At 46.7% G+C, this 72,089-nt stretch overlaps 1 protein-coding gene and 2 long non-coding RNA genes across 3 annotated transcripts; 2 read left to right on the top strand and 1 right to left on the bottom strand.

Annotated features, from left to right (window-relative positions):
- The first annotated feature begins 29,930 nt into the window (after window positions 1-29,930).
- Window positions 29,931-31,269, top strand: LOC127766301 (uncharacterized). Its single transcript, XM_052291382.1, has 2 exons — window positions 29,931-30,543; window positions 30,758-31,269. The coding sequence occupies exons 1-2, from the start codon at window positions 29,931-29,933 to the stop codon at window positions 31,267-31,269; spliced, it is 1,125 nt and encodes a 374-aa protein (XP_052147342.1).
- Window positions 31,270-34,024: 2,755 nt separating this feature from the next.
- Window positions 34,025-35,122, top strand: LOC127768641 (uncharacterized). Its single transcript, XR_008016606.1, has 3 exons — window positions 34,025-34,125; window positions 34,213-34,459; window positions 34,538-35,122. It is a non-coding gene; the product is annotated as an uncharacterized LOC127768641 (long non-coding RNA).
- Window positions 35,123-42,809: 7,687 nt separating this feature from the next.
- Window positions 42,810-44,536, bottom strand: LOC127765462 (uncharacterized). Its single transcript, XR_008016122.1, has 3 exons — window positions 43,615-44,536; window positions 43,225-43,428; window positions 42,810-43,136 (listed from the first exon to the last, which is right to left on the bottom strand). It is a non-coding gene; the product is annotated as an uncharacterized LOC127765462 (long non-coding RNA).
- Between the last annotated feature and the right edge of the window lie 27,553 nt (window positions 44,537-72,089).

Genomic DNA, 72,089 nt, shown 5'->3' with positions numbered 1-72,089 from the left:
ATCCTCCAGCCGAAGCAACCGCTGGCCATGCCGCCCACTCCCTCCGCCAATCCCGCGCCATCCGCGCGTCCCCACTCCACCCCTCTACCCACTTCCCCCACCCACTAATCCCCAAAAACCGGCACCGAACCGCCGCCACCCCCACGACGATGCCGCCCATGTCGCCGCCGGTTGCCATCCCTCTCGGCCCCGATCCTACCGTTTTGAGCCCATATAAACGATCCCCGAAGCTCCCTCTCCCCTTTTCCCCATTTTCCCGAGCTCCCTGCGCCCTTTCCCAAGCTCCCCACGCCGATCCCCATCGCCGCCGCACGCCGGCGAACTCCGGCTGCACGCCACCGCTGCCTTAGCCACCACCGCGCCAATCCGCCCCACTGCAAAGGCAAGCCCAGCTGCCGTCACTTTTCTCCTCGCCCTCACCGCAAAGTCGCCCCACCGCGCCACCAACCTACACCGCTGCGGGCGTCGTTCAGCCGCCCACCGCCGCCACTAGGGTCATCGCCGCGCTGCGCCGCCACCGCCGTCGGCATTACCATGCCAAGCTCCACTCCGGCATCCACTCCGCCTCCCCAAAACACTGTCGTAACACCAATACCACCGTCAACCCGAGTCCCCGCCACCTCCAGTAGCTTCCTGCCGGCTGGTGAAGCCTCACCCGGCCATGCCTCGGTGAGCATCCTCTCCCTCTCCCTCTATCTCCCCTTCACCGTCCGAGCGGGCCGCCGCCGCCCCTTCCGCCGCGCACCGTTGCCGGCTTGCCGCCTCCCCTTGGCCCCTGCCGCGGCCGATCTGGGCCGTCCATCCGGGCCGTCCGCGTGGCATTCCCCCTTGGACCCGCGTCGGTGCCCTCGTGGCGCCACGTCGACGCCACCTCGCCCCGTTGTGCCACTGTGGCCGCCACGTGGTCTTCCATGTGGTGTGCCCGCGCGCCCGTGCCGCGGTGGACCGAGTCCACCGTGGGACGCCCCCTTGACCCGCCGACTCGTCGGGCCCACCTGTCGACGCTGGCTCCCCTTGCTGATGTTAGCGGCAAACCTTTTCCATTGGAAAAATATTTAATAAATGCGTCATAAACCGATAATATTTATAGAAAATGATTTAAATGGCTCAAAACTTCTAAAATTCATAACTAATTCATACGAACTCCAAATTGGGCCATTCAAGTTGCAAAATTCATCTAAAATTTAGATCTACATGTTTGTTTACTTTTATGTACTGTTTACTTGGTTTTTATTAGTGTTTTTCCTCGTTTTGCGTGCCAGCGTGTAGATTTCGCCATTCCGGAAGATTGCGATCGTGAGGAAAAGAGTTCAGAAGATTGTTTGAAGAAGCAAGGCAAGTCACACATTCCCCTTCAGCATTTTGAGCCTACTTTTACAAATGTTTTATCGTTTGCAAATAAATATGCATTGTTTTGCTAATTACATGGGATCAGGGTTTACCTATCTGCTCGCTTGTGCCATGTTTATTTGATATCCGTCTTTTATCAACCTTGGGTGATAATTCGACTAACTTGTGTTACTTATGTTGACCTAGCTAGAATCATATATGCTTAGCCATGCTTAATTACCATTAGCTCAGTTGATGGGATAATTACAGTTTTAGATCTCTTAGTATCATGACGAACTGCGTGCTCGAGACATCCGACCATGCTTCTTTGGTTGTAATTATCCAACTAAAATGTGATTGAATGGTGGGCTGCAGGTGCATGGTTTTGCTGGTCGTACCCATGGCAATTAAGGACCGGTTCGCGGGATGCACTGGAAAACATACAGCACTTGCCACAAGCGGGAATGGGCAATTGCCTGACTTGAAGTATTGCTTTTCTCTGGCTGATGCATCCAGGCAAGGTTGGGCGTGATGGAGCGGGATGGGCCCTGCGACGGCCTTTCTCGCTTCCGGATTCACCAAGGCATGAGAGGGGACTGCCCGCTGCCGGTTGAGGAGTGGGGGGTGAAACCTGAGGTGTGGTGTGCTCTGTCAGAGGGGATTATATGAAGGGTCTTGTCATAATCACTCGACATGGTGACGTGTTAGGCCTGGCGTGGTGACATGCTAGTGGATTGTGTCTTGTGGGTACAGTTGTGCACCTCTGGCCAGAGTAAAACTATTTGAATAGCCATGCCCGTGGTTATGGGCGATCAACCAGAATCAACGTGATTAGTCTCACCCCAATATATCGACCCAATACACTGTGTAGTTCAGGTGGGCTGGTTGTACCTGTTCAACGTGGTGTAGTGTTGATCAGTGGAGATTTAATATTACCTTAATTACTCTACGGTTTTACTGTTTTGCTGAATAAAATGTTTTACAGCTGCCTTTATGCAAATAGCCATAAGCTATCCTTGAATCCCCTTGCACGTCTGTATCTTTGGTGTGGCTTGTTGAGTACGGTGGTTGTACTCAGCCTTGCTATTTCCCCCTTTTTAGAGGTGTAGTGCTTCTGAGCTGAAGACGAAGTTAGAGCACTAAGGCTCAGACCCAATTTGAGTTTTGCCTATAGAGTGGAGCTGAAGCCCCGCTAGGATCGCCCTTTCCACTACTGTCGTTCTCTTTCGGTATGAGGACTAAGAGCCTCTTCTGTAAGTATTTTACGCTTTATTTATATTTGGAACTATATATTACCTATCGTTTTATGTACCCTGGCTGATTCCTAAACAGGGATTTAATACACAAAATAGTCTGGAAATTTGCGATAAATTTATGGGCATGATAAAGTGGAGTCTGGAAATTTGCGATAAGTTTATGGGCGTGACAAAGTGGTATCAGAGCCAACTCGACTATAGGTTGAGCCAAATTGTCCAACCCCAAGGACAAGTTTTCTGAAAACCCTATTTGCAAAACGTCTTATCTTGCCCTTCGGCATTTCTTTGCAAACGGTTTATTAAAATTCTCTTCCTGTCCCTCCAATTCTGTTAGTTGTAAAACCTGGAGGACAAAACGCCAACTTCATGTCTGTTCGGAAGTCAAGTCAAGTCGAGCCCCAAGCTTCGTGCAAAGAGCGAGAAGATCAGTTCAGAGTCGTCGTTCCACGAAGATCAAGAGAAGTTTTGCCCGGAGTTTACCTAAACCAAATCCTTCCAAGAAGAGTAGTTTCGTTAGCTCCTAGATCGTGTGTTGTTTGCTTGTGTGTAGGGGTATGGCTTGCATCATGGTGGGGATGTGACCATACTAGGTTGTTTGCTTAAGCAACTTGAACCATAAAAATCTATTCACAACATATCAGTAGGCAAGTGGTTTAGTACCTCATCTCTAGTAACCCCTCTCATCCCCCTCTCTCTTGTGCCTACAATAGATGGTCAACATGAGGGACAGTTCCATCGGATCAGGATCCCGACAGTTTCTTGGAGAAACTCAGCACAATCCTATGAGCATTCCACATCGACCTCTCGAAGGTCAGCCTTAACCCCAAGTCATGGCCAATCAGACTCAGACAGTGGAAGAATTGTTGCAATAGATGCGATGTCGGTATCAGATATATCAGATGCAACAGATGCAACAGCAATGTCAAGAGCCGCGTCAATGTCACCAACCACAGGTGCAAGTCCAAACGCCATCCCGGAACCTAAATCAGAGTCAAAGTCAGGATTTCCCAATATTGGCACCGAAGACCCCCACCAAAGTGCTGCCAAGATCCCAGAAGATAATTGCAGCCAAGTCACCGTCAGACCAGAGGAAAGTGAGTGCCACATGTTATGACTGTGGTGAGCAAGGTCATTATGTAAGGAAGTGTCCGTGGAAGGTGTTCGCCAGGTCACCTGAAAAAAACGAGAAGCAGTGCCTAGGAAGTAACCAAGCTCCATATCAGCTTGCTAGCAAGAAGGATGGAACTCTGCAACCCAACTTTGGAGCGAACAGGACGGTAATATGGAAGATGGATAATGGCAGGACCATGATCATCGCTGGTTCGGAGTTTACTCCTGAAGATGCAGTAAGGATACCCAAGCGACAAAGAGGAAATATCTTTCGAGGAGCGCATCAGCTAACCTGGCAACTCGTAAAGTACGGTCCGCCTAGGCCCGAGGATGATGAATTGGAAGAGCTGACTCTGATGATGTTGACGATGTGACCTTTGCCAATTTCTTGGATATTGAAAAATTGAGTTCAGAGAATGTACTAGATCTGGGGAAATTGGTCACCCTGCTAGTCTATGCCTCCGCACCTATTGCTGTGGTGAAGACACCCATTTCCCAAATGAGTGCCCAATGAGGAAGGTCACATGTTTCTTGTGTGAAGGAACAGATCATGTGCCTAAGGACTGTCAGTTGAACACGGTCATAGCTAAGACCAAGGAAGAACAAGGGACAACCATGCAACCCACTTGTCAGCCAAAGCCGGTCGACAACAACGGTCACAACTCTTCTGCTCTTCCTCCAACTTCAACTCTAGCTCCAGTGGAAGCCAACCATGGAAGAAGCAACGTCGTCAAGGAGGTTCATCAGTCACTGCTTGCTCCAGTTTCAGTTGTCAACTTGCATAGTCAGAAGCCTGCACCTCAGGACCAACCAAGTCGGTTTTGTCTCAAATGTCGTGAGCCAAGACATTGTTTCAGTGATTGCCCTCTTCCAAGAGCAACAAAGGCAATTCGTCGTTGTTCACAAGTCACTAGCAATGTCCGCGACACCAATCAACACCTGAATGTGCAACCTCCGCTTCAGCGAATCATCGTCAAGGGCACCGTCAAAGGCCGCATTGTTCCACCAGCAACGGCTTCAAGCCTACAGCACCAGCGCCAGCAGGGTAAGCAATGTCAGGAATGTAGTAGCTCGCTACAGCTACGAAGAGGCAGTACACTCCTTCGTTAGCACCCGCAGCAAGTGTCGTCAGCACCAGGTCACTCGACCGCTGCCAATCCTAGCAATGCACCTCATATTGCTCCAATCCGGAGGTCCGGCAAATCACCGCTCAGTAACCCCGCGAATAAGAAGAACCTACCTGCTACAGATGTCAAAAGTGTTGCTATTTCCCGCACTGAAGATCAATGCACAGAACAATGTTCCCGGTGCAACTTCAGCTAGTAGGAAATAAAGGAACAAGTCAGTCAGGTCTGAATAATGGAAGCAATTGCAGTACTGGTCAAGTCCTCTACGTTTCAAGTCCAGCAGCAGTCTACAAATGTTTAATTTTGTAGTACTTCTCCTTGTACATAGATGTTTATGGCAGTTATGTAATGAAAAGGGAATATTGAATAAAATATGAGTCGGCCAGTTTCTCTCCTTTTATGATTCATTCTGTGCATGCAAAAGCAAGTTAACCTGTGTAACCATCAGTGTTTCTAACTCATCGCAATTTTGTTGAGCTCCATAACATGTTTGCGAGCCAATAAAGAAATGGTTAACTAATGAAGTGACAATGGTTGGACCCATAACACTCAACATGATGAGACCCCTCTAAAGGCCATATCAATGGTGCTCGGATGAAGAGAATGATGAATTATTTGAGAGTGACACCATACGAGGAATCTTAGGAACTCTCTAACCTTGGAGACAAGCAACAATTACATCCTAGTGGTGTGATTACGAATCATGGATGGTTTCCTTTTGTTCAAAGTAACTATTATAAATTCCAGAAAATCATCATGATGTTTGTCAGAAGTTGGCAGAGATAGTTTCGTACGTGGGTCAGGAAGATACAGAGTCAAGTCCAAAAATGTGTAATTAGCAGGGTGTATGGCAGAGAACCTCTTCTCGACAGATCCCTTTTACTGAAGGTATGAAAGTAGAGTTGTTAGGATCAAAGAGCAGAAACTCTTGGCAGCCTCAAAGTCAGTTTCTGACAGTCATTCAGATTGCAGTGTCGTGGGAAAGCAGCTGCGGGGCTTATAGTCCATCAATCCAGGAAGAGTCAGCAAAGGATGATCGACGAAGTGAAATGTCATGCCATCAGAAGGACCTTTCGAGTTTGATCTATTAAGTGATCAGTGTAGGTTTCAAAGAATGTTAACTGCACCATCCGTTCAGGCATGCGACACCGAAGTCAAGCCATAAGCAGGACAGTTGTGCCAGTAGTTAGAATTGATTGGAAAGTTAGTCAAGAGTCAGTATGTACATGAGCTAAATGAGAGTTTCTTTATGTGGAATGTCCTATCATTAACTGAGGAATAAGTTCCAAATCTTGCCGGGGTAAAAGTGCATCGCCATTATTCCATTTTGGTTGACCGACGAAGTTTTCAGTCTTCAAGTCAGGACCTTTGTAAATCCGAGAAGTGTTGATTTTTTTTCCAAGGACAGCAGTTCAATTGTTCCCAGTCAGGCGAAAGTATAGTCACCCACTGTAAGCAGGGTAGATCTCAGAGATAAGTTTTGGCTCACCTCATTATCGTTTCACTTGATGGTTCAACCCAGTGCAGTGATTTGGGTACAATTTGAAGAAGCTAGTTGCAAGGCGCCACCAGAGTTACGCCAGTCATAGGTTATCTGGCTGAATTCTAAGGTACACCCATGAGGCCAGTTCAACAACTGAGCTTAGAGAAGCCGCATCACGGACAGTTGCAGTTCAGACGAAAGATCAATCAAGCAGTTTCTTAGAATACTTGTGGTACTAGTCAGGAGCGGACCGAAGTAAAGTCAGAATATGTCAGTCATGCAAGTTCACATACAAAGAATCATGAAAGCTCTACCAGTTTTTAATATGCTTGGTGAGCCCTTGGGTTACTAAGGGAGACAATGCTAGCGGTTCAGCCGAACGAAAGGAGGTTCTTTGAGCCCTTAGGTCAGGGTCAGATCGAGCAGGACTAACCAGTTAAGTTGTACGAAGTGTCAACAACCAAATTTGGTAATTTCAGTATCGGAGATGGAGATAAAGTCGAAGCGGAATCCAAGATGGAGATCGTTCCGCAAACAGAGGAAGGATCGGCTAAAGTCCGAATTGGCTGTGACTAGGATCGGCAGAGTCTGAATTGGACAAGGTTAGCTGATCGAGCCGAGTCCGACAATATGGTGCGGTACACGTCGTTCTTTTTGAGTTGATGTGCTTCATGAGGATTGCCATGCACGGATTGAGTCCTGAGAAGGCAATTGTATCTATTAATTAGGATATTTCATGTAATTTCCTTAGAGATATGTTTGGGCAAAAGTCTGCCGCAAAGACTTATGGTATCTTATAGTTTGTTAGAGATAAGAGTCGTGTCCGACACGGACATATTTTGTAATCTCGGGTATAAATAGACCCCGAGCCTCATGTAATACAACAACACACGTTCAATACAATCTCGACGCATTGCCACCCCTTTACTTTCGTTTTGTTTCGACAAGTTCTTGCTTTCGGGTTGAGCTGCATCGGTTTCGATCTTCAACTAGAGGTAAAACTTGTTATGGCGGCTTGTGTTATCGGGATTAGTGCTTCCATATTTATGATACTCTAATCTTGTTCATGTAATTCGTCAAGTTATCATATATTCTATATAATCTTTGGCAATATTGTTATCTAACCTCTAATCGGCTAACATCTGTTACTTGAAGGCAGCCGATCAGGTTAAATACCGACGTTGGCTTAGATTATATAGGATATCCACCACTCTATGAAACATCCAGCGGCTTGATTGTCTAGATGTTGTCCTTCTTTTCATACTTATAGCTGCATCAGTTGAGTTTGACCTTATAAGTCGTGATTAGAATCACGATCTCTAGCCTGCTTTCTGGTTGCCAATTAGGGTAGTATCGGGGTTTCAGCCGATCTTACCTAATTTAGCTTTATGTTCCATATGCTTAACTGATATGCTAGATCTGCCCTTTATGTTAAGATCTTGTTACAACAAAGTATATTATGCTTCTGTTTGATATATTTTACTTGCTTTAATATCTTAATATAGATTAGTATCGGAGTATTAGCCGATACATGCTAGATCTATCTGATCGGCTATGCTATGAACATATATAATCTCATTGTTAATATATATTTCGATCTAAGTGATTTATACTGTCTCGGCATGGCGACCAATCTATCCCAATCACTTGATTTAAGTATATATCGACATAAGGATTATATATTGTTAATATCTACAACCAATCGAGTAGATTTAGTTCTTTCTTACTAATTCATGATTGCCGATCGATTCACATATGACATCGGCTCGGTTCAGAGATAAATGATATGACATCGGCAACTAGCCGATTGGCTATCATTTTTGGATTTAACCATGGTTTCATTGTCTTTATTCCTTGTTGATTGCAGGATCAAATTAACAGGCACGATCTCGAACCTAAAGGCAAGATTTTGGACCTGCAATGGAGTTAAGCAGATCTCCCAGGCCTCGTGTTTTTCGCATCAACGCGAAGCAACAAAACCCTAGGGTCGAATCCAATGGTACCAGTCAGTTCAGTTGTTTGGAGCAAAAGAATGGAAAGGTCGATACCAGCCAGTTCAGTTATGCTGGTTTGGTCAGTCAATTAGTCAATTTGTAATAGAAAGGAACAGTGCAGTGTGCAGATCAGTCAGACCGGCACACCCAACATTCTTTCTAGCCATCCCAGAATCTCGAGACGATATTCCTGTAAGGGGGGTAGATTTGTAACGCCCCGATTTTCGTTCGGGATTAAAAATCAATTAAAAATGCATTTTTTTAGAAATTAAATAAAAGTTAAAGCAATTTTCTAGAATTTTCCTTTAAAACTCATGGGTCGGAAATATTTTGTAATATTCTATGTGCCCAATTATACTCTCTGGAATTTCACGTGAATTCTCGGAGCTCAAGAGATAATTTTAATGTCACAAACTTCAATTAATCAATTAAAGTAAATGGAAAACCAATTAAAATTTCCCCTTCTTCCTTTGTGCCCCTTTCGGCCCAAAGCCCTCCCTCTCTCCTTGGCCTGTTTCCCTCTCCCTCCTTTCCCTCTTTCCTCTTGGGCCGGCCCCATTTTTCCCTCGGCCCGCTTGGCCCTCTTCCCCAAGTCTATGTTGCCTCCCCTCTCTCTCTCCCCAAGCCGACGACAGGTGGGGCCCACCTGTCGGGGTCATCTTCATCCTCCAGCCGAAGCAACCGCGGCCACGCCGCCCACTCCCTCTGCCGATCCCGCGCTGCCCGCGCGTCCCCTAGCCCCCAACCGACGTGGACCCATGTCCACGCCAACCCTTAACCCACTCCCACCTTCCACTAAGCCCCAAAAACCGCCGCCGAACCGCCGCCACCCCCACAACGATGCCGGCCATGTCGCCGCCGCCCACGTCGCTGTCGGTTGCCGCCCCTCTCGGCCCCGATCCCGCCGCTTCGAGCCCATATAAACGATCCCCAGAGCTCCCTCTCCCCTTGTCCCCATTTTCCTGAGCTCCCCGCACCCTCTCTTGAGCTCCCCACACCGATCCCCATCGCCGCCGCACGCCGGCGAACTCCAGCTGCACGCCACCGCCGTCTTAGCCACCACCATGCCAATCTGCTTCCATCCCCGGCTTCGCCACCGCAAAGGCAAGCCCGGCCGCCGTCCCTTTTCTCCTCGTCATCACCGCAAAGTCGCCCCACCGCGCCACCAACCTCCGCCGCTCGCCGTCGTCGTTTAGCCGCCCACCGCCACCGCTAGGGTCATCACCGCGATGCGCCGCCACCGCTGTCGGCATCGCCACGTCAAGCTCCACCCGGCATCCACTCTGCCTCTCCAAAACACTGTCGTAACACCAATACCACTGTCAACCCGAGTCCCCGCCGCCCACGCCGCCTCCAGCATCTTCCCACCGGCAGGTGAAGCCTCGCCCTGCCATGCTACCGCCTCCAACGGCATCTCTGCATCCCACCGTAACTCGGCCACCACTTCTCATCGCCGAAAACCCACCGAACATCGGTGTTCCCGCGCCGCTACTGCTCGTCCGCTCCTTCCGGAGCGCCGCCATCGCCGGAGCATCGCCAACTCCCTCCGCCGAGCTTCGCCGGCTGCCACCCAACTGCTCGCCGCCGTGCCTTCTTGGCCGCCGCCCCTCGGTGAACATCCTCTCCCTCTCCCTCTATCTCCCCTTCTCCAGCCGCTTTGTGTCGCGCCTTTATCGCCGGTGGCCGTCCGGGCGGGCCGTCACCGCCGCTTCCGCCGAGCGCCGCTCCCGCGCCGACACAGGCTGGCCACCTCCCCTTGGCCCCCGCCGTGGCCGATCTGGGCCATTGGATCGGTCTCGTCCTCCATCTAGGCCGTCCTTGTGGCGTTCCCCCTCGGCCCCGCGTCGGTGCCCTCGTGGCGCTACGTCAGCGCCACCTCACCCCGCTGTGCCGCCATGGCCGCCACGTGGTCTTCCTTGTAAAGTGCGCACACGCCTGTGCCACGGTGGACCGAGTCCACCGTGGGCCGCCCCCTTGACTCGCTGACTCGTGGGGCCCGCCTGACGGTGCCGGCTCCCCTTGCTGACGTTAGCGGTAGACCATTTCCTTTGGGAAAATATTTAATAAATGCGCCATAAACCGATAATAATTATAGAAAATGATTTAAATGGCTCAAAACTTCCAAAATTCATAACTAATTCATATGAACTCCAAATTGGGCCATTCAAGTTGCAAAATTCATCTCAAATTGAGATCTACATGTTTGTTTACTTTTTATGTACTGTTTACTTGGTTTTTATTAGTGTTTTTCCTTTTTTTGTGTTCTAGCACGTAGATGTCGCCGTTCCGGAAGATGGCGATAGTGAAGAAAAGAGTTTAGAAGATTGTTTGAGCAAGGCAAGTCACACATTCCCCTTCAGCATTTTGAGCCTACTTTTACAAATGTTTTATCATTTGCAAATAAATATGCATTGTTTTGCTAATTACATGGGATTAGGGTTTACCTATCTGCTCGCCCGTGCCATGTTTATTTGATATCTATCTTTTGTCAACCTTGGGTGATAATTCGACTAGCTTGTGTTACTTACGTTCACCTAGCTAAAATCATATATGCTTAGGCATGCTTAGTTACCACTAGCTTGGTTGATGGGATAATTACAGTTTTAGATCTCTTAGTATCATGACGAGTTGCGTGCTCGAGACATCCGACCATGTTTCTTTGGCCATAATTATCAAACTAAAATGTGACTGAATGGTGGGCTGTGGGTGCATGGTTTTGCTGGTCACACCCATGGCAATTAAGGACCGGTTTGTGGGATGCACTGGAAGACATACAGCGCTTGCCACAAGCGGGAATGGGTAATTGCCTGACTTGAAGTATAGCTTTTCTCTGGCTGACGCATCCAGGCAAGGGTGGGCGTGATGGAGCGGGATGGGCCCTGCGACGGCCTTTGTCGCTTCCGGATTCACCTAGGCACGAGAGGGGACTGCCCGCTGCTTGTTGAGGAGTGTTGGTGAAACCTGAGGTGTGGTGTGCTTGGTCAGAGGGGGTTATATGAAGGGTCTTGTCACAATCACTCGACATGGTGACGTGTCAGGCCTGGCGCAGTGACATGCAGGTGGATTATGTCTTGTGGATACAGTTGTGCACCTCTGGCCAGAGTAAAACTAATCAAATAGTCGTGCCCGTGGTTATGGGGCGACCAACCAGAATCACCGTGATTAGTCTCACCCCAACAAATCGACCCAATGCACTGTGTAGTTCAGGTGGGCTGGTTGGGCCTGTTCAACGTGGTGTAGCTTTGATCAGTGGAGATTTATTATTACATTAATTACTCTACGGTTTTACTGTTTTGCTCAATAAAATGTTTTACAACTGCCTTTATGAAAATAGCCACAAGCTATCCTTGAATCCCCTTGCACGTCTGCATCTTTGGTGTGGCTTGCTGAGTATGGTAGTTGTACTCAGCCTTGCTATTTCCCCCTATTCAAAAGTGTAGTGCTTCTGAGCTGAACACGAATTTAGAGGACCAAGGCTCAGACCCCAGTTGAGTTTTGCCTGTGGAGTGGAGCCGAAGCCCCCGCTAGGATCGCCTTTTCCACTGCTATAGTTCTCTTTTGGTGTGAGGACTAAGAGCCTCTTCTGTAAGTATTTTACGCTTTATTTACGTTTTAAACTGTATATTACTTGTCGTTTTGTGTACCATGGCTGATTCCTAGATAGGGATTTAATACACAAAATAGTCTGGAAATTTGGGATAAATTTCTAGGTGTGACAGTCGCTGTCGTCGCCGTTGCATCGCCAGTAATTCGTTCTCCCTCTCTATGTCATGGCTACCGCCATTATCTATCTATATTCTAATTTACTCCGTCCTAGGTTTTGATCTAGTGTCGCCGTCGTCTCCGTGTGTTGCTGCCGGACCGCTGTTGTCGTCTCCTCCTCGCCGACCGTCTCTGTTTGGTGAGGAACCTATAAGTGATCTCCTGGTTTAGGTGTTAATTCTTTTAGCATCGTTATTGTAATCCTAATTGTGTAGCCCCGCCAATACCTAGCATCGCAGCCGCCAAGCGCCACATGCCGCCTCTGCCGGCCGTGCGCCGCTTGCTGCCAGCCGTGCGTCGCTGCCACGTCGCCGCTGTTCGTGTCGCCGCCGTTGCTGTGCTGTGCCGTACCGCTGCTGCCGCCGCAGCCATGCCGTCCCTGCCGCGCACCAGCCACCACCGCCCCGCCACTGCTGCAAGTCGCCGCCGCTTGCTGCTGTGCCGTTCCCGTGCGTCGTCATGTTAGATTCTCCCTAGCCGCTATCCGTAGCTTGGTAGCCAAGTTGCCTATCCATAGTCATAAACCTGAGTCGTTACCGGCCTTTAGTTTGCCATACCGAGTCGTTGCCACAAACTGTGTTTAGTTGCTGATTTTGCCGCAGCCGTTCTTTAAGCCGCGAACCATTCGCTCGGACGTAGTATTACCAAAGTTTTAGTTCATTCGGTCATTCCGAGTCGTTCTTTAGTTTAGAGTCGTTCTGAGTTGCCGGTTCAGTTGACCGTTTGGATGGTCCCGTGTCACGAAGTGTTGGCTCGTTGAGTCGCTAATTCATGAGGCTTGCTTACCGGAGATATATTTCTATTGATCTATTTATCTGTGGGCATTAATATGTAATAAATGATTAAGGTTGTATTTCTTGTATGCTTTGTTTGTCATTTAGATTCTGGCAGTTCCGGTGATCTAGTTTATTTCGAAGTGGTTGCCAAGGTTCCGTCAGCTCAAGAGCAAGGCAAGCCATACATACAACATTGATCATGTTGAACCTATTTTATAAAATCCCCTGCTTTCTATTAAATTGCATTGTTTTAGAATGTCATGTGGGATGGATGCCTATCGTACTCAGCCTGTTGAATATCTTATGTGATTGATAACTTGGGATATAATTAACTAGATGATTGGTTTAGGAATGCTTAGCCATGCTTAGATCAATTAGTTCACAATGGGATTCATTATAATTTAGTCCTTAATTATATGATGATGTACCACCATGATTATGGTTTAATTAAACTAAAATATGCTTTAAGGGTGGGTTGTGGGTTTTGGGTTTCAAGGTAGGGATAAAATCAAGGATATTCGGATCGATGCATGACATTCACATTCGCTGAACGATTTTTGGGTTTAGAAGGAAAGTCCGTACTCGAGAATTTTGTGTAAAAAGAATTAGGAGGGAAAGGAATCTGACGAAGGCCGAGTCGAATAGATGGAGCGGGTTTCGATTCAACTCTAGTGTTCGAAGGGTTCAGGGAAAGATACTTTATTGTGACAAGTGGAAAGGATTTTGGGACTTCAATTAGTTTAGCATCTATGTGCTTAACAAAACAGATGGAGAGGAGAGAGGACAAGGAAATGACGCCAAACGGAGGACATCCTTTACTATTTAAGAAAATGGATTTAATCTAGATCTTGGTTAAAAAAAATAAACATACTCGGATAATAACGAATGCTATTATGCGGGCTGGGCTAGGCCTTTTAAGGAGGAAAGATAGACTTTGTCTGAGAAGGACTTTCCTTTTAAAGCCTTTTAGGGATTTATTTTACTAATAGATGTCATTTGCAAGTTATTCTCCAAATGGCTTGTTCCTTTTCAAGGATTCATAGCAAATAATCAAAATTGTGTTTCCTTTGTAAAATAGTATTTTCAAAGAATTACCCCGTAAAAGATTTTTCCCCCAATGTTGTAATATATAACTTCATTTATAAAGCAAATACATCAGAGAGGTTCTAATATGTATTAAAGGGTTTTTTAGGAAGATAATTGGTATTTGCAAATATTAAGATATTTCATTAATCATGGTTCTTTTCATAAATAATATTTTGAATTCAAAATACAAGCATATTCTCAGACATCCGTCCTTTTGTCCCAAACACAGCTGGAAAACGAGAAATGGAATCCAATAAAATCCAGCATGCAAGGATTTAGAAAAAGATTTTTGATTGTCCCAATTTTTGTTTCCGTGTTAAAACGAATAGGGATGGATTGCACCTAGGCACTTTTCTGAGATGGAAGCTTTCAGAAATAGATTTTGGAAGACTCCTAAAGAAACAAAGAGCATGAGATACACAAAGTTTCAATTTGCACGGGGTTAGTGCTGGGTCGATGACGAACAATCTTGAGCACATCCTTTATCATCTTGAACTCTTTTTTTGCGAACAGGCCTGCATGTCTTTTGGCGACAGGTGTCAGTATGTTTACCCTCTTAGACGAAGAAACTAGTCGACAACGGTAGATGACCTGCGGTAATCATGACCGGCGGCACCAGAGATGGTTGGCTACGAAGACGAAGTTGCCCATGAACGGTAGTAGAGTAGGCTAGGTTTTGGAGGCATGATAGGAAGTTGATGAAGATGATGATGTTAGTGATCCAGTCAGAATGCCGATGATGAAGGTGTCTATGATGATGTTAACGATAATAATGCATCAAACTGTTGAGAAGATATCCATGCTCGAGTAGTTTTCTTGATGTTAGCGTGTGCGTGACGAAGATTTATGCAACACCTCTCGATTTATGAAGATAATAGTAGAACTTGGTGTTATAGCTATTGCAGATGCTTCACTTGGAGGAAAGTAGATATCATTGTCCAACTCATCGAATCTGAGTTGATTGGTTGATAACTCCAAACTCCCGGACATGTAGATTAAATCTTGAACTTGATACTTGAGAAATTTGGAGTAGATGTGGCAACGTCAAGAAGGCAAATTGCCGGTGAAATAATTGGAGTTGTTCAAATAAAACGCCTGCTCTAAAACGATGACGAGTCTAATGACTCCCAAAGTTGATTCCATAAAACTCGATGATTGATTGATTGCTTCATCTTGATATAACGTCTGTTGAATTTTTAGTCTTGTGTTTGTGTAGCCCCCGACTCTATGGTTAGTAGGGAAACAACGGAACATATAGTCGAGAACTGTAGCTTCTTGTCGTTGATGTCATGCCCAGAAATTCGCTACCCGAATTTCAAACAGAATGTGTATTAAAATCTTTGTCCAGGACCACCCAGAGTACACAAACGACAATTTGATAAACAGATCCATGTGTTACAAAAATAATAAATAATTCTCACAAACACAGCGGAAAAACAAATAAACTAAACTTAATCTTCACGACCAAAAGTGTAGCATTCTCCATAGAAACCACATGTATCCTCAACGTCCAGAACAAGCTCAATCCTCAAAGAACTCACCATCTGAACCAATTTATGCCTCTGGGGTGGGGAAAAATAAAGCAAAACTAAATACCAACCACCATACTCAACAGGTCATACCAATGGGAAGGTATGATGCAAGATATTTGCAGTAAAGGCAGCATTTATAAATCATATTTTGAAAAAGTAAAACAATATATATAATTAAGCAATATTAAATCATCATTGCCCAACACTAAACCACGTTGCAACAGGCCCAACCAAACCACCAGAACTACATCAGTAAAATAAGTCATATTATTATAGTGAGACTAATCACGGTGAGCTAGCTGACCGCCCAATAACCGCGGGCACGGCTATTCGAATAGTTTTATCTCTGATTAGAGGTGTACAACTTTACCCACAAGACACAACAATTCCACACATGCTACCATGCCCCGAAGTACCACCGCGATACTTCGGTACTTCGTATAACCCTCCCTAACCGAACATGCCCACCTCTGGTTTCACCCGCTCCTTGTGCCAAGTCGGGCAGTCCCCTCTCATGCCTAGGTAAATCCGGAAACAGCGGAGACCAATGTTGGTATTTGTTGGTATTTCTTACGACCATAGATAAATCCGCAAGCGCACGGAATACCGATGTAGCACTTCACCTTCGGGTGACCCCAAAAGGATATCGAACTCAGGGAACGTGTGTAATCTACCTAAGGCTAAGACGATCCAAGGACAACAACTATAGGTAGGCAGGCTAGAAAGGACTCTCTATGTGTTTTAATTATCTAAGCTAAGCAAAGGTAATTTCCTATCTGTTGCTTCGGGCACCGACCCTTGCTGGTCTGCCAGTGTGGTTCCGGCTATAGCTCTATGATGTATCCGAACATGGAGGATTACTAGGACGGGATTCAGGGCTGTCACCACCTGTCGCCTACCTCAGACAAATCCGCGGGATACACAACAAACCAAGGTATTCTCTAACCTAGATACCACATCTAAGTTATTAATTACTACTCTAATACTTGTACAGGAACTTGCTTCTCTATCCAGAGTCCTATACTAGAACACTTAGTATGAATATTATACAATGAACCCGCGTAGATGGAAATCTATCTTACTCAGACTAAATAATTAAATAATATAAGAAAGGAACACGAATGCTTACTTTATAGAAGATGTTTCTCCGAACCCGGAGCAGAGTGTACCGACAGCTCCGGTACTCCTCCAGAATTCCTCCTACGAAGCTACACTCGTTAAGGAAGAAGTCGGATGAGCGCCAAACTTCCGGGCACTCCTCCAGAGCTTCCCCCCACTCTCGACCTTATTCTAATGTACAAAAGATACAATAGAGCCTCTTGTAATTCATCTCAAAGTTGTGTGTGCTTGAAGTGAGATGAAGACCTCCTTATATAGGCTCCAAATGACGGTTAGGGGTATGGGAAATGACCAAAACACTCTGCAACCAACATAGGGGAGGAATCCAAGCTGTCCACGTGGAAGCAGTTGGCGGGAGGTGCCAGGAATGGTTCGGCCAAACCCAAAAACACTCCTCCCGGCCTCTCCTTCGGCCGGGAGGTTCCTTAATGGGCCCCCAACAACCTGGGCTATGTTTTGGCCCAATTCTAAATGGTTTTTATTGACTTATTGGGCCTCCAATCCATGTAAACGCGTCCTAAATGCGCGGAGGTGCATTTTGTCGCATGACGGATGTGTTTTCTCCTCAAATTACCTGCATACACATCTTTCACCAACACTAGTGGAAATTATTAGTAACAATCCCTACCACTAAGTTGGATACCATATTTTATTGCATTATATGCAAGTATTGATGGTCAGATATTATGATTTAAGGACCGTCAGCAACACCCCCACACTTAACCTTTGCTCATCCAGAGTGAAGGCTATGGACTCTACAACAAAGTTACGACTTCCTTACTAATAATCACGTAAACAAATTATTCAAAGTCATACCTGTACTTGTGGATCTCTGTAGTGTCTACCATGCAATCCTGAGCAATTGAGAAATGAAACAATCTTGACTTAAGTCACCCTAACTTTTCATGAAGAACAACTTGGGGGGTTTTTCAAGTAACACAAAATTATAACTTTGCTTTACTCCTCGATTGATTCTCTAGATCATTCAAAGTGTATAATTCCTCACAAAGGCATATGATTGTGCCTTTTCTTTTCCTACCATCTAATAAGGTTTATGTGGAGCTCAGGATATGGAAAAGAGTAGAGCATTGCTTGCATCACATATATTGCAAAGTCAAATAATGGATCCACGGAAATACGAGACATACTTTCTGGTCAAGAATGTGAATGTGTATGTGTACGGTGAATTTGTGGGTGGAAAACAGAAAACAAAAGTAACTCCTTTTGTATACCTCCTCCTCCATTTATTTTCTCTTTTGAAATTTGGGTGCATGGCTATCTTTTTTTTCCTTTCTTTTTCTTTTTTTTCTCAACATCATGCTCCATACTTGTATGAGCACTTTTTTTTTCTTTTTTGCATAGCTATGCCTCTCTCACTTTTTTTTAAAGAACTTTGGAGGAAGAGGCATAAATGACATGGAGTATTTATTTGATGGATGAAATGAATGACAAATGGGAGATGCTAACTTCTAGTGTAGAAGTCAAGCATAGGTGGGTGTATGTGGAGTGTATGTGTGTTCTTGACCATGAAAGTATGAAAAGCATTTCACTAGGGTCACAAAACTTGACAACACTCAATGTAATGACAAGCAGTGTATGTAGCAAGCTAATCATGAATGATCAACTTATGGCTCTAGTGGGAATAAAAATATCAATGAGGAGTTTAGCATCGTTATATATATTTTTTTTCTTTTTATAAAATTCCCAAGTGTGCAACATGAAGAGCAGGATTTCTATCATCAGACTATATATCTCATTCATCAATTACCTAGATAGCATGGGGTCCCTATTGAATATGTCACCACAAGCAACAAGTAATGAGCAAAGAATAATAGGCATGCATGTTATTTTCAGGGAGACCATAAACTCTAATTGTACCACCCCTAGCTTGAGTTCAATTATCTTCGATATTTTAGAATTGATAATCAAATTAAACTCAAGATAGAATGGATGTCCAAAGGAAAAATTGTGAAAACCTGCGTTCTGTATAAAATAGATGACGATTCATGGTAGAGGTGGTTCAACCAAACTGGAGGTTTGGTTGACCCCTCATTGGGTCTAACTACATCAATTTCCCTCGTATGGTTCGTCATGGCTAATCACTTCTGGGGTGATCTTGCTTTGGTTATGGCGTTGATGTGCAAGATCACCCCCACACTTGTCTTTGTATCTAGGAGGATTTATTGGACACAAAGAAAAACAAAGACACGAGTGAAGCAAAAATGACTCACTTGGTTGGAAGACCAAGGAGCCAACTTTATTTTATTTTTTATTGTTTTTTATCATTTTTTTCTTTTTATTTTATGGCAACAATGGATATGTTGGGTATCCTAGCAGGATGGAGACATGAGATGAGGATGGATATGGTGTATGAGATTCTTACCAGATAGGTCTTACCAGGCTTAGAATTAAATCGAATGTAACAAAGTTTTGCATTTGTTCTACTTGGTTCCTTGTGCATCTCTTTCAAATGGACCAAGGAGTGTGATATAAGTGTTTGAAGTTATTGTACACTGCTCCTCGATTGTCATTTTATTTCCTGCAAAAGGTTAGTGGACAAAAAATACTCGAAGCACTACAAAGATTTGAAAAGATTTTGTCGTCACCTCAAGATTAATTATTCACATCCACGCTAAAAAGTAATTGGATTCAAAACTTAAGAAGCATGGATCCCACGAGTTTGCCAACATTTTATTTTATCTTTCGAGAGAGACATCCTTTATTCTGAAATCACTTTTTTTTTCACCAAATTTTCATTTAAGCACAACTCATACAAGGCTGAGGTAAATTTGCATGAACATGTTAATGGAGCGATTAGTAATATACGCACCGTGCACCTTGATAGGTGATATGTGTCTCCTTTTCATGTCAGCAATTGATTTGTTCCCGGCCCTGACCTACCTCCATTGTGAATTAAACTTGAGGACTCACCCGTCAATTTGAATATTTTCCTGCATGGGTTAGTTCACAAAAGATATGCATCCAATGTCTATGAACATATTAACTCAGAAATTCATTAGTCAAACTAAACTCCATGTCCAATTTGATTAAACCAGACTATTTTAACCTAAGCACCATGCTTAATTTAAAAAGCCTATAGATGTCTTGCGCGAACACCCAAAACAGAGCATATGCAAATAGACACAAGAAACATAACCATGTATGATCAAGTCTCATTCAAATGAAGATAAGTATGAGTAAAAGGCATGGTGAACCTTGTTTTATCTTTCGCATACCTGAGTGTACTTACCGCTAGCATGATGTATATTTTGAAATCTCTGGGCAGTGGTATGGTCACATATGATTGTCGATTTCTCCTCCATCTCCATGCAGATTGTATCGGAGGAAGGCGCTTTTACCATGCTAACTCAGGCAAGCAAGTTGGTCTTGCACACACCTCGGGTGGAAGAACCTTGTGTCTTGAAGGCGTGATCCATTGGCACAATGCCGTAGAGACGTAGGATACATCTTTTTTAGGGCAAATGTGCAAGTGCCAACTGGAGTGGAGCAGCAAATGCCTAGAAAAGAAGAGGGCAACTCTTCTTGCTTGTATGCGCGTAAGTGCTGCAGGAGCGAGAAGTTGTGCACTGCTAGGAGTGGATAAAGGCTGAGCCAAGGCGGCACATGAGCTCGAGAGAGGGACTAGATATAGCCGGGCAGCATGATTGCTACTACCCAGGTGTACAGCCATATTTCAAACACACGCACGTAATGCGGTTTTTGATCCAAATGTAGCTCGTCAGCTCTCTTGCTCTTTTCTTCACCTCCCATTTTTTTTCTTCTTTTCTTCTGTCTCTCTTTTCTCCTCTTTTTTTATTATCTTTTTGTTTCTTTTTTTTTCTAGCAAGCTAGGACTAAAACCAAGTTCAAACCAAGATGACTTTGGTTGATGGAACTCGTCATAAAAACCTCGTCGACCTCCCCCTCACACTTGGACTTTTGTGTCGCAAGACATCAAAAACCAAGTGTGTGATGTCGGATTCTCTTATAGAGTGTGTTCCAATACCAAGGGTCACCAAAGTGTACAATTGAAGTAGCTACCGTGTTCTTAGGCATTGTATGACCCTCGCTCTTAATCTCAACCTGAAATGGTTAGCGACCAAGAATACCCAAAGGTGCATATTATCCTAAGAACTGGTTCTTGCTTTTATTAGAAAGGAAACTTACCATATTAATCCGGGCTATCTCCCGGTAGTGCTTTGTTTATGGTCACAAGCTCGACCATTAGGACATCACTCTGCAAGATTAGTGCCACAAACAAGTACGAGATTTGCAGTATTTAAGCGTCCACAACCACACCTCTATACATGTTAGAAATGAGGACCGAAAGGTGGTTGCGGTCCTCACACAGGGAAGTGGTCCTCTGGGGATTCCTTATGTGAGCAGAATCCTAGGGGATTTTGAAAGAGAAACATTCATGCTCATATGTGGAATGTTTTCTCTCATCCTCTAGAGTCGATGTCTCAAGCTTATCCGTGGCCTAAAGGTTTTCCTTCTCAAGAGATGCATCGTGCCCACTCTGACGGCGAGGGCCACGTCCTTGCTGCGGACGGCCCCTCCCGAACCCCGCGCAAGGAAAGGGCCACCGTCGACAAGCCGAGCACCACCACTACCCCCGGCGAAAGCCGTTCGTCGGATAAGTGGTGCTCGGTGCACAACACCTATCGGCACAGTCTCGCTGACTGCCGCACGGTCAAGAACTTGGCCGAGCGGTACAGAAAGACCGATGGGGAAAGGCGGCAGGGTCGCCTGGAGGGCAAGGCCCCCACGACCCCTGTCGGCAACCAGCGAGAGGAGGCCAAGGAAAAGGCCCCCGCCGATGACGATGATGACAGCGAGGATCTGGAGTTCTAGGTACCTCAGGGGACAGTCGCCACACTCGATAGGGGGGGCTTGCGCTCACGCCTCCCGTCGCAGTTTCAAGGCCATGAGGCATGAGCTTCTGGCCGCCGTCCCAACCCAGGAGGTGGCGCGGTGGGCGTGATGGTTGGAAGTGAAGCTCACATTCGACCAGAGCGACCACCCGGACGGTGCTCGTCCGTGGAGGGAAGCTGGCCCCCGTGGTCTCCCCGACCATCCATAACGTCAAGATGAAGCGTGTCTTGATCGACGGGGGTGGGGGGCAGCCTTAGCATCATCTCCCATGCGCCCTTCCATGCCCTCAAGGCCGCGGGGATGAGGCTTCAGCCGTCGTTGCCAATCATTGGCGTGACACTAGGGCACACGTGGCCTTTGGGCCACATCGAGCTCCCAGTCACCTTCGGCGACTCCACCAACTTCCGCACTGAGCGGATCGACTTCGACATGGCAAATCTCAATTTGCCCTACAACGCGGTCCTGGGAAGGCCCACGCTGGTGATGTTCATGGCCGCCACCCACTACGCTTACCTCCAGATGAAGATGCCGGGCCCCAACAGCCCCATCACCATCTCTGGCGACGTCAAGATTGCCTTGGCGTGTGCGGAGCAGCGCGCCGATAGCTTGGCGGCGGCCACCGAGCCGGTGGAGGCCGGCGGATCCCCGGAGGCCTCCGCATCCCACGCCTCCAAGAAGCGCATTACCTCGGGCGATGAGGTACCCGTCAAGGAGATCACCCTTGGCGATGATCCGTCCAAGACCGCCAAGATTGGCGGCAACTTGGACGCCAAATAGGAAAGCGCGCTCATCTCCTTCCTGCGGGTGAACTCCGACATCTTCGCTTGGAAGCTGTCATGCCCAGAAATTCACGAACCAGAATTTCTAAGCTGAATGTGCATTAAACCCCTGTCCAGGACCAGCCAGGATACACAAACGACAATTGATGACATACAGATCCACGTCTTAGAAAAATACAAAAGATTACAAATGCAGCGGAAAAGATAAAAGCGAGCTAAGCCTGAAGACTTGACTTCTGCAGCGAGGCGACTCCACTCCACAGGCATCCTTGACGGCAGCGACGAAACCAACCTTCAACGAGACGGCTCCAACTAGGAAGATCTTCAGCTCTGGTGTGGGGAAGAGAGAGCAAGACTGAGTACTACCCACTGTACTCAGCAAGTCATACCGGAAGAGAAGGTATGATGCAAGATATAACCAAAGGAGGCTAAAGGTTTTTTTGCATAAAGCTAGCATTTAAAAGTAGTAGTTGAGAGCAGTAAAACAGTTGCAGAAACTAATCAATATTAACCAATCACTGTCCAACGCTACACCACGTTGCAACAGGCCCAACCAACCACCTGAACTACACCAGTTCCATTAGCTAACTAGGGGTGAGACTAATCACGGTGAATCTGGTCGACCGCCCATAACCGCGGGCACGGCTATTCGAATAGTTTTACTCTGATTAGAGGTGTACAACTGTACCCACAAAACATAGCCCCACGACACGTTTCCGTGTACCGACATGCCACCACGACATACTGGAAAGAGGCTGTGACAGGACCCTTCGCATAACCCCCTCTAACCAATCGCACCACACCTCAGGTTTCACCCCCACTCCTCGCAACGCAGCGGGCAATCCCCTCTCGTGCCATGGTGAATCCGAAAACCGATCAACCGGACACCCCGGCCGACCCAACTCCATCACGCCCACCCTTGCCTGGGTACGTCGGCTAGAGGAAAGCTACACTATAAGCCCAGCCGTTGCCCACGCTGGCTTGTGGTAAGCACGATAAATTCTTCCAGGGTTTCCCGCGAACCGGTTCTTAATCGCCATGGGCACGACTAGCAAAACCGTGCACCCACAGCCCACCATGAGGTGTATTTTAATTAACTAACACCATTGCGGTGGCACTAATCCAAAACTATGCCAATAATCAAAGTCTATGCATTAAGGTGATTCCCCATTTGTGTGCTAGTTGAACTAAGCACGGCTAAGCATCTCTTAAACCAACATCTAGTCATTTTAATACCCACGTTATCAATGGCGTAAGGGAAACAATATATAGCTGAGTAATAGGACCCATCCCACATGATATTGTAAAAGAATGCAACGTTTAATAGAAATGCGGGATATTTGTAAATTGGGTACAATATGATCAATTGTAATGCATGACTTGCCTTGCTCTCGTACTGATGAGGTCTCAGCAACGTCTTCGAGAAACCGCGGATCGACAGAACGGCCAAAATCTACGCGACAAACAAAGCACACAAGCAAAACAGGCTATAAGACTAATGAAATAGAAAACAAAACCATTTTCAATGGATTCTATACATTTTTATGAATTTACTGAGACTTGAATGGACTTAAACGGAGCTCGGATGAATTAGTTATGATTTTTAGAAGATTAAAATGTGTGTTTACTATAAAAAGAAAAGCCTTAATGAGTTTTATTGCGCAATAAAGCATCCCGGATGACGTCATCAAGAAGGGGGGCGGTGCCGACAAGCGGGACCCACGGGTCAGCGGCTCAAGAGAGAGGGAGGAGGCGCCGGCACGTAGGCCCCACTGGCAGCGGCAAAGGGCGGGAGGGGGCACGGCTGGTGGCTCGGCTCGGCTTCAAAGCCGACCGACCAAGCATGGCGAGCGGCGGAGGCATGCGGTCGCCGGCGACGGCAACCGGCGGTGCGGGAGGCGGCGGCGGCCGGCGCAAAGGCGGCGGCGCACGGCCGAAGCGGCGGCGCGGTATGGTGCTAGGGGGAGAGGGAGGAAGGAGGGAGACGGGACCTCACCGAGGGGCTCGGCTAGCGCGGGGAAGGGGCGACGGCGAACGGCGACGGTGAGCGACGGGAGGACGACGGCGACGGGCAGACGGTCTCCGGGAGGACCTAGAGAGAAGGTTGGGAGGGTTTAGAGAGATGGAGGTGGTCCATGGTGAACGTCATAGCCGGCCGGAGGCGGATAATGGAGATGCTCACCGGCGCGTGGGGAGAAGCGTGCTCCGGCGGCGGAACTCGATGGAGGGGAGGTGGACGAGGTGGACCTCGGCCGAGCGAACCCGACGGCGGCAGTGGCGCGGTACGGCGGCAGCCCTAGCGGCGATTAGCGGCGGCTGGAGGCGGCGGTTGGTGGCGGTGCTAGGGGGAAATGGTGCGGCGGCGATAGAGGGCTCGGGAGAGTGCGGCTACAAAAGGAAAAAAGAGAGGGAGATGCGGGGGTGCTTAAATAGGAGCGGGGGAGGCGAGTCGTGGCCAGGAAGGGGGCCCTATTGCGCCGGCGAAGTGGGGGAGGTTGTCACGCCCGGAATTTCTATCCAAAATTCCAAAGGCTTACATGTGTGTTAAATCCTCGTCCAGGAATCAGCCGAGGCACACAATAACAAATTGATAATTGAGTTCTATCAAACAGCTAATTAATATTCGCAAAATAATAAAATATTATAGAGGTGGATAGTTCCTCTCAAAAGAATAAAATTCTACACAGCGGAAAAATAAACAAAAGACTAAACAGCTATGGCGACTCCACTCCACAAGCAACTTGACCCGAACAAAGCCTAATCCTCCTGATCATGAACAAAGCCTAATCCTTCTAATCATCACCTTCACTGAAGTACTCCTCCTCTGATGAATGAATATTGCAAGAATGAGCATATGACATACTCAACAAGCCACACAGCAAATATGCAAGTGCACAGGATAACAAAGTATGGCATAATATAGCTTATTTGCATAAACATCATTCAATAAACATTTGAGAGAATAGTAAAACAGTTGAGTAATTAAGCAATATTAAATAAACACTATACAACCACCTGTGTTGCATAGGCCCAACCTCATCTGGACAACCAACCCCGGTTGTACAAATCAAACCTCCATACTAGGAATATACCATTCCAAACAAGGAGTCAAATTAATTATCACAGTATTATCATTAATGAGTAGTGTGAGACTAATCACGAAAAACATTGTTAGACCCGCCCATAACCGCAGGCACGGCTATTCGAATAGTTTTACTTTGGCCAGAGATGTACCACTGTACCCTCAAGACACAGCTCCACGACATGTCACCATGCGCCTCAATACAACCACAGTACATCGGAAAGGAACTGTGATAATACCTACCCCTCACACAACACAACTCACCACAGTGCACCATACCTGGATCATAATCACCCCTTCTACAACCAGAGGCATGGACTCCCCAGCGACCCCCACGGACTTTTCGCCGCTTCTCAGTCTGGCACCCCATAATGAACCATGCTATACAAAAGGTAAAGCCATTGCCCACGCTGGCTTGTGGTTGGCACGGTTAATGTTTCACAACAGTAGCTTACGAACCGGTCCTTAATTGTCATGAGCACGACCATCAAAACCATGTGCTCACAGCCCACCTTTAATCCGGTTTTAATATCAAGTAATTATCATAACACGATTAACCATCATGAGCTACCATTAAATATAACCATAAGTAATAATGTAAGGTGATTCATCCCATTAATGAGCTAATGTTTCTAAGCATGGCTAAGCAATTATATATATATATAGCATTTAGCTGAACCAAACCAATATATAAGGTTCAAGCTAATCAATTTATAACCCATATGAAAATAAAGTCATCTTCGGCCACTAATTAATTGGGAAAGGCTCACCACTCGATGACATTCAAAAATAATGCATAAGCTGAAATAAAACATTAGCTTTAAACGGGTTCAACATGCTCAAAGGGTTGTTTGGGATCTGTGTGACTTATCTTGAGCTTCCTCAAACGCTTCTAAACCTTCTTCAATGTAAACGTTCTCCTCCGGAACATCGGAAACTAAAGCAAATGAATAAAATCAACAAAACAGTACAAAAACAAGCATAAACAGTACATGTGAATATTTTTAACATATAGATATCAATTTTAGATGAATATAGCAACTTGAACCACTTCAATCCGAGTTACGATGATTTAGTTATGAATTTCTGAAGTTTAATCAGATTTTCATCTAATACAGAAAATTATTACGAGTTAAATAAAGGATTTATGATGTCAGGATGACATCATCGCAGCCATGGCACTGGACCACGACTCCGCCGACGATAGAGAGCTCTGGCGGCTAAACCGAAGGCACCTACAAGAAGAAGACAACGACGCAAACTCACCGGTGCAAAGAACTACGATGAACGACGACCAACGACGAACTCCGACGGCAGCACGGCTCGGCTTGACGACGGCGGCGACGCTCCAGCGAGACGCAGCAGCGGCGAAGGGGCGGACAGGATGCTCCTTCACCTGGCGAATCCGACGGTGGCGACGGAAGGCGGCGGCGACGACCACAGCGGGGGCGCAAAGCGGCTGAAGCGGCTACGGTGGCGACGGCGCTAGGGTTTGCGCGGCGGCGGCGCTATAGGCGACGGCTGCGGCTTGGACTTGAAGCAAACGAAAGAGGACGATTAGGGGATGCTTTATATAGGCATGGGTGAGGGAGATCGGACTCCAAACGAGAGGATTTGAGTAGGAAAATTCGATGGTTAGTTTGGAGAGAAATTCGAAAACGAATCCAAATTCGCATCGAACTCAAAGGGATAAAATCGGATTTTTGGGGGAAGGGATAAAAGAGGATAAGGGAAACAAATCCCCTCAACTAGTTTTAGAAAATGAACAAAAGGAAAGGCCGGATTTGGAGGGGGAAAACCGAGCCAATTCGGTCTCAGGTCGACTGCCAGAGGTTGAAGAAGAATAGTGCACAGGGATGCAAAGTAGACTTTCAGTATTGGGCCGACTGAAAATAAAGCAAAGAAAGAAAGAGAAGGGGAAAGCTCGGCTGGGCTGACTGAGCTACACAGCCGTGCACCCAAAGGAGGGAGATGGGCTGGAATCAGCCCAACGGCTTAGGGGAAGATTTAAAAACCTTTTCAATTAAAATAATTCGTGAAATGATGTTTCGTTGATTAAAAATAATTCCCTTGCTCAAATAATTCCCAGAAAAATCCAGTAAACAGACAAACAAGCAAAGTATTTAATGAAATTTTATCTAGCTCAATTTTATGTTGCACTTTTTCCTAGATTATTAGAGTTCAACTTGTAAGCTTTTAAAATAATTTCTAAAAATGCATTAAAGAATGAATTAAAAAATTAGGCGATTTTCAGGGCTGGACAAAGGTGGAGGAGGAGAGAGAGTGGGGTTGGGGATTTCAAATCCCCCGCCGTTTGCGGGCGGGCGGGCTTGCGGGAGGCGTGGGGAAGGTGGGCAGCGACGTGAGCGCAGGAAAGGCGAGCGGCGTGGGGACACGAGGTGGAGCGGCGGTTGCGGCGCGGCTGGGACGCCGACCGGAGGAAGGGGGAGGACCCAACAGGTGGGCCCCACCTGCCGGTGACCCCGAGAGAGGGGAGGAGGCCGGGAGGACTTCGGGTGGAGGAGGGGAAGGAATGGGCCGGCCCGACAAGGAGGGTGGAGCGGGAGAGAGGTTGGGTCGATGCCCCAACAAGAGAGAAAAAGGAGGAAAGGAAAAAGAGAAAAAGAAAAGGATTTTTCCCAGGGATTAAAATATTGCACATGCTCATTTTTAATTGGTTAAAATTATTTCCAAGGCTCTGAAAATTCCACTAAAAATTCTATTAATATATTAGAGCATGGGGAACTAAAGAAAAATTCCACCACGCCGAATTCGATTATTAAATGCATTTATTAATTAAGGATTCAACTCTAGGTTAATTTTTACCAACTTCTCGAGGCGATTTATTTTATTAATTTAGAGCAAGGGAGGGGAACTTCAGCGTGTGACAGAAGCCATCGGACATGCCCGGGGTCCCCAGGGAGGTGATTGAGCACCGCCTCACCGTGCGGCTGGACGCCCGACCCATCCGGTAGAAGGTACGGCGCCAGGCCCTGGAGCGGCAAGCCTTCATCCGCGAGAAGGTAACGCTACTCCTGGAGGCCGGCTTCATCCGAGAGGTCATCCATCTGGAGTGGCTAGCGAACCCGGTGGTCGTTCCAAAGACCAACGGCAAGCTCCGGATGTGCATCGACTACACGGACCTCAACAAGGCATGCCCTAAGGATCCCTTCCCTTTACCACGCATAGATCAGATAGTCGACTCCACTGCGAGGTGCGACCTTTTGTGTTTCCTAAACGCTTATTCGCGATACCATCAGATTCACATGGCTCGGGAAGATGAGGAAAAAACTGCTTTCATTACTCCTGTAGGCACCTTTGGTTATACAACTATGCCTTTTGGTTTAAAGAATGCAGGCCCTACTTTTCAGCGCATTACTCACATTACTTTGAGTAATCAAATAGGGCGTAATGTAGAGGCATATGTCGATGACTTGGTGGTAAAGACGCGCCACCAAGATACGTTGTTACAGGATCTGGCTGAGACTTTCGACAGCCTTAGGTCCATGTGCATGAAACTGAACCCCGAAAAGTGTGTGTTCGGTGTGCCGGCGGGCAATCTCCTCAGTTTTATGGTCTTGTCTCGAGGCATAGAAGCTAATCCCGAGAAAATAAGCTTAGGGATGTGCAGTGTGTCACCGGATGCATGGCCGCCCTAAGTCGATTTATATCGAGACTGGGAGAGAGGGCGCTATCCCTATTCAAGCTCCTCAAGTGCTCAGGGCCGTTCGTGTGGACGGAGGAGGCCGAGTGAGCCCTCAACCAGTTGAAGGCCTACCTCACCTCCCCTCTGATCCTGGTGGCCCCGAGGCCAGAGGAGCCGCCGCTACTCTACTTGGCCGTAACCCCCCACGCGGTGAGCGCTGCCCTCGTAGTAGAGCGCGATGAAGACGACCCGCGGACGGCGAGTCACAGGCCCGGGTACTCGAGGGAACCAGGGGCCCCCTTAACCGGCGATGGCCCCACGTCCCCTGCCCCCCAGGCTGGCCTCAAGGCCACCTCGAGATAGCCCGAGGCACTAGCGGAAGGCCCCGAGGCCTATCGCACAGACGCGGTCGGGAGGCCTCTCGGGGCCCCAGGCACGAGATCCCCGAGCCTGGTACCCCTGACGGTAAAGACCGGCCCCGACGGAAGGTGCAGCGGCCCATCTACTTCGTCAGCGAGGCACTCCGGGACACGAAAACCCGATACCCTCAGGCCCAGAAAATGCTCTACGCAATCTTGATGGCTTCGAGGAAACTACGCCATTACTTCCAAGCGCATCGGGTTTCCGTGGTAACGTCCTACCCCCTCGGCCAGATCCTACACAACCGAGAGGGTACCGGATGAATCGTGAAGTGGGCCATCAAACTCACTGAGTTCGATCTGCATTTCGAACCACGGCACGCGATCAAAAGTCTGGTCTTAGCTGACTTCGTTGCAGAAAGGACCTCGGCGGATGATTCTGAACTGCCTCCCGGTCCCTCCCTTCCTGAAAGTGGAGGAGACTCAAACTCCGACATTTCGCGTCTTGACGGTTCTTTGAACCTTCAAAGCGCGGGGGCTGGAGTCACACTGACTTCGCCAAGCGGGGATGTCCTCAAGTACGTCGTTCGACTCGATTTCCGAGCCACAAACAACATGGCGGAATATGAAGGACTCCTAGCGAGGCTGAGGGCGGCGGCCGGAATGGGCATCCGCCGCCTCTTGGTCTTGGGCAATTCCCAGCTGGTCGTGAACCAAGTCTCCAAGGAGTACGAGTGTACCGACCCGAAGATGGACGCCTACGTTCGCGAAGTGCGGCGCATGGAGCGCCACTTCAACGGGCTCAAGCTTCGACACGTTCCTAGGCACAACGCAATCGCTAACGAGTTGTCGCGCATCGCGTCAGCATGGGCCCCACTCCCACCGGGAGCCTTTGAAGAAAGGCTCACACAACCATCGGCACAGCAGGACCAACCGAGCGGGCCCGATGCCACGGCCTCCACCCCGACGCCTGGCGAGCCACAAGCCTCTGGGCCCGAAGGGGTCAACCCCCCTCGTCAGGTTGCCTGGATGGCCGACATCCGGGCGTACCTCGACGGTCACACTCTTCACGAGGATTGCGCGGAGGCTGAGAAGCTCGCGCGCATCTCCAAACAGTACGTGCAAGTAGAAGGGATCCTCTACCGGCGCGCCGCCAATAGAGTCCTCTTGAAGTGTATCTCTCGGGAGCAAGGCGTCGAGCTAATCACCGACGCCCACCAGGGAGAATGTAGGGCCCACTCGGCCTTGCGCACTATTGGTAAAGCCTTCTGTCAAGGGTTTTACTGGCCGACCGCACTCCAGGATGACCAGGATTGGGTCCAGCGGTGCAGGGTATGTCAATTCCATGCCAAGCAGACCACCAGCCGGCCCAGGCTCTGCAGGTCATCCCGCTCTCTTGGCCCTTTGCGGTCTGGGGTCTTGACATCCTGGGCCCTTCAAAGCGGCCCGTGGTGGGTACCAGCACCTGTACGTCACCATCAACAAGTTCACCAAGTGGCCAGAAGCCTACCCGGTCATCAAGATCGATAAGCATTCGGCCCTAAAGTTCATCAGAGGCATCATATCCCGATTCGGGGTGCCGAACCGTATCATTACGGACAACGGCACCCAATTCACTAGTGAGCTTTTTGGCGACTACTGCGACGACATGGGAATTAAGCTGTGCTTCGCCTCACCCGCCCATCCCAAGAGCAACGGCCAAGTCGAGTGTGCCAATGCTGAAATCCTCAAAGGCCTTAAAACCAAGACATACAACGTGCTCAAGAAGCACGGGGACTCTTGGCTTGAGGAGCTGCCCGCCGTGCTGTGGGCCAATCGGACCACGCCGAGCCGTGCAACGGGAGAAACACCTTTCTTCCTGGTGTACGGCGCTGAGGCTGTCCTACCCTCAGAGATCTCTCTCGGTTCGCCCCGAGTTGCACTGCACAACGAGGCGAACCAGGACGAGCTCTAACGAGACGACCTCGACTATCTAGAAAAGCGAATAAGGCGCGCGGCCCTTTGGGCGGCCCGCAATCAACAAAGCTTGCGTCGCTACCATCAGCGTCACGTCCAGCCCCGATCACTACAAGTCGGCGACCTCGTCCTACACCTCGTCCAATCGCGCTTGGGGTTGAGCAAGCTTTCACCAATGTGGGAGGGGCCATACAAAGTGATCGGAGTCCCCCGGCCGGGCTCGGTTCGATTAGCCACGGAAGACGGCACTGTTGGCGGCTGTTAAATACCGATTCTATACCGCCAACATCTGCATAAAGTTCGGACATAGTGATAGGTGCTTAATCTTACATATTCCACAGTGTTGGTGTATAATTGTATGCAGGTGATAAACCCCGATGTTGGGAAGAAATCTAGTCTAAAGTGAGGAGAATTATGTATCCATACAAGGAGGGGTTGTGAACTTCATCAAAACATCAGTGAATCAACCCAAAACTCCGAGAAATGGATAGAGGAAGGTTCAGGGAGTCCACCGACCGAAGGCCAGGCTAGGAGGGCCTAGCCTAGGTCCAGCCGAACCCCCCTGATCGCCGTTGATCCTGGGGTTTGGCATCGACATTCCAGATGTTCTCCCAATGACGGTTGCGGGGCAGTTCGGACATTTCCCCTTCTCACAACCGTCATAACTGCCCTATAAAAGGACCTCACTTCATTCACTCTCACACACACTTCCAAGCTTGAGCTGAATTATAAGAGGCTCTATTGTACTATATTGTATAGTAGAATAGGAAGAGAGTAGAGTAGAAGGAGTCGGGAGAATTTCGAAGTTGTCGGTAATCTTCTCCTATTTCTTTTATTCTGTTTATTACTCTGAATTTAATATAATATTCTTCTTGAGTAATTTATATTTATCTTGTGAGAATTATCTCTTGGTTAGTTCCTAAATAGCATACGGGATTATTGTTCACTATAATCAACTAAAATATAGTGATTGCTTTGGTGAGTTATAAACACTAAAGTATATATTAATTGCTTAGACATGGTGTTTAGGTAATTGTTATCCAGTAATTACTGCGTATCCCACAGTACGTTTGAGGTGGGTGTAGAGGTGGTGACAGCCCTCGAGATCACTTAAGTCCTCCCTGTCCTGGTACGTAGTAGAGCGACATCTGGGAACAACGGGTTGCTAGTGCCTGAAGTATTGCGTTAGGATTAAAGTTAAGCTTTCCCTAGACACTGTTTCTCACTAGTGAATCCTCTCTATCCTGGCCTATCCTTTGCTTGGTGTCCTTGAATGAACCGGAGGAAAATCTGACCACACACGTTCCCTTGGATTCGATACCCTTGGAATACTCCGTAGGGGAAGTGCTACATCGGTATATCCATGCGCTTGTGGATTTTATCTGTGACGTATTAAATATCAACAAGCATTTGTGGCGCCGTTGCCGAGGAACGGTTGCTGATCATTTCCAAACCCAGTTCATCCTCGTATCCTTTTTACTTTTTTTCTACCTTCACCCCTGCTATCCTAGAGAAGTATTCCTGTCAAACTCTTCTCGACCATGGAGCAACCTCTTTTTGAGTTGTCTGCTCCTTGGAGCGAATTCTATGAGCCACCTCCCTCATCGGAGCCCATTTATACAATTGGCTATGAAATTCATCCTGAACTAATTTGTATGGTTAGGGAAACTCCTTTTTCTGGCTTTGATCTAGAAAATCCCTACCATCATCTGCGAGACTTTGAACAAGTCTGCTCGTACCTTAAGATTCGTGGCATGAGACAAGAAACTGTGCGGTGGAAATTGTTCCCGTTCCCTCTTCAAGAGAGAGCAAAGCAATGGTACACCTCTACCGTTGGATGTTTAAACGGTAGCTAGGAAAAGCTGCGAGACAGATTCTGTCTTGCCTTCTTCCCAGTTACTCGTATTACTGCCCTTCGAGTAGAAATTCTCAGTTTCATGCAGATCGAAAACGAATCAGTCGGTGCAGCTTGGTCCAGATTCACTAATTTAGTGCAGTCCGGATGTCACATACCATGACTTTGGGTGTATGGACAACATGGAAATGGTGGAAGAAGTAAAATAAATAAAACTTTTGTCTAAAACTTTTATGCTTGCTTGTTTGTGCATTTTGTGGTGTATGCATATGCATTATAGGATCATACTCATACTTAACTAAAACCAATGGAGCAAAGAAAAATTCTTGGAACAACTCAAAAATCTAGGAAGAATTTGTGGTAACTTCTTTCTGACCTTAGAAACTAAATGTGGATTTTAATTTAGCTTATCAACTCATTAGATGAACCAAACAACTCTCTAAACACTTAAGCTCAGGATTTTGACAGGTTCTCTGGAGCACTCTTTGACACTCTGCCAAAACTCGACGATGGACTCCTAGGCTGTAAGACTTGATCCAAACTGTAGTTCAAACATTGCTTTACAACTTTGCCATTGGTCACTAGCTCTAACTCTGCCTGGAACTAATTTTAACTGAGCCCAAAGTTGGAATTCCACCTCTGTTCCAGACTTTGCCAAAATCTAGATCTCCTCTCCTTCTCTCTCACTAGTCGTTGCCATGTGGGCCAGGGCTGCATGGTGGGACCCTTTTGTCAGCCTCTCATTGCTCTCCACACGGGCCCACTGCTAGAACTCGCGCGCCACGCGTGTGAGCACGCGTCGAGCACGGGAGAGGGCGAGCTCCTCCTCTCCATCTCCGCCGGCGACCGTACTTAACCCGACCGGCCGACCAACTTTCTCTCCCTCTCGCCATTGTCTCGTTTCGCGGAAGAACCGAGGTACTCCGCCTCGGATTCGCCGGGAACGGAGGCGCCATCTCCGGCGCTGGCGAGAGAAGTCCTCGACTCCGTCGCAATCCGGTGAGCCCCATTTCCGTTCAATATGCGCTCTGTAATCCCCTCTCAATGCCGTCTCTAACACCACCAAGAACACCTCATTTGGTGCAGCCAATCTCTGGGAACGCGACCGCGTCAAATCGGAACACCGTCGCGCTCTGGACGCCGCTGCTTCGCCTTTGCTCGTCGCCCGGCTTCCACAGTTCGTGACGAGCTGAGCCACTTCGTCATGAGCTTCATCAACACCTGTAGATCAAGAATTCCGAAGGAATCGACGCGAGGTGGACCACGGTGGGAGATCCTCTTCTTCTTCCCCAACTCCGGCCGCCGACGCCATTCCTTTCTTTCCCCTTCTCTGGTGAGCTTCGGCACAATATTTTTCGCTTAGAGCTACCTTGTGCTAATCTAAACCGAAGCATGCATCCTCTCTTTGCAGTAGAAGCCTGGGGGACGATGACCGTAGCAGCCGCGCCGTCGCCGAACCAGTACACCGTCGCCAAGACTTCGCCGAGCCACATACGCATGCACGATTAGATCGAGCCTCAAAACTCACATGCATGTGCAAGCCGAGCTTAGCCGTCGCTTCTAACACCCTAACAGCCGCTATAGAGTACCAAGGCTTGCAAGAAAGACACCAATAGGTTCGAACGGTTGTTCTCTACACTTTTTGTTTTGGGAGCTTGAGCTGAATCGCCGCTGTTCGCCGCTGGTGATACTGTGAAGCTCGCGGCTGTGCTGCTGCTCTGCTCTGTCCAGAGCAAGGGCATGGCTTTTGAAATTTAAAGACTCCCAGGGATGTATTAGCAGCTCGAGCAGTCACTTACATATGGGGTCCTGCACTAATCTGTAAATAACATAGAACTCAAGTCCCATTTTGAATAAAATCCTGGAACACGTGCTAGGGGCTGCGGGATCTATTTCCCGAGAACCCAGGGGCTTTTGCGCAAAACGTTAGTCACTGTCTGGTGGACCCGAGGAAGGAAAATGATGTATGAAAATTTGAGAAAATGCAAAACTAGTTTCTTATCAACAGAAAAATGACAGAACTTTAGAAATTTGTAGAAAATTCATCCTGACTCTAAAAAATGCAAACTAAATTTTGTTGGAATCATATTTTCATGCTCTGCATCATAAAAATGTTTAACTTAACAGAATCATAAAGATTTATGTCTCAATAATCCGAAATGCATTTAGGACCATAATTAACATGTAAACACATTAAAAATCTGTAACTTTGAATGTAAACTGTTAGATTGAATTTTCTTTCACTGAAAAATCAAATTAACACAGAGCACACCAACTCCATAAAAAACATTCATTTTAGAGCATGTTGGATTTTTATGTATGTTTAAATTTTAATTTTTGCATATGTATGTTTAGACGATTCGCGGCCGAGTCTCGAGGAGACCTACTTTGTAGTTGAGCAAGGAGTGGAGGAGCAAGGCAAGCCACCTCCCCTCTTTGATCACATTGAACCTATGATTTGGAGGTTTTTGAAAAAAAAATTGCAAAATATGCATGTCTATTGTACATTAATCCATTAAAATCTTGTAAAATTTGTTAGATCAACTCCTTAAGTTGCATTATCACCTGAACTCCACAAAAGACCTTAACCATTATTCCAAACCTTAGGAACAATCCATTGTGTCATATTAAGAATGATGTTTGAGGTCACAAATCTATAAAAATGCTTAGCCATGCTTAGTGATGAGTTTACTTACCATTTGGGCTCAAGTACAAATACAAAATGATTTATTTTATGATCTGGATTAAAATAATAAAATGTGTTATTTGTTAAATAAAATGTTGGAAAAATGTGGATTTTAGGTTTGGGCCTCATGTGGTACACATATGGTGTTTAGTTGTGTGCCGATAGGGGGAGAGTGTGCCCAAACCGACCTAAGGACTTCACTCAGCGTCAGTTCATTTCGTATACAGTACAACCACATGTGCTAGTATGGGATAGTCCAAGCTTAGTAAATTATTTATGGTTTAGCCTTACATTCTGTTAGGCTGGTGTGTATGAGTTCGTATAATTCAGAGGAGCTTCCTATTTACCCCGAAGTGGTAGTTTATGTGACTAAGCGTGTCCAATACAACGGTATTGTGCCACATTGTGGGTTCCCGTTGTGTCCGCCACCACGGCGTTAAGTTTAAGGCGTGGGCCCGCCACTTAACGGTTCTAGGTCATATATCGAGTATGGCTTAGGATGAAGTAACACGTATTGTGCTGGTGTAAGGCTAAATCATGAATCTTGGAAGGGCTTTGTTGTGAGTAATAAATCGGGTACTTATGTATCGCGTGCCATGCTTTTGCATGAATATTATTTAGCATCATGTGAGTAAAGTGTACTTACTCTGCAGAGTTAAAACTAATCGATTAGCCGTGCTCACGGTCAAGAGCAGCGTGTGAATATATGTCATGAGTATAGACATGTGTTTTATTCTTCTAAAGCTGAATTTGAACTTCAAAATATGATGTGATTTGTGGATTATATCCTTGCTGCCATGGAAGGCAATAAGGAGCTATGTTATATATGTTATATGTGTTTAACATCTATTTTGATTCCCAGTTGCTAAGTGTATGCTTGCTGAAATTTAATTGAAAATAAATCTGAAATTTGGAATGCTCTTTGCAAACTAAATTTGCTTTATGCTAAAATTATCCCATTTTAGCTTAACTTTGAATATGCCATACATGTAGAGTACTAGGCTTGCTTGGTGCCTGCCAGTACAATTTATTTGTACTGACTCTTGCTTGTATTGTTGTATTGTTGCATGTTTAGATTTGGTTGTAGGTGAGATCACTCCTGAGGAGGATGATTTCGATGGGGAAGTTTCTTTCTTCCAGGATGGTTCTTACTAGGGTCTACCCTAGTCGGTTGCATGAAAGATCTTTTGGGTAGAAGATGCTTCCGCGAACCTAACTATTCGGCCAATCGGCCATGTGTATCTAAGTTATACGTTGTATGAACCTAACTAAAACTTAGAACTTAGAACTCCCTATGTTGAGATATCATGTGCTTGGATGAAAGTGTTTAGTGTGTTCCTTTTGTTAGGGACATATTAAACATGAGTATGAGTTATATTTGAGATGTCATGGATCTTTAGCCATTTTTGTCAAGTCTCCTGATTGTGTAACACATCTGGTCGCCATCTTCGAGTGGTTTGACGAGCACATCTCAGGCTGAAGTTGACTGGCAGGCTAAAGGCTCAGCAATGTCTCACATATCTTTCTCTCGGAGCGTCGAATGTCTTAATATGTTTGATGGAAGAATTGTGTTTAGCTATTCATCCTTCAAATATACTAAGGGGTTCGGAGTGCTTCCGACACCGGACCAACCCTGTCCTTACCCGAGTATGTGCTTCTCCAACATTTCCATACGGGTTTGGATAGGAAGTCTGCATTCTATCTGGACATAACCGCTTGAGGATCATTCATGCATAAAACGCCGTCAGAAGGAAAAACTATTTTGGATCGCATTCTAGAAAACACTTCCTTCATGACACAGTCCAAGGAACCCCAGCCGGAGGCATCCATGTCCAAGATAGAGGAACCTCTAACGATCGAGCCACTTGCTGAACCATCCACTACTGCTAGCTTGATTGATGAGAAGGTTCCTGAGCAGCCATCCGTCGAGAATGAAGAAATTCAGACTTCGGATTGTGCTGCAATTATGTTCAGGGACGGTTTTAACGAAGACTACAGCAATACCCTGAACTATTTTAGCAAGAGGAAACCACCCATTCCTTTATCACCTCCGGGTCCTCTGGAACTCGGGTTCCTAGGAGAAACTGTCCGGGAGTTGACATCCATAATGAGCAAGGGTTCCTAGGAGAAACTGTCCGGGAGTTGACATCCATAATGAGCAATGAATGGCTAAGGGAGGTAGAGCTTTCATTCGAAGTAATTCGGATAAATACCGCTCCCCGAATCATTCCTTGCCATCTGTAAGGGAACGATGTCGGTATTCTCTACAGTCCAACTGTCGGGGCCAATCTCGTCTCTGAGTCTTTTGCATTCGCTTATTTAAGCGACAAGGCAGTGACCCCGACTAACAAATTCTTCAAGCATCCGAATGGAAATATTACCAAAGGATTTGGGATTGTGCAAGATGTGCCTGTCTGCTTTGAAGACAGGGAGGCGATCTTGGATTTCCACGTCTTTGAAATTCAAGATTTCGACATCCTAATCGGGCTGCCCATTGAGCAATTTCTCATTAACACACCCCGATTAGGTAGCCTCAAAATAGCACTGGCAGAGAACGAATTTTCAATTCCATTCTTGCGGGCAAGGATCACCTTGACCGATCCTCTTCCAGAAATTGAGTCAGCGGAAGAGGTTACCGCAGTCCCTCCTCATGAGTCTCCCGAGGCCCTTCTGGAAGATGAGGTCCCAGACTTCATCAAGGAAGAAGCAGATCCCGGTGAGACTCTCGACCTGCCAATCATGGAACCGCCACCTCGACCTCGGATTGAGCTTAAACCTCTACCTCCAGGCCTACGATATGCTTTCCTACATAATGACAGAGAGGCCCCTGTCATAATCAGTGACAAGCTCTCTGAAGACGAGACTCAACGTCTTCTCACCGTGTTAGAAAAGCATCGTTCTGTTCTTGGCTACTCGCTTCAAGATCTTAGGGGGATTAACCCCGCACATTGCACCCATCGTATTCCTATTGACCCCGAGAGTACTCCCTCTAGAGGACCTCAACGACGGCTCAATAATGCAATGCGAGAGGTTGTAAAGAAAGAGGTCTTGAAACTCCTGCATGCCGGGATTATCTATCGCGTACCATACAGTGAGTGGGTTAGCCTAGTCCAGGTTGTGCCAAAGAAGGGAGCAATGACGGTCGTTGCAAATGCTCAAAATGAACTAATTCCGCAATGAACCGTAACCGGATGGAGGATGTGTATCGATTACAGGAAACTTAACAAGGCTACAGAAAAGGAACATTTCCCGCTACCCTTCATTGACAAAATGTTGGAACGGCTGGCAAATCATTCCTTCTTCTGTTTTCTCGATGGGTATTCCGGGTATCATCAAATTCCCATCCATCCAGAGGACTAGAGTAAGACTACGTTCACATGTCCGTATGGCACCTATGCATACCGTAGGATGTCCTTTGGACTGTGCAACGCTCCTGCATCTTTCCAAAGATGTATGATGTCTATTTTCTCGAACATGATCGAAGATATCATGGAATTCTTCATGGAAGACTTCTCAGTTTATGGAAAGACTTTCGGCCACTGTCTGCAAAATTTAGACAAAGTCTTACAACGATGCTAAGAAAAGGACCTCGTGCTTAATTGGGAAAAGTGTCGTTTCATGGTCCGTGAAGGGATAGTTCTTGGGCATCGAGTGTCCGAGGAATCGAAGTTGATCATGCAAAAATCGATGTTATAGATCAACTTCCTCCTCCTTTGAACATCGAAGAATCCACAGCTTCTTGGGACATGCCGGCTTTTATAGAAGGTTCATCAAGGACTTTTCTACAATTGCCAGACCTTTGACCAATCTGCTCGCCAAGGATGCGCCCTTTGAGTTCGATGACGTGTGGCTAAAATCTTTTGAAATTCTCAATCATTCAACCTCCTGCTTGGACTCTGCCCGGAGAGATCATGAGTGATGCAAGTGACTTTGTTGTTGGTGCAGTCTTGGGCCAAACCAAAGATAAAAAGCATCATGCAATCTATTACGCTAGCAAAACTCTAACCGGAGCTTAGTTGAATTATGCAACCACTGAAAAAGAGCTGCTCGCGGTTGTTTTTGCTATCGATAAGTTTAGATCTTACTTAATAGGAGCCAAGGTGATAATTTATACTGATCATGCTGCTTTGAAATACCTGCTCACTAAGAAAGATGCTAAACCACGTATCTTAAGATTGATTTTCCTGCTCCAAGAATTTGACTTAGAAATTAAAGATAAAAAGGGAGAAGAAAATTCCGTAGCAGACCATTTGTCCAGACTGCAGATCACTAACATGCAGGAACAACCGATAAATGATTTCTTAAGAGATGACATGCTGATGATGGTTCTTGACTCCAACCCGTGGTATGCCAACATAGTGAACTACATGGTATCCAAGTACATACCACCAGGGGAAAATCAATGAAAACTAAAGTATGAAAGTCGCCGTCATATATGGGATGAGCCATACCTATATCGAGTCTGCTCCGATGGCTTACTACGAAGATGTGTGCCAACTGAAGAAGGACTTAAGATCATAGAACGATGCCATGCCTCACCCTATGGTGGCCATTACGGTGCATTCCGTACCCAGGCCAAGATTTGGCAAAGTGGCTTCTTCTGGCCAACAATGTACGAAGACTCAAAAGAATTCGTCAGAAGATGCACAAGCTGCCAGAGGCAAGGAGGAATCACTGCTCGCGATGCAATGCCCATCACATACAACTTGCAAGTTGAGATATTCGATGTTTGGGGAATAGACTTCATGGGACCTTTCCCCAAGTCTCGCAACTGCAATTACATTCTGGTGGCAGTCGACTATGTCTCCAAGTGGGTTGAGGCTATGCCGTGCAGTGCTGCGGATGTGAGGCATGACAAGAAGATGTTCAAAGAAACCATCTTCCCAAGATTTGGTACTCCCAGGATGGTCATAAGTGACGGAGATTCTCATTTCATTGACAAAACCTTCCGAGATCTCCTACGAGAGATGGGAGCCAAACACAATGTGGCCATTCCTTACCATCCACAAACCAGTGGTCAAGCAGAAACATCGAACAAACAAATCAAGAATATTCTGCAAAAGACGGTCAACAAAATGGGAACAGGATGGAAGGATAGATTGCCGGACGCACTGTGGGCATACCGGACAGCGTACAAGACACCCATTGGAATGTCCCCATATCAGATAGTCTACGGGAACTCATGTCGACTACCCATAGAACTGGAGCACAGAGCATACTGGGCCATCAGAAACTGGAACATGGATTTTGAAGGAGCAAGAGAATGGAGAAAAATGCAAATCGCTGAACTTAAAGAATGGAGGGAGAAGGCTTACCACAACACGAGAATATACAAAGAAAGGACGAAGCAATGGCATGACAAAAGAATCAAAATCAAGAAATTCAAGCCAGAAGACAAAGTACTGATGTTCAACTCCAGGGTTAAGCTTTTTGGCCACGGGAAACTGTGCAGTAAATGGGAAGGACCGTTCGACGTCATCAACACCTCTTCACATGGGGCAATCACACTCCGCGACGAATCAGGTAACATATTTAAGGTAACATATTTAAGGTAAACGATCAACGCCTAAAGATTTTCCTTGAGCCAAATAAAACTTTAGATGAAGAAGTGGATGTCATTGAATTAATCGATTACTAGTAATTTGCCCGTGCTAATGCTACGGCAATATATAGTAGAACCCATGTTTAAAAGAAAAAAATATTCATTTGATTAAAAAATATACAGTTAATTTACTTCAGGGTTGCTATTATGAATTTTTTTTAGCAAGATTGCCATGCTGATTAGTTTTCAGTTATAGTCATATTATAAGTCGTTTGGTTTTTTTATAGTCATATTATAAGTCGTTTGGTTTTTTTATAGTCATATTATAAGTCGTTTGGTTTTTTTCTTAGTCAAAATTCTTTAGGCTTATTTAAGTTTAGTTAAAAATTAGCAACATTTACAACACCAAATTAGTTTCATTAAATTTAATATTGAATATATTTTGATAATATGTTCGCATTGTATTGAAAATGTTAGTATATTTTTCTCCAAACTTAGTCAAACTTTAAGAATCATAATTAAGAAAAAAAAAGTCAAACAATATGAAACGGAGGGAGTATATTACATTGCAACGTGCCCAAAGTTGTGGATCACATTAATCACCGTGTTTAGCACTGACAAAAAAAATGCTAGAAACGATTCAGTTTTACATAATCAATCGTTCTTGACTTTTGAGCTAGTAAAAAACTATTGCTAACAGAATATCATACAACACCAAGTCAACAGGGTGGCCACGTAGGAAATCAAGCATACAGAATGCAGTTATTATCAGCAAAGTGATATTCTGTGTTAGAGATAACAACCCAAAGTTACTCTGAGAACAAGTACATTGTTGATCACTCACTAGTATATCTCCGGTGATAAGTACATACATAGATTTTTGTTAAGCAACTGAATGACATGATAAATAATCTATATTATTACATAGCAGATTGATGATTGATACATAAGTGATCCTTATGTCCCTGCTGCGCATGTAAATAAACAGATGAATATCCATGATGTTTATCAGGATTGAATTGCTTTCTATGCACTTAAAATTGATGGGATAATTTGAACAGTGTTAGCTGAGCATACATTACCATTTCAGCTAGTAATAATTACATTATAGCTTCCTCTTATCTGCAGTGCTTGCATGAACAATAAATAAAGGCCAATATAATCACCTCATCACTATCCCTCAAATGAAACACAAATTGTATAAATATGAAAAGAGTTGTTAATCCAAATGTGTGCCGTGTATTGCAGGACAATAAAACTCATCACAATAAAACTTGTACACCCTCTAAACTGGAACAGCGGGAGTTATTTTTTTTCATTTGGATGTGTATACAATAAAACTCATCACAATTTACAACTGAGGTGAATTGAGTTTCAGTTTGGATCATATTAAAATGGGACTGACATAATTCTGCAATAAAGGATTCACATTCAGTTTTAGAGAAATATCACATATAAAAAGGCAACATTCAGATAGTGCTCATCTAGTTTCAGCAGGGGGAACAATTTGGTGTAATTATTTAGTATGCAACATTCTAACAGTTCACATATATATTCATCAAGTGGTCAACTTAAGGATCTCTTACTACTGCTGAATGTTCATATATGTCAATCCAATGGACAAAAAACAACTAAATGCATTCCACTTATCATAGGCAAGAATTTGCATCTTTCAGGTGGATGCACAAACATACACATTCAACAGTGCAAGCTCATTCGCCAACATGTGGTTCTTCACCTGCAACCTACCACACTCCCAAGTCTTCCTTGAAGATTTCTTTCCTGAATTACCAATAATGCAATTCACTAATCCATGATCAGAGAAAAAGTCAGGGGCATCAAAAATGACTGCTGAATAAATCGATCATACCTCCATTTTCAGATTGAGCAGCTTCTGAACACATTCTTTCTTTGCTTAACTGCCTCCCACATGAGATAGTACAAGCATAGCCCAACATGAGATCTGGTAAATGACATTAACGCTCACCTTAGCATTGAGCTCCGGGATCATCTTGGAAGAAATACAGTAGCGTTGGTGCTAACTGAAGCGGCAGCTAGGATTTGGCTTCAGCTCCTGCATGTAAGTACAAGTCACCTCACTTCTCAAATTTGTGATGTAATGGCATTTCAAGGCAATCTTTAACAGTACAACACCAACTGAATTGGGGCAGGCACAAATGAAAAAAAGCAAAAAAAAAAAAAAGGAAATCGAGGGTAGATTACAAGATATAATGGCAACACCAGCAGCAGTGTCCACTACCTCCATGTGCCTGCCGATGCGACGAACAGCGGAGGCGTGGTAGACGGTGGCGCTGGCGAGGCGGAGAAGTATCTGTCCACCCGTGGCGTGGTGGCGGCGGCGGCGGCGCTTGAGGGTAGTCAGGTGGCACCTGAGATATTGGCAAGACACCGCTCCCTCCGCCGACCGCTTCCTGCGCCGCCGCCGGATCGACGGGATCAGCATATCGCCACGCCGACCGCTCCCTGAGCTGCCACTCCACCTACGCCGCCGCCGGATCGACTCGACGGGATGCGACGACGATGGAGGGGCCATGCGGAAGAGGAGAGAAATCGAGCAGTGGCGAACGGGGGCTCAGCCTTGTGCGGCAGGGGCGCAGCCGTTTGCGGCGGATGCTAGAAGTAGTTGACGACGACCGGAGAGGACAGGCGTTCGCAGTGGGGATCCGAGATGGGGATACCGGCGGCGTAGCGGACAGGCGTTCACGGTGCAGCTGACGGTTGGGCGCGCCGTGCGACGAGGAAGGCGCCGAGCGAGGCAATGGAGTGGGGTCGTCGCGGAGTGGGCGCATCGCAGACCGGCGTTGGTGGTGCAGCCGACGGTGGGGGGTGCGGGCCATGCGACGAGGGAGTCGTCGACCGTGGCGGAGGAGTGGAGGAGTGGGGTCGGTGCGGCAGCCGATGAGGCTCCGAGGCGGTTCCTGGCGTGCGTGTCGGATCTGCGGCGACGACGAATACTGGGGTTCGACGGTGAGGCGCGGTTCCTGGCATGGGAGTGGGACAGCAAGGCAACGGGGAGGGATGCAACGCAAGGGCGAACCGGCGAAGGCATGAATGCGGCGTGGGGGAGGAGCGCGTTATTGAAGGGATGAGTGAGGATTTCCGGGTGTACCGTGCGCGACAGCGCGAGACTGCGAGAGAGAGGAGGGGAGAGGGGATGCGGGAGAGAGAGGCGCGATCAGAGTGAGGTACTGAGCCATCGGATCTTACTCTATAGATGAATTTGGATCGTTGGATGTGTCACATGATGAATGAGTAAAAGTATTTGTTAAACTATAGGGTAGATGAACCATGATGATCTCATCTATTGCATGCTTAAAACCGTGTATAGTTGTTATTTTTGTGCTTAGTTTAGGTCTCAGTGGGCCCAGGAAAAAAATGTAGAGCAATCGATCCACCAGGGATCGGCCAACCGATCCACCAGGGTTCGGCCGGCCGAACAAGGCCGGCACCCGATCACTCCCATTTTTGAAACCTGGTCTGCCCCACTCGTTCTTAGTTTGTTTAGATGCGTGTTTGGAAGTAGAACGTTCGGATCTCACCAGAACACTTCTTCTTCCTCCTTCTCTCCACCCTTGCACATTCTCCTCTCCAATTCAACCCAATTCCTCGAATTTCCACTCATACCTACTAATGGCTAGCAAATCCCTGATTCCATCCATTGGCTCTTCCTCCAATTCCACTTACGACCTCACCGGAGTGCCGACACCGGCGAATCAATTGATCCCAGTGGAACACTACACCATGGAAGGGGTAAACGCTGTATGGGCTCAACCCCTTGCAGCAGTGCCAAGCTCCCCTGCGAATTTGGAGCCGATCGGCGAGCTCCCTGGTTCGGCCGAACCCTTCTTGGCCCCGTTCGGCCCCCCGTTCGGCAGCACGATCCCTCTCCCCTCGCCATGTCACAAGGACAAAAATTCGGGGGGATTCGCCTGCACGATGGCCGACTACGGGAGAGCTCGGCTTGTTAAAGGCACGACGCCTTTTCCAAGATGACGGGAAGGCCGCACCGCCTCCCGCGGAGCGTTATGTGGGCACCCTGTTCACTAAGGCAGGGGATGAGGTGCTCCACAAGTACACCACACCCACCGCTACTTCATCCACTCCAAAGGAGGAGCGTTTCCGCATCCAGGGAGTGCGAACTCCCAGCGGTAGGTATGGCAAAGCTTTGCTCCAGCCTTTGACGGCATCGGGGAAGGAGGGGGCAGCGGAATCCCGTAGCCCTCCACCTATGAAGGTGAAGCGTCACTTGACGCCCCCTCCAATTGTAAGGGCTCCCGGCCAATTCCAAGAGGATGAAGTGAAATCGCCGGAGCCCTCGATCCATAAGCTCGCTGCGCAAGTGAAAAAACTCCGTAAGAAGAACATAGAGCTTAGGGATCGCAATGTGGAGTTATGGGTAGAGCTTGCTGAAATTATAAATAATTTTGATTCCCTTAGTCGCGATTTGTGCGCTAAGATCAAGCGTGCATTCATAGAGATGGGAAAGTTAAATAAGTATTATGCTAATTAGATGTTTCCTTTCCCATGAATAAAATAGTAGTTGGTGCTTGGTTTTTATTTTCCAATGATGTAAGCACTTGCTATGAATAATGTGGCACATTGGTGTTAACCCCAATGTTTGCCAAAGTTTGTTTTGTTTCATGCTTAATAAAGTTCAGGTTTTGAATAAGTGTGGGGGAGATATCCCAGCTTCTAATGTGCACATAATCTGAAAATTGCTGAATATCTGAACACCTGGAAGGCACCAAACTCTGCAGCAATTTGCAGAGGGATTGGGCACCAGAGTGGTTCGGCCGAACCACCAGGTTCGGCCGAACCAAGTCTGGCCCCAAACCCTCTCAACTTTCATAGGTAAACAGGTGAGCACGTCTTTTATCTGTATATCTCCACCATGGTATAGTACTAGAGCTAAAAATTCAGAAAATAACTAGTTCAAGCATAAGTGAAAGATAAAATTTCAAATTAATGAAATTTTTCATATGATTGATCTTGTATATTCATTATTCTCAGCTGAACTTGTGCTTGTGAACAACCATCCATGATTAGGGAACCTTATGGATCTAAGTGATTGCTTTATGTGAGATGATTAAGATGAAAGGAATCCTTGCAACTTTGTTATGACTCTTGGGAATTTGTTTTCAAAAATAAAATTGTTTTAAAATGCTCAATCCTCCAATTGACATTACCTTACACCTACCAAGGACATATGCAAGTACATTAATGATAAACCTTATCATGCATATGACTGCTTGACATTATATTGAGCTTTGTCAAATTTGTGTGACTTGTGTTAGATATCTTTCATACTCTCATGATCAAGGGGTCATTATCATTTCCACTTTTCATTTCCACATATAAAATTAGGCTCAGCTTTTACACTGGAAGTTGGCTTGCCAAGAAAATATCCATTCAAATAAACTCCTACATTGAACTATGCTTTCTTCTCCTAGAAAAGTTCTCAGCAAAAAGAAAATGAGAAAAGGAGGGAAAGGCATGGCTGTGAAAAAAAAAAGAAGGAAATAAAGGTTGCTCTCAAAATGTTGAGCAAAGAAAATATAGCCATGCCCCTTCCACAATCATGCCAAGAGAACCAATTGGAGAGAAAGTATAGGAAAAAAGGAGAATCATTTCTTTATTCCATCATTCCACAATATATTTCACTTTTCCACTTTCCACCACAAATAAAGACCCTTGATCTAGGAGTATGATTGATTATCTTCTTGAGTCCATATTTTTGGCTTTGCAATATATATGATGCAGGTACATCACAATTTATCCCTACCAAGCTCCACATATTAGCCTTAGAATAGGGATAAGTTCTAGCACATTTTGCCTTGGTAAGGATCCGAAGAAAATATACATCTTTGAGGGACAAGAGAGAAAGTCAATATGAGGAAAAGAGCTAGTTTGATAAAAATTCATAAAAATCCCATGAGTCTGGCAGAGAAGTAAGAAGGACTGGAATCGAGATCGTTCCATTTATCAATTACGCAAGATGGTAAGATAGCCACTGATAAAGTTCACAGGTACAAGTACGGTTGTGAATGATTTATATGCTTGATTCATATCTTAAAGAACTTCAAAGTTCACAGGTACAGGTATGGTTGTGAATGATTTATATGCTTGATTCATATCTTAAAGAAATTCATTCTACACTAACCTTTACTCAGGGACGAGCAAAGGGCTAAGTGTGGGGAGTTTTGTTGGCGGCTGTTAAATGCCGATTCTATACAGCCAACATCTGCATAAAGTTCGGATAATAAAATATCCGACATAGTGATAGGTGCTTAATCTTACATATTCTACAGTGTTGGTGTATATTTGTATGCAGGTGATAAACCCCGATGTTGAGAAGAAATCTAGTCTAAAGTGACGAGAATTATGTATCCATACAAGGAGGGGTTGTGAACTTCATCAAAACATCAGTGAATCAACCCAAAACTCCGAGAAATGGATAGAGGAAGGTCCAGGGAGTCCACCGACCGAAGGCCAGGCCAGGAGGGCCCAGCCCAGGTTCGGCCGAACCCCCTGGTTCAGCCGAATCCCCCTGATCGCCGTTGATCCTGGGGTTTGGCGTGGACGTTCCAGATGTTCTCCCAATGACGGTTGTGGGGCAGTTCGGACATTTCCCCTTCTCACAACCATCATAACTGCCCTATAAAAGGACCTCACTTCATTCACTCTCACACACACTTCTTGGCTTGAGCTGAATTATAAGTGGCTCTATTGTACTATATTGTATACTAGAATATGAAGAGAGTAGAGTAGAAGGAGTCGGAGGAATTTCGGAGTTGTCGATAATCTTCTCCTATTTCTTTTATTCTGTTTATTACTCTGAATTCAATATAATATTCTTCTTGAGTAATTTAGATTTATCTTGTGAGAATTATCTCTTGGTTAGTTCCTAAATAGCATATGGGAGTGATTGCTTTGGTGAATTATAAACACTAAAGTATATATTAATTGCTTAGACGTGGTGTTTAGGTAATTGTTGCGTATCCCACAGTACGTTTGAGGTGGGTGTAGAGGTGGTGACAACCCTCGAGATCACTTTAAGTCCTCCCTGTTCGGCTACATAGTAGAGCGATATATGGGAACAGCGGGTTGCCAGTGCCTAAAGTTTGCCAGTGCCTGAAGTATTACGTTAGGATTAAAGGTAAGCTTTCCCTAGACACTGTTTCTCACTAGTGAATCCTCTCTATCCTGGCCTATCCTTTGCTTGGTGTCCTTGGATGAACCGGAGGAAGATCTGACCACACACGTTCCCTTGGACTCGATACCCTTGGAATACTCCGTAGGGGAAGTGCTACATCGGTATATCCGTGCGCTTGAGGATTTTATCTGTGACCGTATTAAATAACAACAGGCACAGAGCTGCCTAACCCCTAGAACATCGAGGATCTTCTTCGTTTCTACCACTGATGTCGAGTGTCTTGCTTTTTGGGGCTCGGGCCAACCCCCACACACCCCTCGGGCTGTGCGGCCTTGGCCGGCGGCTACCACTGTCAATATGTTGTATCTACTTCTCTTCTTAATATAAATCTTTCTACTTAATCACAGCTGTTGCGCGCCCTATTTCATTCCCTTCCTTTGGCTTGTCTTGGTTCAGGGACGGTTTGCGCTCGCCCCGGGCCCTAGGCGGCGACGGGTAACCTGGAAACCGCCCAAGGGGAGCCTGAACGCGGGCCATGCCCTGGGCTGCGGTGAACCCCGGGGGCTCAGACGGACCTATGCACGGTTATCCCCGACTCCCGGTCGACGTACCCTGGCCTGGCCAGCCCCGCTAGGCGGCTCTCGCTGGTTGATGGCTCTGCCCCTTGCCAACTAGCTACCGGGGGCTAAGTGCGGATCCTTTTCCGTACCCGAGCGAGCCCGAGGGGGGGGCAAAGGGGAGGAGGGTAAAAACGGCGCTTCAATCGTAAGGAAATCAGCTAAATACTTCTGCCTTGATTTCTTCCTTGCCGCAGGCATTCAAAAGAAAAGGCAAGAATGTGGAAGGGCAAGGGAGGAGTTTTATTTACAACCATCAGGGGCGGCACGAAGGCCAACGAAAGTCCGCTACAAAAGAAGGGAAAAAGAAGCGAGATGCGATCACGGAGCACCCGGGCTCCCGAGCCTGGCGCCGCTGACTAACTCGTCCCAATCCACGTCGTTGCCTTCGTCGTCACCATCGCCATCGCTGTCGCTGCCACCGTCAGAAGGCTCCGCGAAGGTGAACCGAGTGTCTGTCCCCTTGAAACCAGCCACGATCGCGTCCGCCACATCCCAGACCGCCGCCCGAGCAGCCTCTTCGGTGCCCGGCGGGAAGTCCTCGAGAGCCCACCAGGGGGGAAGCCGGCGTCACGGGAGGGAGGCCGAAGACGACATGACAACCTTGTCAAGCTCGGCCTGTAGCTTCTCGAGGTCGACGGCCAGGGTATCCAGCCGGAGGATGAGCGCCGACCTGGAGGAGGGTAGCTTCTCGTCGCGATGCCTTGAGATGCCCACCAGGCGCCCCGCGTGCTCCAACCGCTCGACGTCATCAAGAAGGAGACTAGGCCCCACATTGTTCGCGAGGCGGAGAGCCCCGATCTCCCCGGCCTGGTCTTGTGTCAGGCGCTCCAGGGCGGCGAGAGCATCTTGTGCCACGGCAAGCCGGTCCGCAAGGTCGGCGCTGCTGTGCTGCTCACGCGACGCCTTCGCCCTCTCCCGGGCCTCTTGCTCAGACGTCCGCTCCGCCATTGCGGCGCGCTCGGCCCGAGAGTTCTCCAGGTGGCGGTTCTCCCGGCTGGCAACAGCTTCCTCATGCTTGGTGAGTTGGTCGCCCAGCCGGCGCGCCGTCGCCTCGCGCTCTGTAAGCGCGGCGTCCCGCCCCCGCCACGTCTCCTCCCGGAGCCGTAGCTCCTCCGCGCGACGGGCCACCGCCGCTTCGGCAGCGGCGGTGGTACGGGTTCGCACGGCAGCGCCCTCCTCGCGGAGGCGGAGGGCGGATTCGGCCCCGGCCGCCGTGGCTTCATGGGCAGCCAAGGTAACCTTGCGCTGCTCTAGTGCGTGTGCCCGCTCCTCCAGGAGCTGGGCCAGCTGTGCCTGTGCCTGACTGCGCCCCTCCTGCTCGCGTTGGCTGCGGTCGAGGACATCGATCCGTCGCCGAATCGTGGCCTTGAACTCCTGTGCAGAGCGGGTGCGCTCGTCCGAGGCTTTGCGCTCGGCCTCGAGCACTTCCTCCCGGGCCCGCAGCAAGGCGTCGACCTCCGACGCCTGCCGCTCTTGGGCCGTGGCCTCACCGAGGACCTCGCGGGCGTCCTCAACCCTCCTCGCCAGCGTAAGCCTCATATTGCAGGCGGATGTCGCCCAACGCCTCGTCTAGGACGCTTGAGGCGATGAGCGCCGCCTGCCGCTCCTGCTCCGTCTCTCGCATGATAGATTCCAGCGTCTCCTCGCGCACCTGGATCTCCGCCAGTCGGGCTTGATGCATTTTGCGCCCCGTCTGCACCAGGCCGTCCACGGTGCGGCGCCCCTTGTCCACCCGCGCGCGGTCCGCCGCGACCTGCGCCCACTCTACCTCTAGGGCTGCTCGCTCATCCACCAGGGCTTGGACTTGGGTGTTGAGCCCCTCCCAGACGGTGGAGTCGGCGGCGGCGAACACCTGTAGAAGCGGCTCCATGCTTGCGGGAGTCGGGGAAGAAAAGGGCGTGATCCCCCACGAGACTGGGGGCTGCGCTCGGGCCCCCTCCCGCGTGGTCGGCCTCGACGGCGCCCTACGTGTAGAGGAGTACGGTTGCTGCCGTCACCCTCCACCTCGGGCCCCCGGGCCGATTCGGCCTTGGCCTCGGGCTCGCTCGCGCCCTACCTCGGCCCCCAAGTCGCATAGACCGAACAACCTCCAAATACCTCTTCATTCCTTCTTCCTTTGCTTCAAAGGACTTATCGACGTGACCTGCCACCAGCTTGGAGTCAGTTCGGATGAGCAAGCGCCGAACCCCCAATGCTTTCGCCTTTTTTAGGCCCAGAAGAATAGCTTCGTATTCTGCTGCGCTGTTGGTTGTATCGAACTGCATCCTTGCGGCATACCGAATCGGCACGCTTCCTGGCAAAGTGAGTACCGCCACAATGCCCGCCTCCTTGTGCGACCACGAGTCATCAGAGTACAACACCCAGGGTTGTTCGACAGGCTCGGGCTCAGGGGCGGATGCCGGTGTCCATTCGGCCACGAAGTCAGCTAGCACTTGAGATTTGACAGCAGTGCGGGCAACAAAATGCAAGTCGAAAGGGGATAGCTCCGCCGCCCACTTGCTGAGCCGGCCAGTAACTTCCTCGTCCAAAGGGTACTGCGATGGCACCGTGACTTTGTGGGCCTGAAAATAGTGTTTAAGCTTGCGCGAAGCCATCACCAAGGCGTAAGCAAGTTTCTCCATTTCAATGTATCTTGTTTTCGCTCCTTGCAATGCTTCGGAGACGAAATAGACCGGTTTCTGGCCTGACTCTGTTTCTTGGACGAGGGCAGCACTGTCTACCACTGGCGAAGCTGCCAGATATAGTAGCAGTTCGCTTCCTGGTGTTGGGCTGATCTGAGCGAGCGGGCTTTGCAGATATTGCTTTAGCTCGTCGAACGCTGCTTGGCATTCGGGTGTCCAGGTAAATTTTCCCGCGCCCCGGAGGGTCTTGAAGAAGGGCAAACCGCTTTCGGCTGCCTTTGAGAGGAATCAACTGAGTGCCACAATTCGGCCTGTGAGCTTTTGTACTTCACGTACGCCCGACGGGGGCTTCATTTGCTGAATGGCATCGATTTTCTCGGGGTTCGCCTCGATGCCCCATTCAGAAACAAGGAAACCCAACAACTTGCCCGCGCGAACACCAAAAACACACTTCTTAGGATTCAATTTCATACCCGCCACGCGTAAGTTGTTGAAGGTCTCCTACAGGTCAGACGCGTGGTCGAAAGCCTTGCGACTCTTTACGACGATATCGTCGACATAAGCCTCCACATTTCGTTCCAACTGCTTGTAAAGGACCTTGTACGCCTGGCGAAGGTTGCCCCGGCGTTCCTCAGGCCGAAAGGCATCCTGAGGTGGCAAAAGGTGCCAAATGGCGTGATGAAGGTTGTCTTGGGGATGTCGGCCGGGTCCATGTGGATCTGGTGATAGCCGGAGTTTGCGTCCAAGAAGCTCATGAGTTCGCAGCCAGCTGTCGAATCCACAAATTGGTCGATCCGTGGCAAGGGGAAATCGTCCTTCGGACATGCCTTGTTCAAGTCTGTGAAATCGACACACATGCGCCATTTGCCGTTTGATTTCCGCACTAGCACCGGATTTGCCAACCACTCAGTATGGTCGATCTCTTGAATGACCCCAGCCTTAAGCAATTTTTGGACTTCGGCTTTTGCTGCTTCTTGGCGATCAACGGACATCTTGCGTAGCTTCTGTTTCCTTGGCTTGGCATCCGGCTTGACTGCCAGGTGATGCATGATGAGATCTGTCGAAACACCTCCCACCTCATCAGGGCCCTAGGCGAAGATATCAATGTTTTTCTTGAGCACATCTAGGATATTGTCAATCTTCTTCGCCCATGTCGCCCCCCAATGATACGAGCTTTGAGGGGTTGGCGTCATCAATCTGCATCTTTATTACCTTGCCATGAGGGGCGGGCTTCGGCGCGTGCTTCGCTCGGTCCTGTGGTTCAGCCTCAACATTATGCACTGCTCTGTTGATTATGGCCAGATCGCCTTTTGAAGCAGCGGAAGGCTGTATCCCCTTGACCACAATCACTCCTGCCGGGCTAGGCATCTTGAGCTTAAGATAATTGTGGTGGGAAATGGCTTCGAACTTGTTCAAGGTTGCACGGCAGAAGATGGCATTGTAGTTGTACGGGATGTCGACAACGTCGAACAATATTTGCTCTTCGCGTCTATTTTCGCCTGTGCCAAAAGCTACCAGCAATTGTGCTTGACCTAGAACTTGAACTGCTTCTCCGCTGAAACAACGGAGCGAGGCCGGTGCTTGAGTAAGGGCTAGGGTGGGCAATCCCATCTTGGCATAGCTCCGGTGAAGATGACATCGGCCGAATACCCTTGCCGGACCTCGAAGCCAGTTATCTCGGCTGAGATCACTAGAGGGTCTTGATGCAGGAACATTACTACTTCAGCATCTTCCGGCCCAAAAGAGATTTGCTGGTTTAGATACTGCGGGGCCCCTTCGCCCGCCGAAGTGATGTTGTGGACCGTTCGGAGTTGCATCTTCTTTTGCCGTTTCGACAGCTGGCTCGGCGGATCGGCCCTTGTAATCACTTGGATTACTCTGCGCTGCACGTCTTGGCGTTGTTCGGCCGGGGGTGCTTGTTCTTGAACGGCTTCGCGAGGTGCTTCGGCAGCTGCTCCCTGCTGCGGCCTCAGATCTTGAGCGTTGCCACGCTGCCGAATGTTTCGGCATTGCTCCGTGGTGTGCGAAGAGCATCCATGGAAGGCGCAGTAAAGGTCCTTTCGGACCTTCTTGCGAATGGGCTGCTGATGGTTGCTTGCTTGCTGGGCATCGAACTCCTTGCGGAGGGCTTGAACTTCTTCGACAGCCATCACAGCCTTGCCCACACGGTCGGTTCTGAACTTCCTCCATGTGATGGGAGCTTGGACTTGCCTTGGTGGTTGTCCTTGGTTCGCCGGCTGGGGCTGGCGAACAGCGAGAGGAGGTGGTTCGGTGACCTAAGCTTGTGCTTGGGCTTGGGCAACGGCGACGGAGGCTTTATCATACTCAGCTTGAATTGCTTGCCGCCGCTTGGAATCCTCTTCGCCCCTTGCGTACCCGTCAATGATGCGAAGCAGGTGTTCAAGCGTCTGCGGCTCTTTGTTGGCGATTTTTCTTGTGAGTTCGCCCTCGAGTAGCCCGGCCGAAGCGGCGTTGATGACTGAGGCCTCCGTTATGTCTTGTACTTGACATCGGGCTTGCGAGAAGCGATGCATGTACTCCCTTATCGATTCCTCCGGCCTCTGGGGAATGCCGAGCAGATGCTGTTGCGTCTTCGGCTCCTCGTAAGTGCCTCGAAAGTTAAGGACAAAGACATCGCGCAATTGTTCCCATGAGTAAATGCTGTTGGTTGGTAAATTGAAGTAGCAAGAACGGGCGATGCCGTCTAGAGCGAGATCGCAGACTCGTAGATGGAGAGGAATTCCTTTGGGTCAGTTTCGCCTGAATAGCGTGGGACGGGTGGGAACTTAAACTGGGGTGGGATTGGACGAATCTTCATTCCCCCACTCAGCGGTAGCCCCTATTCGCCTCCTACTCCCACCCACCAAAACTAGCCGTTGGGGGCGAAATCCCCCAACTCTGTGCTCTGCCGGTCTGACCGGAGGTATGTGACCGGTCAGACCGTGCTACTCTGCAACGGCTAGAAAACTAGCCGTTGTAGCCCTGTCAGAGGGCCCCATCGGCCTGGCCGGTCAGACCAACATGGGGTGGCCGATCAGACCGGCCTCGGCTCGGTCTGACCGAATACGGCTCCGTCGGCTCTGTATCGGCCATCTCGAGCAGCACCATCCCGGTCTCCAGGAGGCCGGTCTGACCGCGCATGTGCCGCCGGTGAGACCGGCCTTATGCGCCGGTCAGACCGCCTTCTTGCGGCCGGTCAGACCGGCCAAGGCACGCCGGTCAGACCGCCACTATGTGGCCGGTCACTGGGTTCGGCCTGACCGCCCCTGGTCAGGCCGAACCCAGTGAAGTGTGTGTGTGTGAAATGTAAGCACAAGTCTAAATGCATAATGACCTAATGTGGCAATTAAAATCATCTCTTTGCTAGGTCATTACCCCTCTTAATAGTACGGCGAAACTAAAAATAAACTAGCAAATTTGATCGCCCTACACCTCGATCAATTCTAAATTAAAGCGCTAGTTTTACCGTCTTCTTTCCCTTTGCTTTTGCGCCGTCAATTTTAATCCATCGGTAATCATCCATGCGCACATATGACGTGGACTTAACTTAAAATGTATAGCTCAAAGACAACGGTTAGTCCACAATTAGCGCTTGTCATTAATTACCAAAATTAACACCGGGGGCCTAGATGCTTCAGCTAGCAGTAGACAATGAATTTGATAAATATGATTTTTCTGATGCTCAAATGATTAAGGCTGCTAGTAACAAGTTTACCTCTTCTACATTATTTTGGTGGAGTTATGTTAGTAACAAACCTGAAACTTGGGATGAATTCAAAACCATGATGAGAAAACTTGTGAGTTCTTATTTCAAATGTACTATTCGTGAGAAATTAGAACATCTGAAACAAGGAGATAGTACTGTTAGGGAGTACATCCATGAATTTAAAGTTTGTATCATCTATAGTGATCTAAAAGAGTGCGATGAAAACACAATGCACAGATTTTTCAAGGGGCTTAATTTTCATATTCAGGTTGTGCTTGCTAATGTGACATATGATCATATTGGACACCTATTCATGCTTGCTCGTAGCATTGAGAGTGAAATCATATCAAATGCGAGAAAGCATGAACAATGTGATTTATCTCATGTTTCTGAATCCCCTATATCTTTGTGCAATGATGATATGCAAACATTGGAGGAGCAATGTCTTGTGCCTCCTGTTACTAACATTTTACAGGAGGTTCAGAACATTAAACAAAAGGAGGAGAACAATGAACTTGTGAAAAAAGAGGAGAAGCATGAAGCACCTGTAATATTTGAAGAAAGTTTGCAAGGTAAATTCAATGGTGCTGAGATAATTGAAGGTGAGTATACTCCAGGTGTGCTACAGATGTCCACTTTTCATGCTATAGTAGAGCAACCATTAGTGGAACCAATTGCTGAGATGCCTTTGTCATTAGTTAATTTACTTGTTGTTCCTTGTGATAAAGAAGGGTTGTGTGATAATGCTTCACTTATATCCATGCCACAACTGGTGAATGAACATGTTATTTCTAGTGTTTCTTTGTGTGTTGATTTTAAGCATGTTGTTCAGATTGCTAATGAAGTAGATGAACGTGGATTGTTATCTTCTTTAATTACTTTGGGCTATGTTCGGTTTGATGAGTTTTGTTAGCTCGAAAATTTGAAGGAGAAATTATTTGCTAAATCTAATTTGCCATGTCCAACTAATGCTATTTTTCATATCTTTGGTGAATGTAATGATGTTGGAATATATTTGGTGCATAGAGTTTACATATATTCGGATTTAGAACCTCATGTACATGAGGATAAAACCTACAAGCTAGATAGGAATATTATTGCTAACCAAATTATCTCGAGTTTGCCTTGTTTTGATTGGAAGAAACAAGTTGTTTTAAATGGACTACGCGAAGAGCACCATATGGAAAAACCAAGGACGGTTTTTCGTGAAGGAGAGGATGATGTGACCATGGCTACTACGGATACAACCGTTTCTCACATCATGGATGAACAAGAAGATATCAAGATCAAGTCCTCCATGTGCTGGAATCCGATTCGGCCACCTGCTACACTGCTGACTTCAAACGGCCACCAAATATGCATACGAGCTCCGTTTTGGGTCCACGAGTACTTGATGGAAAGCTCTCGGAGTTGTCTTTCCATCTCAGTGAGCCGCAATTGAAGAAACAAGGTGATGCGCCACCTGTAATGGGCCTATGTACTTGTAACTTCGTCTGGGACCCCGGCCCAAGTGGGGCCCAAGTGGGGTGCACCCCAACCTGGTGGATAACGACCCTACGGCACTGTTGGTCGTCCTCCCACACCTATAAATAGATAGGTACCCCTTCAGGGTTTCTTGGGTTTTATTTAGATTAAAGTTTAGCTTTGCTACTTTGCCGTGTAATCCCGTGATCAGTTAGATCGCCGGTTTACTCATTACGGAACCCCAAGTTGTCATTTGTACTCAATTCCTATTTGCAATTCAGATTGCTTTTATCTTGTTCTTGCTTGTTTCTTTGATTTGCTTGCAGGAATAAGTTGATCTGCACTGGCAAGATGAACAACCTATGGGGAGGTGTATTGATCGCTAAGGCGCAACACAATAATGTCTAGTACGGTTGTAGTCGGGTCGTCAACGTTTCTCCCAAATCGTAGTTATCATCAACTCACCGAAAGATCGGGCCAACAACAGCCTAGAGTGGAGCTCAGGGTTCATCAGGTGGTATCAGAGCTTTCGTTGCTCGGTGAGTTTTTATCTACCCATAACCAGAAAATAGCCATAAAAAAATACCATCATTTACCTAGCCATATTGTGCCATTGCATTGTTCTTTTCAGTTTTTTCTTTTTTGAGTTTTGTGTTGCATCGTCATGTCATGTTGCTGGTCTTAGTGTCTAGTCGTTTAGAGTTTCGAGTTCTGGTCATGTTTTGTACCACAGTCGTCGCAGCCACCGTGTCTCTGTTGTCGTCGGGACCTACGAAAACGGAATCGGCTCGTTGCCACGGTTCTATTTTCGTAGTTTTCAGAAGTTTTTATCGGTCAGTTTTGGAGTTGCATCTAGGTTTTGCTTGAGTTTCTGGTTTGCCCGTGAATAGATCGGCTGTGTTGTTTCCGGCACTAGGAGGAGGAAGAAGAATTTCCAAATCTAGAAGGAAATAGTAGATCAGATTGATTGAAAATCAGTTTCCCTTTTCCTCTCACCAAATCCGGACTCTAGTGGTGTCGTACTGTAACATACCCGAATTTTATGATTAAGAAATTTTCGTCAAAACTAGTTGAAAGGAAAGTTCTTCAATTTTGTGGACCAAAATTTTCCGTTTTAAACCTAGGTGAAGTTGATCTAACTCTTGCATGAATAAAATTTGAGGGCAAATTAAAACTTTTTCATTTTTACCCTAGGACATAGATGCAAACACAAGTGTAAGCATGCATACACACGTATGACATGGTTCAACTTGAGTCTTCTTTGTGCATTTGGATTTTTGGTTGGCATTGCATATTAGGACCCATGAGCATAAATAAAAGATAAAGATTCACTAAGCAAACCTATAACCACACTTGAGCAATAATTATAAAGACATGAAAATGAAGTCAAATGATACCACCTCAGGTCAAGAGTAGTCTAAATAAATTTCTTACAACTATATAGATCCATTTATAAATTGGTAACCTATATAAAGAAAAGTCTTGCTAATTATCTAAAATAATTTGGCAAGATAAAATCATGGGAAAATTCATGTAGGCTCTATTAAACATGCAACTCACAGTAATTTTAGTACAATATAATAACTAAATTTAATACCTCAAATAAATCAGTCAAACCAGTCAAATAATAGACTTCGTCGAAATAGAACGAAAGTAAAAAGGGTGGTGATGCGTCGAAAGTGTATTGATCGTGTGATAACTGATTACATGAGTTCGGGTTCTATTTATACCCGAGATTACAAAATATGTCATTGCAGAACACGACTCTTATCTCATAACAAACTCTAAGATACCATAAGTCTTTGCGGCAGACTTTTGCCCAAATATATCTCTAAGGAAATTACATAAGATATCCTAATTAATGATACAATTGCCTATCTGAGAGCTTTATCTCCATCGTGGCAATCCTTGTGAAGCACGTTGATAGATTATAGAAACAGCCCCGAAGCCATCGCCATTGGAATCGGCTGTATCAACCCCATCGGCTGTATCGGCTGTATCAACCCCATCGGGTGTGTCGGCTGTCCTCCATGCATATGCTAATTATATATGATAATTAGAACTTTTAACAAATTTAAATCATGCATATGCTAGTTATATATGATTATTAGAATTTTTAACAATTTTAAATCATATGCTAATTATATATTATCCACTTAATATATTTTAAAGGTTTTATCATTAATATATTTTAAATCATGCATTATTTACTCTTTTAGATAACTTGTATGTAATGAGATTAAATATGCACTGTTATTATCTTTAGTCCTGGTTCTTAACCCTAACCGGGTTAAAAAAGAATTTAGAAATAGCAGGAAAAGGGCTTTAGTCCCGGTTGGTGGCAACAACTGGGACTAAAGATCACGGACTACATATATGCCGAGCACTCGTCATCTCCACCAACACTTAGAAGTTTTCTCTACGATCTCGCGAGCTCTCTCCTTCGTGCCACCACTACCGCTAGGGCGCCATCCCTCGCTCGCGTCGCCGATGTCTCGCTCTCGTCGTCGTCGTCGCTACCGACACCGCCGCCGAATCTCGGGGGTGAGGTGTGCTCGATATCGATCTCGATCTCGATCTCTCTCTCTTTAACCAAACCGCCTCATCGTCGTCATCGTCATCGCTACCGTCGCCGCCGCCGCGCCATGACGCCACCGCCGCTCGATGACGTAATGGCCGCCGTGCAACGATGCCGCCGCCACCGCCGCCGCCGCACCACACCACCACCGCCGCGCCACGACATCGCGCGAGGCGCCGCCGCCGCGCCATGCCACCGCCGCCGCGCCACGACGTCGCGCGACGCCAATGCCGCCGCCGCCGCGCCACGCCCCCGCTGAAGACGCCACTGCCTTTGCCCAAGCGGTCGCGAACGAACCGGGACGAAACGAGAACAAATGCGAACGAAACATTAACGAAACGGGAACGAACGCGAACGAACGCGGACACGAACAAACGCGAACGAACATGAATGAACAGGAACGAACGTGAACGAATGCCAACGACACGCGAACGAACGCGAACGAGACGTGAACGAACGCCGAATCAACGTGAACGAACGGGGACGACAGTGAACGAACGCGAACGAACGCGAACGAAACCATGAACCTAAACTTTTACTCCCCTCCGTCCTAGTTTAATCTATCATGCACTAATCAAAATTTGGTCCTTTGCATTTAGACTAATACATTTTTTTTTGCATGTTGCGGAAAAGATGTCGTTGTCGTCTCTCAAGACTAACTGGTAGCTAGCCCTCGGAGGAATTAAGGCAGGCAAGTGATGTAATATATGATTACTTAGACTTAGAATATATGATTATTAGAGTTTTAATATACGATTACTTGGACTTAGCGTACATGATTATCAGAGTTTTAATATATGATTACTTGGACTTAGCATATATGATTATTAGAGTTTTAATATACGATTACTTGGACTTAGCATATTTGATTATTAGAGTTTTAATATACGATTACATGGACTTAGCATATATGATTATTAAAGTTTTAATATACGGAAATGAGACTTAGCATATATGATTATTAGAGTTTTAATATACGATTAATCAGACTTAGCATATATGATTATTAGAGTTTTAATATACGATTAATCAGACGTAGCATATATGATTATTAGAGTTTTAATATACGATTAATCAGACTTAGCATATATGATTATTAGAGTTTTAATATACGATTAATTGGACGTAGCATATATGATTATTAGAGTGTTAATATACGATTACTCAGACTTAGCATATAAGATTATTAGAGTTTTAATATACGATTACTTGGACTTAGCATATATGATTATTAGAGTTTTAATATATGATTAATTGGACTTAGCATATATGATTATTAGAGTGTTAATATACGATTACTTGGACTTAGCAAATATGATTATTAGAGTTTTAATATACGATTACTTGGACTTAGCATATATGATTATTAGAGTTTTAATATAGGATTAATTAGAATTAGCATACATGATTATTAGCGTTCTAATCATATATTATATACGTAAATAACAAACGGCTGCAAATATGTTTCTTATATGAACAGATGGCTGATCGCGATGACAAACAGATACTATACGATACAATCGCAGAGGGTAGCAGCCAGTACTGGAATGAAGAAGAGGGGAACGAGGATCCAAACCAGTACTTGTACGAGGAGGTGAACGAGGAGGGGAACGTGGAGAGGGATGTAGATGGGACTGAGGAGGGTACTGAGGCGGGGAACGAGGGGGCGGATGCTAGTGGAAGTCAACCCTCCGCAGGACAGAAGAGGGCACGCGGACAACGAGGTGCTGTGAAGAAGATAGAGGGTCGGCACATCATAACTGAGGTTGACGAAGACAGCCGACATAGTGCCCCGGCAGAAGCAGCCAAGAATTACGTACGACACAGCGGTTGGGTTGTGAGGGATAACGTGCCTATCAGCAAGGTGTACTAGCGCAGAACAAGGGCACGCGGGGATTATGATAGCTTTGTCCCAGAATCAGAGAAAGAGATGATGTGGACCACAATGCTCGAGACGTTCACGCTCCCCGCGGGTACGGAGAACATAGTGAAACAATGGACTCTTAAAAAAATGGCAGAACAGTTCCAGAGCATCAAGGGAGATCTCTACAAGAAATACATCCTGAAGGGGCTGACACCGGACTTTGTTGCTAAGGGATCATTGGGACGAGTTTGTTGCTTACAAGACAGGGCAACAAGGGCAAGCGATGATGGACAGAAACAAAGAAAATGCCGCCAAGAAGAAGTACCATCACCACTTGGGGTCAGGCGGCTATAGCGTCGCAATGCCGAAGTGGGAGGAGATGGAGGCCAGCTTGATTGAGAGGGGTATCGAACCGGCCACCGCTAAATGGCCGGATCGATCGAAGTTCTGGTACTATGCTCACGGTGGAACGCTTAACCCCGTTGATGGCTCCCTGGTGTTCAGTGATCAGATACACGAGGCTGCCAGTCGACTAACGGACGCAGTGGAAGTCTCTTCTCAGGGCACGTTCCGACCTGACAGAGAGAAGGACGAGCTGTCACTCCTCTGCAGACTCCCGAGCATCCAGGAAGAACACAAGGGAAAGGCGTGGTTCCTTGGAAGATTGGATTCAAGGAGAACATCCACACGTATAGGAGTCGGATGAGGAGAAAGAGAGATACCGAGGCGAAGATTACAGATCTTGAGTACAGGGTATCGAGCTACGAGCTCAGCATGCAAGAGGAGGTGGCAAGGAAGGTGGATGAACGCATGGCCGCACATCGGTGCCAGGATCCCCAGCTATACATTCCTCCTGTAATGGTCAGCCCCTTAGGCAATCGTAGCAGCTGCGCCTCAACGGAGCAGGTAGGATCACAGAGCATGGACGCCATGAATACTCAGGACGAAACCACCTACCCCATTGATTCCATGTGAGCTGCATATTCCCTTCAAGAACTTATCAATCAAGGTATGCCCGTAGTTTTATGTTTTTTGGACTTGTATATTCCGCAAGTTTCTGCTTAGGTTGATTACTAATAGATAACCTCTCATCAAGTGAAGGTTGCGTCGGGAATGGCCATCCCAACGGACCCTTTAGGGACTTACCACTGCAGGCCGATTCCAGCAGGATACTCGAGGATCGAAGTTGAGCTGGTGGAAGCCACGTATGAGGACCTTGAGTTAGACTACCCTGGAGGAGACGGTGAGACGCATCTACGCGACACAAGCCACGCCATTATACTATGGCACAAGCGCTACATCATCCTCCCTAGGCGACAAGCGGCGTCTCGTGCACCATCCCCTCCGGCTCCTCCATCGTCTCCTCCTCAGGCTCCTGCACCGTCTCCTTCTGATCAGTCTCCTGCACCGACTCCTCCTCAGGATCCTGCACAGACTCCTGCTCAGGCTCCTGCACCGACTCCTCCTCAGGCTCCTGCGCCGTGTCCTCCAGCACCTTCCAAGTCAAGAACTCACCAAGCTCCACCGCCTGCCCGCACAAGGGCAACGAAGAAGGCGGAAGTTGACACCACCAAGAACAAGGAGCCACCGTACGATTGCATGCAAGAGGAGCTTGACGCTTACGTGGCAGTAGAAGTGAAGAGGCAATTGAAGCCTCGGAGTCTAGAAAAGAAGATTCCTATAGACCCGAGTGCCAAGAAGTTCTTTAGGAGCATGTCGGCACCAGTCAAGGAGGCCATAAAGCTAACGGACTATGAGCGAACACTTAAGAAAGCATATTATGGAAAGTACAAAAAAGTCCCTCAACTTGGAGAGCAACCAAACCAGGAGGTCGAGCCGTTGGTGACCGGGCAAGAAATTGGAATAAAAGAATTCATTTCTGACACCGGGCTAACTAGGGCTCAGTTGATTAAAGGCGCACCAATCCCAAAGGCGGAAGTGAGACACCAGTACGAACTCGGTAAACCGCTTGTCAAGCCTGAGCAGCTGCAGTCCCTACACAGATGTACAAATTCGATCAATGGTACATGGAGATGAGCACCAGCGGTAGGGAGATTATCGGACTGAGGATCAAGAGCTCCGACTTCTTACAAGGGGAAGATGTTCTCTGGATCAATTTCAAGGATATCTACGAACTATACCAGCTGGACGCCCTCGACATATCTATTCTGAGCGCATGGATTTTGTACGTATCGTTGAGTTATATTTCTTATGTTCCTTTAATTAGCTCCTTGTATATATATGTACACCATATATATAACAACTCCTTTATATCGTTGTAGAATGGAGATTCAAAGGGCCCGACGGCAGGGGGTTTTCGATACTGGATTCATCGACCCTCGGAAAGTAAACGTCAAAATGGTCACCAAGCATCCGCAAGCCATAGAGGACAATCTCGTCTATCTCCTGAAGGAGCAGTATTTCAAGGCGTTCATACTATTGCCATACAACACAGCGTTCGTTATTACTGTCTTCCGAAAAAAGTTCTTTCCCGTATATATAGATGTATAGTTTTTCATATATCACCTCACACAAATTGTAGATTCCACTGGGTCCTTTTACTCTTTGACTTGGAGGCCTGCAGAGTCAACGTCTATGACTCAATGAATAAGGACGAGTCTACTTTTGACCAGGTTTTTGAACTTATAGACAGGTAATGTCCTAAGTTCCAATGTTATTACGAATTTTGCTATTAATTGCTACTACGAATCATAGCTTTAAACTCCATGTATGGCTTGGTATCGGTTCCGTCATTTGGTCCGCGACAATTGGAAAGAAAAACTCAGGCGGTGGTTCAAATTTCCTGTGAATACATGCTCTACATTTATATTGAATCTCTAATTCAAATATAAGTGTATATTAATTAAATCTCTCGCCGTTTGTCATGCATATATACATAGTGTGCAAAGCAGGACCAGGGAACTAACTTGTGCGGCTACTACGTATGCGAGTATTACCACTGCCTTACAACCCAAATCTACACCACAAGAGAGCTCGATGTATGTATAAATAAATTCAAAATTTCATTGCAAACGTATCGATTTGTTGTTTACTAATTAATTTCATACATTCATAGGTTATTTACATGAGGGATAACCTCACACACAAGGAATTTATCGCGGCGGTTCAAGAACAACTCATAGGATTCATCAACGAACAAGTCCTTGATCTCGAGGGTGAATTCTACTACGACAGAAATACAATTCATAAGTCGTTAGCTTCTGAGATAACGACTACTACGTCGAAGTCGTAGCTAGCTAGGACATAATGAATTGTAATTAATACATGTCTATTTTTATATATGTACACATTTACTTTAGTGTAAATATATATTTTTGTCATATATGCACATAAAATGTTAAGTGCTTTAATATATACATATATATTATGCATGTATATATGTATTACATATATATATACATGCATAATATATATATATATATATATATATATATATATATATATATAATTTGTTTGGTACTCCCTGGTGCCCGGACTCCATGATTCAAATTGAGTATATACCCAATTCAAATGAATATGAAATTTTTTTATATGTTTAGGTATTAACATTAACTACTTTACTAACTAGTTTAAAACAAGTTTGAACTGAATTTAAACATGTTTTTATTAGAATTTGATTCTAGGTATAAAGCATTCAAACATATAATTAGTTAGGTATGTAATATTGGATTATGAAATAAATTTGAGTTGCTTTGTTGCTAGGTATAGGTATGAATCAAATACTTATAACTAGGTATATACTCACAATTTGAAAATTTTGAAAAATTTGGGCGAATTTATGTATTTCATACCATGGTGCCTCATATGAGTGTCCTATCTCTCTCTCTATATATATATATAAAACATACAGCAACAGAGCCATGCAAATAAAAAAAAGTTAGCTCGATTTTTAGTCCCGGCAGGTAACACCTATCGGGACTAAAGATGGCTCAGCCAGCCACGTAGCTGATCGAACTTTAGTCCCAGTTATTTCACCCAGGACTAAAGATAGCGATCTTTAGTCCCGGATTCGTAGTCCCGGTTGGACAACCGGGACTAAAGGGGGGTATACGAACCGGGAGGAAAAAGGGTTTCTCCACAAGTGAGTAGTGGACGAACGATGACTTCCCATAGCCAAGCGATCGCAACGGCTATGGAGGACACAACAGCTTATCGAAAGCATGTAAGCACAAGGAATTCATGCATGTAATCAAGCAAATATGCTCCAAGCAAGCTTGCTTCAGGGTACAAGTCCTATCGATCTCCTGAAAATGCAGAAGTGCATGAATGACTCGATCCATCGATATGAAAGAGTAAAGAGTAGGGTGCGTGCGATTAACATGGACGCGCGGGGTTTGTAGCGTACGATCTGTTTAGTCCTACTCTAGTGCTCCACTGTGCCGCTAGACCGGCGTGGTGGCACGTCCCGGTCCTGCACCACAGTGCGAGTCGCAGAGTAGCGTCGGGGCATGTTTGGTAGAGTTTCAACTCATAAATTTAGCTTTAGCAGTTAGGTCTAGAGTAGAGTTGTGGAAATCCCTATACTTAGGGTCTGTTTGGCACAGCTCTAGTTCTAGCTCCACCTCTCCTAGAGCTAGAGCTCAGCCAAACAATTGTTAGTGATATGCCCTAAAGGCAATCACAGAGATGATTGTATTACATACTATGTTTACATATTTATCCGACATTGTTCTTTGAAATAGATAACTCATTATTGGTTAATGAATATGTGATTCTTTCATGAGACTTTTTATGTTGTTTGTTACTATTTCTAAAGGATCCCTGACCAAATATCATATGTGGAACAAATATGTTTATATGATCAGCACATGTATTAATTGATGATCATGTCTCATGGATCATTTTATAGAGATACTAAATTAATAATGTGGTCATATATTGCTGAACATGTTGTTGGATAGACCCAACATGAGACTCTGTAAGAGCCATATGTGTTGTGTCATCAGTGATCTCATTTAGTGTTGGTGTTGAATTCTTAGACCTGAGATTATCATGGTTCCCAACATGTGTAGTAGCTTACTTAAGGACTGCTAAACGCTACTCCGTAATTGGGTAGTTATAAAAGTAGTTTTCGCGTATGCTATGAAATATGTAGTGGGATATGAATAATCAAGATGGGATTTGCCCCTCCTATGTAGAGATATCTCTGGGCCCCTCGATGTTGTAGATTATGGAAGTGCATGGCCATGCCAAAGGTGATTGAGGAGTCAATCACAAGTTATATAATCTATCAACAGGTTCGAGTGAATGATTGAGCTATTGGAGGATGGCACATATCTAGCCTTGAGCTTAATCGATATCGTGAGGCAAAGGGGCTCATACAATTATACACTAGAGGTTCAGTCGATATGATCTTTATGTATGCCTGGTGGGTCAATACGTTCTGCTAGGGGCCGCTGTTGACACGTGGACCGAAAATGAATTTTCAGGTTACAGCCGAGTATACATGAACCTACAGGGTCGCACGCTTAATGGGCCGGAATAAGGGGATTGGATGGAGATCCAATATGACCTTAATTCGGATAGGGATTCGAATAGGAGTCCTACGGGCCTTGGAGGCTGAGTGATGGATCCTATATATTCGTGAGGGGTGTAACCGGCGGAGGAATTGCATCACGTGAGAAACCCTAGCCGTCACTGCCCTCCCCGAGCAAAACCCTAGCCGCGTGCGGGTGCTAGCACATCTGCGCGTGGCGTTCCGTCCCTGTACGTGTGGATACTGATAGAGGCGCCACTAGTTTGCGGTGCTGATCGGCGTGGGAGTACGGCGAGGAGAACGCACGAGGAGGAGAAGGTCGAGCCGGTGCGATCGACTACTTCCTCTACATCGACGCGCGCTACTTCGCGAGAATTCCTTCGACTTCTTAGCGCCTTCTTCTGCTGCACAGCGCGTCGAGTGGTAACGATCTATGATCTAATACTTGCATGATTCCTGGTTTACGCAATAGAAAATTTTGATTTATGCTATCGTAGCCTACGCGTATCCCAACAACAATTTCAGCTTTACCTAAAATGGGAGTGGGAGCTGTAGTGAGCTCTCCCACAAAATAAACTAGAAAGGTGGAGTTGGGTTTAGATAGCTCCACAACTCTACTCCAGACACAACTGGTCGAGCTAAATTTAGAAGTTAAAACTCTACTCCATCAAACAGGCCCTTAATTCTATCTTTCTATCTGATTTTGTGAGAGTGCTTTACCTAGTTCGCTCCTATTTTAGATGGATCTAAAATTGTTTGCTGAATTTTAGCTCGAAAAAAGGTGAATCTAGATGCGAAGCAGTGCTAAACAGACCCGGTGCGACGACCGGGCTACACAGACCCAGGCCTGCCCACGCTTGGGCGCTGCCCTCTTCACGTGCCGGCACATGTACCTAGGCGTGCGCGTGCAGACGTCGACGGGGCCACGTGAAAATGAGACGGGGACGTGAGTACGGCGATGCATCGAACGCAGACCCCGTGGGGGCTGGCCTCGGCTGGCCTCCAGTGCCCAGGGGCCGAATGGGAGGAGACCACGCTGCAATGCTGCATGCACCCGTACGGCGCGCGTGTGCCTGTGGGAAGGCGCGACGTGACGGCTGGCGATTCCGCTGCCTCATTTGTCGCGGAAAGAGGTCAGTAAAACTTCGACGCCGAAACGCGCCTGAGCTCGGCACGTGAATCGCCGCGTTATCCTGTCGGGGGATAGGCCTGTACGGAAGCCTTACCCTTCACGAGTTTGTGCGTTTGCTTTTACAAACATCATATGGATACTGTACTGTACGAAGATCAGTATTTAACCTTGGCATGCTTCTGCTTCAGGACAGACATCAGATGGATTTATCGGTGAAAACCCTGCTGACTCAGCTAGTCAGCCGTTTGAGAGAAGAATATAAGCATGACAATGCATCGATGATTAGGGCAGCAGCGCAATATTATCCATGGAAAAGACTCGTGCACACACTAGTGGAGACTCGTATACAAATCAAAATCTATAAGCAAATAGGATTGCTCACACTTTAGCTCAAATAGCTATAAAGTCTAGATCATGTGTGGAGTGGAGATTATGTGCTCCCACATGAATTATAGACTTGTTAGACCAGAAATGTAATCCTTATTTCCATAATAAATAAAGTTCCTTCTTTAACCTAAAAAAATATGTATGACTTCCATATGTCTGTTGTGACCGAGTCCGTATCGAGGTTGCCCTTTTAAGCGAGAATGATCCGGATCCCTAATCACGATCCCCTGATCGCATCCTATGATTCACACACGCGTTCTCTCTCCTAACCTCTTCCACCTCCCACCTTTCTTTCCGTGCTCCCTCCTCTCCCAAATTCGTGGCCACCGCCGATCGCCTCTGCGCCGCCACTAACCGTCGTCAAAGACCACATCGTCGCCCAGTCCTAGCCTTCGCCTATTTCCACCTTGTCGTTCCAAAGACCAGATCCGATGGGAGGGGAGGTGGCGGCCTTAGGAGGAGGGGAGACGGAGGCCTTAGGTGAAGGGGAGGCGACGTCGGCTATAGCAGGCTACAAGGCGACAACGGGAGGGGAGAAGGAGGCTCGTCCCTCCTGTCCATGCGGCGACGGCGGCAGGGGTGGGATAAGGGCACCAGCTACCATTGTGTTCTTGATGTTAATCTTTTTGATGTTTTTGATATTCATGTGTGTTCATGGATCTTCTTGATGTTTATGTGTTCATGTGATATTTGATCTTGTGAGGATGAAGTGGTGCCACTCGATGGATCGGCTCGAATCGAGCCGATGTATCAAACCGCTTTTTTTTTTGGGTTCCTAGAACCTCAAAGGTACCGGTTCCTAAACCAGCACCTTTGAGAACATGTTGAAGGTGCCGACTAATGGGTGTCAGTTGGGAAAACCGACACCCCACTACTAAAAAAAAATTTTCTGGACATGGACACATTTAGGTTGCAGATAGACCATAACTGGTCGCGTCTGGGAAAATAGGGCCCATTTTCGCGTGCGGTCCTCTTAAATAGACCACACGCGAAAATGAGCCTATTTTCGCGTGCGGACCTATTGAGAGGACCACATGGAAAAATACCCACCCTCTCTTTCCCTCCTACCCACTTTAAATTTTCCCCACTTTCTTTCCTCTCCTCTCTCCTCTCTCATCTCTTTTTCTTCTCTCCTCTCCTCTTTTTCTCCTCTCCTCCATTACTGTCTCCACTCCCGTCCTCTCCCCTCATCCCCTCCCCTTCCTTCCCAACCCGACAATGGCAGCGGGCGTAGGCGGCGGCGGCGCGGGGGATCCGGCGGGCGGCAGCCAAGCCCCGCACAGATCCGTCAGCCGGCCGCCCTCCACCGCTGGAACCCGCTCCCCTCCCGTCCCCTTCCTTCCCTCCCTAGATCCGGTGGAGGGGAGGGGCGTCGGCGGCAGTGCGGCTGGAGGGGAGCGCGGAGGCTGGCGGTGGGCGGTGTGAAGGCCGGCGGGAGGGTGAATCCATCTGCCAGTGGTGCGGAGGCCGCTGCCGCCGCCGCCGATGATGACGACGAGGAGGAGGAGGCGGCGGCCGGGAGCGGCAGCGCCGCAGCCGTATTCGTTTTTTTGAAATTTTATTTTTCTTTTTGGATTTTTATTTTTCCGTGCGGGCGACATAAGCACCCACACGCGAAAATCGGATTTTCGCGTGCGGGCACGCAAAAATTGTGATTTTCCTAGACTCTTGGGTGCGTGCGGGCCACCCATCCGCACGCGAAAATGAGATTTGACCACATGGGAAAACCGGTCTTGTAGTAGTGCCCATGAGGCTTTCCTAACCGACAACTATACTTGTTTATGTAGTAGGGCCCCCTGACTCTGCCCAAACTTCTCACACAAAACATATCATTGCTTGATCGAAAATATATGCATATGCCTGCAGATAATTGTAATTAGGTTTGTTACCTATCAAATTGTGCCCCACCCACCTATGAAATTGTTACCTATCCAAATATATGCCTTATGCCCAATCCATATTCTACTCCTGAATCGTCTCAGACCTATTTGGCTTGGACTTCAGCAGCGTGGGATTATCATAGGATCCTGATTACAAAGGAGAAAATGAATTTCTTCCGGTTGCAACACACGGGCAAAATGCTAGTTTATACTACAAAACAGCAGAAGATATATAGCAAGCAAATCCAGTAGTCCATCACATTGGTAGCGTTGATGCACCATCAATGCATCACATCCAACTCAAACGACAAGCTTATATAACTCTTGCAATAAACAGTTAGTTTACCATGAAAGCATGTTGTAAGGTTAAAAGTATTTGTAAATTTTAAAAAGTTAATTAATAACTTCAAAGTGTATTTCCCTTCCAATACTGATATTTTTTAACCTCAGTTGTCCAGATATCAAGATTTGGTATATTTGTCACTTTCTTCCCCCTAACAGCGTCATACTAGGTCCTAACACTAGTACAGAGACCCATTGGCACTGGTTGGGAACCGGTCATAGGGGTCGTTTTTCCAACCAGAACTAATTTGGTGGCACCAATACCCAATCACATTGGTACTAGATTTAGAACCGGCACCTATAAAGATTATAGGTGCCGGTTCTTACCCTACACAACCGGTACCTAAAGTTTTCAACGAATAAAAAAAATAATCCTGACCTCCTTCCTGGCCACTGTCGCCACCACTATGCCACCTTCGCCACCACCACCACCGCCAGAGCGGAGAGGAGAGGAGAGGAGAGGAGAGAAGAAGTCGTCGCCGATTCTTGATCCGCCGTCGCCAGATCCGGTCGCCGGTCGCCACCTCGCCCTCCGCGTTGGCTTTTTCCACCGCTGTCGTCGCTGGTGGATCTGGAGGAGGAGAAGGCAGGGTGGGGGGGGGGGGGGAGGCGGATGCAGAGGAGAAGGGCCACCGCCACCTCGCCCTCTGCGTCGGCCTTCTCCACCAGATCTGGGTACCAATATTATAGGTGTCGGTTTTTATGTATATCCAGCACTTATAATACAAGTATATGTTCTAGTTTTTTTAAAAAACCAACATATATAGTTTATACTATATGTAACGGTTTTTATGGTAATAGGTGCCGATTTTAAATAAACCGACACCTATGAGTCGGTATCTATTACTAGGAATTTTGTGGTAGTGTAACATTATTTTTGGGATAACATGAGGCTTGCAATAGCAATTAGCAATGGCTTATGCTGGAAAGGGATAAATTTGACTTATCATTGTCAGTGAAAGCGAAATGTGACAGTAAAACCATGGAATTAGCTTCTTATACCTTGTTTAGATGGGACTAAAACTTTTAAAACTTTTAAGTCCCTATCACATCGGATGTTTGGACACTAATTATAAATATTAAACGTAGACTATTAATAAAACCTATCCATAATCTTAGACTAATTCGTGAGACAAATCTATTGAGCCTAATTAATTCATGATTAGCCTATGTGATGCTACAGTAAATATTCTCTAATTATGGATTAATTAGGTTTAAAAAATTTGTCACGCAAATTAGCTTTTATTTATGTAATTAGTTTTGTATGTAGTCTATATTTAATAGTCTAAATTAGTAAGTTCCTGTATCCAAACACCACCTTACTAATAACACAAACACCACCTTATTAATAACACATGCGATTCAATTGTTCTCCAATAGAGCGGAAACATCGGAACTCCACAAAAAAATAAGAAAAGCCTCGGGTTGGTCCTCCAGGAAATAAGAAAACTAAGAGATGAATAAAAATAA

Source organism: Oryza glaberrima, chromosome 3 (genome assembly GCF_000147395.1).
Source record: "Oryza glaberrima chromosome 3, OglaRS2, whole genome shotgun sequence".
NCBI lineage: Eukaryota > Viridiplantae > Streptophyta > Magnoliopsida > Poales > Poaceae > Oryza > Oryza glaberrima.
Note: the sequence above shows the minus strand (reverse complement) of the source record. Positions and strands in the feature narration are given on the sequence as shown.

Coding starts and splice junctions, on each gene's coding strand:
- LOC127766301 (XM_052291382.1), top strand. CDS start 29,931: ATGGCGGAATATGAAGGACTCCTAGCGAGGCTGAGGGCGGCGGCCGGA. Junction 30,544..30,757: donor CGACGCCCACCAGGGAGAAT/GTAGGGCCCACT, acceptor GGCCCTTCAAAG/CGGCCCGTGGTGGGTACCAG.